A 72089-nucleotide genomic window follows, 5' to 3' on the forward strand; every position below is an offset into this window, starting at 1 on the left:
ACAATCACTAGTTGTTTCTTTCACTATGGAGGCCACATTCGTAGCATGTTATGAAGCCACATGTCATGCAATATGGTTAAGAAATTTTATTATAGGATTAAGTGGTGTTGGTTCGATTGTAAGACCCTTGAAAATTTACTATAATAATGATGCTAATATTTGATTCTCCAATAATAACAAAACTATTTGAGGATCGAGACAAATTGATATCAAGTTTCTTACTGTGAGAGAAAGGGTTTTGAATCAAATTGTCTCAATTGAATATATCAGTATTACACTCATGTTAGTAGATCCGTTAACAAAAAGTCTCTCACATAACCTCTTTTAAGGATCATGTTACGCGCATGGACTTGGTGGAAAGTCTTTTGTGTCTAGGTTAAAAGTGTATTGATGTTTTATTGTGATCACATTATGTTTATGACAATATAATGATTATGTTGTGTTACTTTCAACTTTTATGCATATTTAAATATAAAAGCAATACTTGACCGTTAATAACGAATTAACACTAATCATCATTACTTTGCTAATGTCATCAGTATTTGTTAAATCTCACCAATTCATGTTGATGAAGGTATTAATGCTATAACTATTGAATGGTATTGAATTGATAAGTGATTCAATAACTGAAATGGTTTAGCATTAGTAGTTTAATTGAACAGAATCTAATAGAGATGGTGCAACCTCTTCTTTGGAAAATTGTGATGGCCATATTATGTAAATAATTTAGTAAATGGTATAATTATGGAGGCCAAATGGGAGTTTGATAGAAATTTATCACTTCAATGTGGCATTTATATGATTATACATATATTATACTAGATACGTCCATGAAGAGGGTGTAATACCCCTAGATTTTGAAGGAATTATTTAATTAAATAGATTGTCTTGAAATGGATTTAATGGATTTACTGGTTTAAATTAATTTTATTTGTTTGTTTGATTTATTAGAATGATGATTGTGTGTATGTAGGAGCTTGATTGTTGATTGATTTGTTGATGTGTTGACCTTGGTTGTATGGAATGATTTTGTTGTTGTGATCCTTGTTTGTGTATGTGATGTGTGTAATTAGTTATTTAATTATTTGATTTATTTATTTATTTTATAAAATGGACTATAATTGGAGATAGGTTAAAATTTTGGTAATGGGCCATAATGGGAAGTCTTAGAGGATTTATGACGCTTAGAGACCCATGAATTTATGCATGAATATATATATATATATATATATATATATATATATATATATATATATATAATATTATGTATAATAAATAGATTGAATTATATGGGGGATTATATATATATATAGTAATTATATATATACATGTATAATGTAAATACACATAATTATCATTATTGTGGGATTTATTATATATATATATATATATATATATATATATATATATATATTAATTGGAATATATATATAAATATGATAAGTATATATACATCATATATATGTACGTATCTTTAAACTATTATTTAAGGAGGATTTAAATAGTTATATTTATATATGTATGTTACGTATATATATATGGGGAATTATCAGATTAGGGTTAGGAGGCTGGGTATATGTCTATATATATATACCTATTGTATAACCCTTGAAGAGGGTTAGTATGTACGTGAGAAAGAAGGAGGCAATGAGAGAGTTTGCCGAGAGAGAGAAAAAGAGAGAAACCGAGAAGGAGGCTGAGCAAGGAGCAAGGCCGAATCAAGGAGGAGGACGCTGGCGACTGGGAAGGCTGTCGAAGACAAAGAGGACAACTGGGGAAGCTTGCGGCGCGTCAGTTTGAAAATTCAGGCACATTCTTCTGTACCTCTCCTCTTAGAACCCATGAGTTCTACACCTCAGGTATTATAATCTATACTGTAATTGCATGCTAATCACCTAGACTTAGGGTTAAAAGCATTGAAGAAAACTAGTTGCATATATATGTATATATGTATTAATATGAATTGGGTTTGGTTGTTTTGATGTGGATGAATCATGTTATATCATGTTTATAATGTGTATTAGATGCTAAATCATGTATTAGATCATCCTATAATTAATTAGGATTGTTCTTACACGATTCGGAGGCGAAACGGACAAGTTACAGAGGCCGGAAGCTGTTGTCGCGAGGAAGAAGACGACCCAGGCTCAACCGAGCCGACTCAGTTGTAATTGAGCCGACTCGGTTGGCAATTGAGCCGACTAGGTTGGGTAGAGATCCGACTTAGTTGGTAACTAAGCCGACTCAATTGCCCTGCTACTTGGTTTCGAGTTTTGGTTGCCCAGAATTGATCTATGGTGTTTTAATAGAGTTTTAGGGTTTTAATGGACCTAATTAAATACTGGAATGCATATAAATATTAAGAACGATAAATGGATTGACAAAGGAATAAGTAAATTAATTCATAAATTAATTTAAAGGAAAGTTTGGATGCTTATGTGGCTATTGGTTTTGGAAGCATGTTTAGACAATTTATTAAATTGTTCAATGATATTTATAGTATGTTGACATGCTGTAATTGGGATGGAAATCTTACAGGATAATTGTTATATCTTTTTATGCATGCTTGTATTGTACCTATGTTGCTTATTGTATGCTTTATTATTCTTTTAATTTATGCTTATGGGATATGGTTGATTGGCATGAATTATTTGCCAATGTATGAATATAATTGTTATTTAATTTGTATGGTGAAAATATACTTCAGGAGGCATGGATTAATTGCCAGAGATATAAATAAATTGTAATTAACTAAGTATGGATAAGAACATACTATTGGAGGCATGAATTATTTGCCAAAGATTTGAATAAGTTGTCATTAACTAAGTATGGACAAAAATATACTATTGGAGGCATAGATTATTTGCCAGGATATAATTGGAATGTCAATTGGTTAAGTATAGATAAATATTATATTTGTGAAGGCATGGATGAGTTGCCAAAACATAAATAAAATGTTATATGAATTAGATGATTAAATAAACATATATGGTTATGGTTATGTGAATATGAGGAAATAAAATACTCCTAAGATTAAGAATGGTATTATTAATGGTTAATCAACCATTCAGACTAGTTTTGGGTAAGAGGAGTTCCATGTGATAGGAACGGTTTATATTAGGAATGGTCATATGTATATATATAAAAACGTGTATATATATTTATTAATCTACGGTTTGGGATTATGGAAGTATTAATTAATATTGGTGATATTATGTATTATTATTATTTATCACTATATATTAAAGGCTAAAATTGAAATTAGGATGGTTGTGGTTAGAGATGTATTATTTATCGATTTTCAGGGGCTTGTTAGAGGGAACTTGTTCATGGGTTTTGACCTACCTTATTTTATTTTTTAGGTTCGTAGAAGTTCAAGTCTCGAAGTTGAGGATCTGTAGCTTGGAGGCTTATCTATCATCTACTCTTTTATTTTAAAGTAGAATGTTGTTAAGTCATTTGACTTTAGTTTTACTTATGGATTTTGGATTAATGGATGTTGGTTAAGGGGTCCTTAAATTATGGAATTCTTGAGTTGTAACCTTTGGAGAAATTATTATTTAATGGAATTATTATTTATTATTTTTCTTCAACGTTTTATTTATTATTTATTTATCATCTTTGTAATCTGTGCTTGCTAAATATTAATTATTTTGATATCCCTTGGTTTTGTGAGCGTAGACTTGATCAACCCATATCTCTGAAATTAGGGGATATCACAGAGGGTTATAAGAAATTAATTGGTAAGTGATCTAGTATTAAGTGCACCTAGTATATGAAAAACCAAAAGTGTAAAGATGGATAGACTTATAACGTAATTTGAGTTACATACTCTTTAATAAACTAAATGATTAATACTTTACTAATGGAATTGGAGTTAGTGGTCACTTAATAAAGAGTTAAGTGATCCTTTAGTAACTCTTAAAGTTAGCGTTCACTTAATTAAGGATTTATGAAGAGTTAGAGTAATGAAGAGTTAAAAGTATCTTATAACTCTTGGTTTTCTTATGAAAATTTAAAAGTCTTTGATGGGAATACTAAGACTAATGTTATATATAAAGGTCCCAAATCATACTCTCTTATACGTGATTTGTGAAATGAAACACCACATTTAGTACCCATTAACTATAGAGATAGAAGTGGTTTGAAGATCTTATATTTTTATACAATATTCATAATAGATAAAACCTATCTTTTGGCTCAACTTGAAGTTTAGTAACATCAACAACTAAGGTTCAAATTCTCTTACTCATAAAGGATCAAGGTAAGATATATATCACTTCTAAATTTTATAGCTCACAGTGTTTTGTGCATCAAAGTTGAATCCTAATGGACAAATTATTATTAAATTATATCTTAATGTTTCCAACATAGTAGCCTTTGTAGTTGTTGCTATTATTTTTTGGCTTCGACCCTTCTCTTATTTACTGGACAAATTTTCTCTATTGTTTGAATTGGATTTTGGCAATGTTTGTAGAAGATTTTAATGTTTCCAAAGTATTATTGTTATATTTACCGGACAATTATAGTGTTTTTTTTCACCATTCATTTGGAAGACAACATAAATAACCCCTGTTATTCAAGGTAAAAAAAAAAAAAAAATTACTATATCGGACCTTCCTATTACTCGCTTGTAAGTAGGTCCCACCTCCTTATCTTCCATTCACTGGTAGGTGGTTCAAGGAGTGTCAATGTTTGTAAAGCAAGTTCAAAGTATTGGGCAAAATAGAGAAGAGCTAATTTAATGGGAAAAGTAGTTAGAAGCAAATTCTAATATTTTAGTTGAAATAAGGTAATGGTAAGCAACTAAATAAGAATCAAATCGATGACTGTCAATAACTTGAGAAATTTGAAATGAGATTGGTTAGATAATTACGGTTCTATAATTAAGATTTGAGAGCCTTCCTCTCCCTCCCTCCACTACATCATGTATGGCACCAAGGTTATCACCACCAAATAATCTCCATAATTGAGTTCAATTAACATCCAAGTCATTGTCTTGGCGTAACCCGATACAAGTTCCACCATCAGTAATGTCACAACATCGGAGTTTTCACCGTTCATGTTGCCAACAACCCAATATATTTGTTCCTAATTTAGGTTTATATTATCAGAAAAGCAGTTTGCAATTTGCCATTTAAAGACGACGTTAATACAAATAAGTGGAACGATAACGTTTTGGGTGTAATTTTTAAAATAATGATGTGGAATATCTAAGTCTGTTGGATGTTATACTGGCATATCATCGGAGAGAGTTTTTAACTAAGAAGAGTCGGAACCCAATACTGTGAGGACCTGTCCCTTTTCATTTTTCTTTATTTTCTTTTTCTGTTTATTTTTCGGGTTCGAGGTTTGTCGGACCGGACCGAATCAAGTGTTCGGGAATAGTTATTGACACTTTTTTCATTTAATCTTTGCATATTTTACCTTCGCATCATTTCAAATTTATATTACATTTGTATACTTTTTACCTTCTGTTAATTGGGGGTATTTGTGTGATTATCTTTTGGAGATATTTTCTTAGAGGGACTTTTGTGTAAATAGGAAAAGTTGGGACAAAGGTCTTGTTTTGATTGGGCCATATGTTGAAGTGGGATCGGAAGCATATGGAGGGCTAAGATGTTGACAAGTGGAGGGTGTTGATGGATGTGTGTTAGAGAGGTAGTGCTAGGGTAGGTTTTTATGATATATATATCATCACCCTTATACTCATTTTTCTCCTAATCTTCTTCTTCCTCACTTTCTCTCACAAACTCCATTGAAGCTCTGCCTTCCACATTCATTTTATTCACCTTCCATATATTTTTTAGACTAGCTAAAGAAGGGAAGAAGCTTGAGGACTCGAAGGCCATCAAAACCCTTTTCCTTAGATTTGGCATTGTGACATTTTCTTCTTGGATTCATAGGGTTGTTTTTCTTAGTGAGGTAAGGGGTGTAATATAATTATAACCTTGATTTTTCGTTGTGTTTTGGAGAGTTTTATATGCTATACTTGTGTTGCGTGAGTTTTGGAGGGTTTTACTTATTTATACTTTCAACCTAAGCTTACATGATGTTCTAAAAGCATACGTATATAATATTGTGATTAAATTGTTCAAGTAACGAAGTAATTTGCTTTTATTTAACTTCCTTAATAATTATATGTTGTTGCTTTTATATTGCTCTCATATGTATGATTTGTTATACATTGTGTATTAAGCCTTGTATAAGTCATGTGGAAATTGTATATTGGTTCAAGGATCCTACATTGATGACTATATGTATTAGGTTGTTAGAATATTTTGGAGGAAATGTTATTAGCATGATGATATTCTTGTTGCTTGGACATTGACAATTTCAATATATGACATTTTGTCTATATTCATGCCATGACTTAATGTTAAATATCTTCGGGCATGGTTTATGTGAATTACAATCTTGGTTCGCTTATGGAGTGCATTATTCCTCTTGAAATGTATATGATATCTTATTGATTTTGGGAGATATTTGGGACCATTATTACTTTAAGAATGCGACAGCTTGGCACTCGCGGATGAGACATGAGTTTCCCCAATTTATATTAGCCAATTGGGTAGTTCCCCGTGGGTTAGTAGCCCGAAAAGAGTTTGATTTTCTCGGTGCTTGTTTTTTGCATGATCGGGTATGTATTTGCGTCCAAGTTATCCCTATTATGTGATTTCGTATTTGGTTTCCAAGTTGACTTTTTAATATGGTTGTTGTGATACCCCTCGATTCTAGAGTCACGGGTGATCAAGTCCGAGCACAGATGCAAGGGATACCAAACAATTAAATATATAAACAAGCATAAAATGCAAGAAGAATTTAAAGAATAAATAAGCTGAAAAGAAACTAAATAATAATCCTTAAAAATTTAATTAAATTATCCACTACTTCCAAAACCTCAAATATTATTACAACTCGGGAATCCATCTAGTGGACCCTTAATAATATCCCAATTGAAAATAAACTAAACTAAAAAGGAAAACCAAAACTAAAACATAAATAATAGTCATACGTGGTCGGAAGAGTAAGTGACTGTCTCTGCTCGGCACGAACAAGCTCTAAGACTGGAACCGCCCGATACCTGAAAAATAATAGGGGGTCAGGCCCACGAGCAAGTTCTACTCTACTACAATCCAAACAGAGACTCGATATACATGTACATCTTAAACAACTCAACAATAGCTAAATAGTTCATATATGTATAAATAAACACTATAGGACGCTCACTAGACCATAGGTCTGTCTCAACCTAAATAGAAGATAACACGCAAATCGCACATAAAGTGGGCATGTATACCTAGACCTACCAGGGTATCCAGATGTCTACTTTGTCCAGTTATCCATCCTAGGCGATATACGCACTCTAATCATGATCCTGAGACTCAAGCTCATATCACGGTACCATAATCACATATATATAAATCCATCCAAAACTAAGATATGTCATTCAATTGTTTATTGACCCGACACAAATATAAGTAGGACTTAACTTTTATAGTTAATCCATTCCTTTATAATAGAATAGATAGGTCTTAGTGTTTTGAACTAATCTATTCCTAATATGCCACCGTCCCATACCTGTGCATATAATCCACAAATCCAATAATTGATGAAGTAAATAATAAATTAAAACATTAATTAATCCAAAATAAGCATAATAATTTTTAAATAGTCAACTATGCTTATTACACTGCTGAAACATGATTAATACTATTTAATCATACATAAAAAAATTGTTAGAATAATAATAAGCAATTAAATCATTTATTCAAGGGTAAAGTGAAAAAAACCTCCCTGAACTTTACTCTCTCTTTCTCAAAAATCCCCTCTGAACTTTTATTTTAACAGAACCCCCCTAAACTATCTCCTTTTTTGCAAAAAACACCCGACGACACTGTTCCGGTAGGTTTTGGCAGTAAGACACGCACGTGACCTATGTTATAATTTAAAAATGGCATTTTTGCCCTTCAGACTGCTCCAACCTTGAATTTTCGAATTGAAATCCTTAACCCTAACTTCCACTCCCATTTGCTTCATTCCATACCAAATCGCCATCTCTTCCTTATGTAGGTCGCATTCTTTGCATCCTAACTTTTGTTTTGTAGGTGAAATTACTGCAATTTACCATGAGAAGGTGAAGCTTTATGTTGTCAAAGTCTCACTTATATGCCAAAATGATTCTATGACAGTTTATATATATGCACACACACACACACACACACACACACATATATATTATATGGGTAATACAAACCATTTTGCTGGAAGTCAATTGTTTGTTTGCTTATTAGAAAATGAGGAATATGGCCCAATCATTAATTGTTGGAGGAAAAAAAAAAAAAAAAAAAAACCCAACAATTTTAAGGTACCAAAAGATAACAAATAATTGAAAAACAAAGCTTTTTTCCCCAAATCAACCCATTATCACCTCCAATTGAAAAACAAAGCATTGTTGTTTTTTCCCCAGACCACCGCAACCCATCATCACCTCCAATTATCCAAACAAAGCCTTTTTTTGCCCAAATCTTCAAACCCAACAATTATGGACAATGCAATCATAGCGGCATCGGATTTCGGTAGCCATGGCTGCTGGGAGAGGAAAAGCACTAACGACAAAAGTAAAATCCAGAGCTTCAATTTGTCAATGAGTTAATTAATGTTGATTTTGTGACTAGTTTGGTTTGATTTGCCAAATCGGGTCCCAAAAGTCGGCAGTGGTTGTCTCTGGTGATGGTCGTGAGTTGATCGGCGAAGCCAGTCGTCGGCGATATCATCGGCTAGCTACCGGATAATGAGAGCATAAAGAGATAGAGCGTAGAGATCAAGAGAGCGCGCGTAATCTGTACGAGTGGAGTAAGGATGTGTTTGGTGCTAACATGAAGTAGTCCCAGGTGGTGTTTGGCACTAAACTGATAAAATGGTGGGTGGTGATTGTGATAAGGTCATGTGTTGTCCTAATGTTTTTGGTAGCTGAGATTATCTTTGATACATCAACAACATAAGCCATTAAAACACTAAAACGGTGGTGTTCAAGTCAAGGGTAATTTTGTAATCTTATATTTCCAATGACTTCCGACAATGAAGATTTTGAATTTGTCCTTCAACTGCACTTTTTAGATAGTTTAGGGGGGTATTAATTAATTAAGGGGGTTTTTATGAAATTGGCTGATAGTTCAAGGGGATTTATTACACTTTAACCTTTATTCAATAATCAACATGCAGATTTACTGTTGAAAGTCATGTTGCTCCATTCCTTAGCTTATTAATGTAAATCATGCTTCCAAGTATTTTTACATGTTTATAACAATCATTTAAATCATTTATAACAACTTAAACAACTTAGAACTACTCCAGATAGCCAAACGGAACCCAAAACACGAAAAAAAAAAAAAAAAAAAAAAAAAAATTTGAGGAAGGGAGCCGCCTCCCTAACAAAGGGAACCGCCTCCTTCCATCATGGAGCCAACTCCCTTTGTAAGGGAGCCTCCTCCCCACCACCTAGAGCCGGCTCCCCCTTAAGGGGAACCACCTCTTCTCCCTGGGAGCCGCCTCCCTCCAAGAGGGAGCCGGCTCTCTGCTTGGTATCTTCTATCGTTCTCATCTCTAGTGACTTCCAATCATTCCATCCCTCTCTGTTAAGATCTCTAATGGTCCTAACTAATTTAAACACCAATTTAAACAAGTATTTATGCAAGAAAAACTTAAGTCCAAGCAATTAAAAATTCATTAACACACATACTGTTATAATTTGAATCAACGTGCATAATAAGATCAATTTAAAATTTAGTTACTCCTAGAATTGTTTTAGGCATGTAAAGAACATAAAGCCTAAGGGAGAGAGTTAGAAGAAGAACTTGCCTTTGAAATTTCGGATTAAAATCTCAACGTCGTCTTCCTAGATTATCCGGTAATCCTTAACTGTTTTTAACTCCTCTGTTGCCCTTGGTTCAACCCACTAGCAAGCTTCAATTACCCCTCCTCGGTTCAGCCCTTGTTATTGGCCAAAACCCTAACTTGTTCTCTCTATTTTTCTCTCAAACCTCTCTGTATACGGCTCAACCTCTATGTGTACGTGAATAGGGTTTCTAACCCTTGGTAAACATATAACATATACCTATACTATTATTAAATGTGCAAAGTGTTTCAGTATTTATTTATTTATATAAAAAAATATTTATTAATTGATATACAAATAGTTTTTGTAAAAATAGTTTCTATAAACCTCTAAAAATTACCAAATAAAATCAATCACATTCTATATACAACTCTTATTTTTAGTTATTTTTTTTTATGGATAATTATAGTTTCTATAAAACTCTAAAAATTACCTAATAAAATCAATCACATCCTATATAAAACTCTTATTTTTAGTTATTTTTATGAATAATTATCACAATATAACCGGCCCGGCCCAGTTATGATTATGTCATTATTAGAAAAGGACGCATGTCATCATCCTATTCATCCAAGAAGCCTATAAATAGAGACATTGAGGAAGGAAAAAGGGGTACAGAAATTGAAAATTCTAGAAATTCAGAATTCCAGAATAAAATACAGAAGCTTTGCCAAAGAGTTTCAGTATTTATTTATTTATATAAAAAAATATTTATTAATTGATATAAAAAGAGTTGAATTCCAGAGTAAAACACAGAAACTCTGTCAAAGAGTTTCTATCTATACTATTATTAGATATGTAAAGAGTTTTAGTATTTATTTATTTATATAAAAAAATATTTATTAAATGATATGAAAAGAGTTTTAACAAAAAAAAAAAAAAAAAACCTAAAATATGCCTAATAAAATTTAAATTAACCTATTTATCTATTTATTATTATCCATTTTTTAATAAAAGAAAATCTAATTAGACAAGTATATATATTTAAAGAAAATAAAATAATTTCTATAAAACTTTATTACAAATTATCTATTTTATTATCAATAAAACTCTATCAACAAAGATATATTTAAAGAGTTTCTATAAACTCTAACACAAATTACATATTTATCAATTTATTATGAGTTTTTTAAGAAAATGAAACCTAATTAGACAAGTATTATTAACATAAAAAATTATTTATTAACTGATACAAAAAGAGGTTTTAAAAGAGTTTTTAAAAAACTCTAACACAAATTGCCCATTTATCTATTTATTATGAGTTTTTTTTTTTAATAAGAGTAAATCTAATTAGACAAGAATTATTAAAATAAAAAATATTTATTAATTGATATAAAAAAAGTTTTTAAAAGAATTTATATTAAACTCTAACACAAATTACCTATTTATTTATTTATTATAAGTTTTTTAATAAAAGAAAATCTAATTTACCTAATAAAATCAATCACATTTTATAGAAAACTCTTATTTTTAGTTATTTTTTATAGATAATTATAGTTTCTTTAAAACTCTAAAAATCACCTAATAAAATCAAGCACATTGTATATAAAACCCTTATTTTTAGTTATTTGTTATAGATAATTATCACAATATAACCGGTCCGGCCCAGTTATAATTATGTCATTATCAGAAAAGGACACATGTCACCATCCTATTCATCCAAAAAACCTATAAATAGAGGTATGGAGGAAGGAGGAAAGAGTACAGAAATTGAGAATTCTAAAAATCTAGAATTTCAGAGTAAAATACAGAAGTTCTGCCAAAGAGTTTTTAGTATTTATTGATTTATATATAAAAAAAAAATTTATTAATTGATATAAAAATAGTTGAATTCTAGAATGAAATACAAAAGCTCTGTCAAAGAGTTTAGTATTTATTTATTTATATAAAAAACTATTTTTTAATTGATATAAAAAGAGTTTTTATCTATATTATTATTAGATGTGTAAAGAGTTTCAGTATTTATTTATATAAAAAAATATTTATTAAATGATATGATAAAACACTAAAATCCACATAATAAAAATTTTAACCTATTTATTTATTTATTATTATCAATCTTTTAATAAAAGAAAATCTAATTAAACAAGAATTATTAATATAAAAAATATTTATTAATTGATATATGTTAAATCTAATTAGACAAATATATATTTAAAGAAAATAAAATAATTTCTATAAAACTCTATTACAAATTACCTATTTTATTTTCAATAAAACTCGATCAACAGAGTTTCTATAAAACTCCAACACAAATTACCTATTTATCTATTTATTATGAGTTTTTTAGTAAAAGGAAACCTAATTAGAAAAGTATTATTAATATAAAAAATTAAATGATACAAAAAGAGGTTTTAAAAGAGTTTTTAAAAAACTATAACACAAATGACCTATTTATCTATTTATTTTTGAGTTTTTTTTAATAAAACTAAATCTAATTAGACAAAAATTATTAAAATAAAAAATATTTATTAATTGATATAAAAAGAGTTTTGAAAATAGTTTATATTAAACTCTAATACAAATTACTTATTTATTTATTATAAGTTTTTTAATAAAATAAAATCTAATTGGACAAGAATTATTAATATAAATTTTTTTTAATTGATATAAAAAATAAAATAATTTTTCTAAAACTCTATCACAAATTACCTTTTATTATCAGTTTTTTTTAATAAAAGCTAATCTAATTAGATAGGAATTTTTAAAATATAAAAATATTTATTAATTCATATAAAAAGAGTTTAAAAATATTTTTTATAACACCCTAACACGTATTACATATTACAATTTTTTAATAAAATAAAATCTAATTTTCAGAGTAAAATACAGAAGTTCTACCAAAGTGTTTCCGTATTTATTTATTTATATAAAAAAATATTTATTAATTTATATAAAAAAAAGTTTTTATCTATACTACTGTTAAATGTGCAAAGAGTTTCAGTATTTAAATATCTATTTATATAAAAATATATTTATTAATTGATAAGAAAAGTGTTTTTATAATAATAAAAAAAAAATCTCTATCAAACTCCAAAATCTATCTAATAAAATTTAAATTAACCTATTTATCTATTTATTATTATGAATTTTTTAATAAAAGAAAATCGAATTAGGCAAGAATTATTAACATAAAAAATATTTATTAATTGATATATAAAATAAAATAATTTTTCTAAAACTCTACCACAAATTAACTTTTATTATGAGTTTTTAAATAAAATTAAATTTAATTAGACAAGGATATATTTTAAAAAAATTAAACATTAAATATGCAAAGAGTTTCAGTATTTATTTATTTATACAAAAATATTTATTAATTGATATGAAACGAGTTTTTATATAAAAAAACATAATAATAATAATAAAAACTCTAGAAAAATCTAAAATCTACCTAATAAAATTCAAATGAACCTTTTTATCTATTTATTACTATAAATTTTTTAATAAAAGTAAATCTATTATTAAATGTGGAAAGAGTTTCAGAATTTTAGTATTTATTTATTTATATAAATAATATTTATTAATTGATATGAAAAGAGTTTTTATATAAAAAAAACTCTATAAAACTCTAAAATCTACCTAATAAAATTCAAATTAATCTATTTATTATTATTAATTTTTTATTATAAAATACAGAAGTTCTGCCAAGTTGTTTTAGTATTTATTTATTTTTATAAAAAACTATTTATTAATTGATATAAAAAGTTTTTATTTATAGTATTATTACATGTGCAAAGAGTTTCAGTATTTAATTATCTATTTATATAATAAAATATATATATTTATTAATTGATATGTAAAGAGTTTTTATAAAAAAAATTGTCTATCAAACTCTAAAATCTATTTAATAAAATTTAAGATAATCTATTTATCTATTTATTGTTATGAATTTTTTAATAAAAAAAATCCAATTAGACAAGAATTATTAATATAAAAAATATTTATTAATTGATATATAAAATAAAATAATTTTTCTAAAACTCTACCATAAATTAACTTTTATTATGAGTTTCTTAATAAAATTAAATCTAATTAGACTACAATATATTTAAAGAAAATAAAATAAGTTTTATAAAACTCTATCACAGATCATATATTTTATTTTCAATAAAACTGTATCACACTAGACAAAGATATAATATTTAAAGAGTTTCTATAAAATTTTAGTACAAATTTCCTTTTTATATATTTATTAAGAGTTTTTTTAATAAAAGGAAATATAATTAGACAAGTATTATTAACATAAAAAATTATTTATTAATTGATCTAAAAAGAGGTTTTAAAAGAGTTTCTATAAAATTCTAACACAAATTACCTATTTATCTATTTATTATGAGTTTTTTAATAAATGGAAATCTAATTAGACAAGCATTATTAAGATAAAATATTATTTATTAATTAATATAAAAAGAGGTTTGGAAAGAGTTTTTATAAAACTCTAACACAAATTACCTATTTATCTATTTATTATGAGTTTTTTTTAATAAAAGGAAATCTAATTAGAGAAGAATTATAAATATAAAAAATTATTTATTAATTAATATAAAAAGTGTTTTTTAATGAGTTTCTATTAAACTGTAACACAAATTACCTATTTATTTATTTATTATAAATAGATTTTTAAAAAATAAAATAATTTTATAAAACTCTATCACAAATTATCTATTTTATTTTGTTTAAAATTCTATCACATATAACTTGTTTTAATCTATTTATTATGAGCTTTTTAATGAAGGAAAGCTGATTAGAGAACGATATATTTAAAGAAAATAAAATATTTTTTTTAAAAGAGTTTATATAAAACTCTAATATAAATTACCTACTTATGTATTTATTATGAGTTTTTTTAATAAAGTATAATATAACTACACAAGAATTATTAATATGAAAAATATTTAATAATTGATATAAAAAATAAAATAATTTTTCTAAAACTCTACCACAAATTATCTTTTATTATGAGTTTTTTAATAAAAAAAAAAATTAATTAGATAAAGGATATATATATTTAAAGAAAATAAATAATTTATATAAAATTCTACTACAAATTACGTATTTTATTTGTAATGAAACTCTATCACATTAGAAAAGAATATATTTAAAGAGTTTTTATAAAACTCTAACACAAATTACCAAAACTTTAGCACAAATTAACTATTTTATTTTCTTTAAAACTCTATCACATATAACCTGTATTTATCTATTTATTATGAGTTTTCTAATAAAAGAAAATCTAATGAAATAAGGATATATTTAAAGAAAATAAAACGATTTCTATAGCTCTATCACATTATAGAAGGATATATTTAAAGAAAATATATAATAATATAATAATACATAAAAGTAAAATATAAATGTTAAAGAATTTGAACATTTTAGTGTTTATTTTTTATTATATAAAATATTTATTAATTAATATAAAAAGAGAACTCTATCACATATAAGTATATAACCTTGTATTTATCTATTTATTATGAGTTTTTTAATAAAAAAAATCTAATTTTACAAAGATATATCTAAATAAATTAAAATAATTTCTTTAAAACTCTACCATAAATTACCTATTTAAAGAAAATAAAATATAACCTAGGGTCTTCCAAAAATCACAAACTCCATATAATAAATTTTTATATCAATTTCAATCTAATGTATGATTAGTGTAATTGAATTTCTATTTTAAAATTTAATTAAAAATTAATATAATTGAATTTCTATTGTAAATTAAAAATTATACTAAATTTCAAATTACCTAAAAAAATTTGTTACTTTGCAAAACTCAAATATTTCACTATTAAAATAAAAAATTATTAATTAATAAAAAATAAAATATACATATTTCTGTATTAATATAAAAACGTAAAAGAATTTATTAATTTATGATACCTAAACTGTATCACCAATTTCAAAATATTTTAGAATTTATTTATTAATATAAAATAAGTATTTATTAATCAATATAAAAAAGAGTTACAAAAAATTGTAATTTATTTGTAACGTTTATTGTTACAAGCTTTAAATCAACAATTAGAAAGAAAAAAAAAATGAAAAAAAATTTTTTATAAGTTACAAAACATTTACCACGTGCATTGCACGTGCCTTTTCCTAGTATATCTATATATATATATATATATATATATATATATATATATATAGGCTTATAAAACCTAATTCGAATTATATTAAGAGCAAAAAAGAAAATATATTTAAAATAAATATGTAACTAAGTCGACTATCCCACCCTGTGATTTCATAAATATATATAAAACCCTAAAACTATAATATATATATAATGCATAATGATACTAATCTAATCATTAATAACAATTAATAATTAAACTAACCCTATATACATATATACCCTTATATATATGTATAACCATTCACGGGTAATAACTGTATCCATTTAACCTCCTATCCAAGTAATCCATACTATCAAAGCCCAACTCCTTAAAATAATAAATAAACATTTTATCACATAATTTAATTAACCAATTTATTCATTTACTAAAATCAAACAATTATTTCAATTTCCACATAAGCATACAATGTAAATGAAAACAAATAATTAAATTAAACAATTAAACATATAATCAAATCATCAATTAATCAATTAAATAAATAAAAATGTAAATAAAAGAATTAAAAGAAATACAGAGACTATACTTTTAAAATTAGGGGTATTACAGTTGTAGTCGGGATTACTTTGTTATTATGATATACTTCTTGCATTATATACATACTTGAGTTAGTTCCTTATTTCATGATTCTAATGTTAATTCTAGGATGATTCCTTAGACTTACCCTTGAATTAGATGACTAGGAGGCATACACCACACTTGTATTTCTTGTGTTATTCTTACAAGGCTAATGATCCTTGGGTTATCTAGCTTTATAATGCACCTTCATACAGAGTAATGTCAATTACTCACTCCCGTTAATTAAATGGTTTTCAGGAAACGACGTGCTTTGCATCGATGTACCTTCATTTAGCTTGGATGTATTTCTTTTGCTTCCATTTGAGTTCTCTTGTATATTGGATAGCTTCTAGGTGTAATTTACTCTATAAGTGTTGATGTAATTTATTTTAAGCATATCGTATTTGGGGATTCATTTAATGCAATGTAATGAGACCAAAGGTTATTTTATTTCAAGGCATGATTTTAGTTCCATAAATGTATTCTTGTATGATTTCATCTCATTTATGCATCATTTTTCACTTGGGTTGGATTTTGGGGGTTCTAAGGACCATTTGTGTCAAATAATGGACATAATATTTTTTTTTTGGATTTCACTTGGTGGCCTCGGGTACTGTTTACTAGTACCCAAACTGGTTTAACCGAGCACTTGCAAGCCACCTCTAAGTCCTCGGGGCTTATCAAGCCTTGGCGCGGTTGCACGCGCGGAGGAGCACCCAGACGTTATGTGAGCACTCGCACAGTATCCTTCGAGTGCTCCCAGGTCCTCTTAAGGCACATTTTTGTTATCTCATTTCAATGTTGCTTATAGGTATTTGTTTCCATCATTATTGACTTTTTTTTACTCACGAGACTATAATGGACCTAGTTATCTATAATATGGTGTCACAATGACCATTTTACCCCTAGTTCTTCATAATAATCGTTTTGACCTTCGCCTTTGTCCTTAGTTTCAGCATTGTACCGCATTCGTGTCTCATTGATTCTACTTATGGTCCTATTATTGCCATAGAGATAACTTTCATCTCTAATAGCTTATTCCCTTGTTTCGCTTTCGCATTTTGATAAGCGCTGAATATTACATATTCAAGCACCTTTATTTGCATTAGTTAAGTCCATTAGTTGATCATATTATACATATTAGCTTCATTTGCGTGTTTTTGTTTACTTTCAGGTTGGTTCTCCAAATATAGTTAAAAGTGTGGCTTTGTTGAGTTGTTGAAGAATCAGAGCATGCCGTTGCCGGGGACCTTCATTTTGTCCAGGACTAGTTCGTCGGTCATTTTTTGACCTACCACACTTGAGAATTGGACTCCTATTAAAACATGATGTACTTATATCTTTGAGTTAGCTTTCTAAATCATCAAACGGTTAGTCATTTGGAGTTCGGAGCAAAGAGTTATGTCATTTTTACCCCAGGTGTGCAATGCTGAAATTTACAGCCTGACAGCAGTGAAGTTCGACTTTATTCTTCATTTTTGACCCACTAAACTTGAGAATTGGACTTCCATTAAAACATGATGTACTTAGATCTTTGAGATAGCTTTCCAAATCATCAAATGGTTCATCATTTGGAGTTTGGAATAAAGAGTTATGGCCTTTTTACCAAAGGTGTGCAGAGCTAAGGACACCTGCGGGCGCCTGCAAGAAACCCGCGGGCGCCCGCCAAAAGGGGCAGAATGCTCACCGCGGGCGCCCGCCCAGAACTTGTGGGCGCCCGCCCAATTGGCCAGAAACATCATAAAGGCGCGGGAGCCCGCCATTTCGCAGACAAGTGGGTATAGGTTTGCATTGTTTCCTTCAAGGCTGTCCCCTTGACCCATTGTGTGGTCCTGAATTCTTCTAGGGATGTTAGGGCTTGAAAATGGAGGGAAAATAAAGAGATTTTTAGCTAAATAAGGGCTTGGAGGCTTGTATTAGAGCTATCACACATTTTAGCAAACTTCTAGAGAGAGAAATATTATAAGGTGAGGGGTTTGTGTATTCTTGAGCTTAAGGTGCGAAAATGGAGTTGAAGATCACTCCTTCTCCTTCCTCTCTTACATCCATGAGCAACTACCTCCCTATCTAGGGAGGTGATAAAGCCCTCTCTAGTAAGTATGTTCTAGTCTTGGTTTATTTTGGGAAAAATGATGTATATATGTGATTATTTCACAATTTAGAGGTTACACTTGATGTAATGAACCTAAATTTGTATAAATGATTATGATAAATGTATTATCTTGTCTTAGATCATATTATCTCATGATTGTATGGCTTGCATTTTCATAGTGACAACGGAAATGAGATTGTGAAATGGGTTTCTTGGCATGTTGTATGAGAATCTTGATATTCCATAGCTTAGGACCCTCCTTTGATGGACTATTCTTGACTCTTGACTTTATGTGCTCCTATCATGTGATTAAAGGCTTGATAATCTCTAGCTTAGCAAGTATGTCTAAGGCTACACACTAGTTTAGGTAGTTCAAGCATGTGTAACTTTGATAGGTTATTCTTGCCATTGATTTCATGAATTTCTTGAAGGAATGTAGCAATTTTGTGTTGTAGCATTTCTTGGTCACATATTTATGTTGTTTCCCTAAGTAAATCTCAACTAACATGTTAATAAGGTAGGTAGTGGATTCACTTTCCTAGTCCCCTCTATATTATTTTTATCTCTTTAATTATTTGCAAGTATTGTTTTATGCAATCTCTAATTCCTAGTTTCTAAGTGACAAACCAACTAAAACTCTATACTCCTTTCATCAAATTAAAAGTGAATTTAAAAATCTTGATTGTCATAAACTAGCAATCCTAGTGGTTCGACTTATCCGACCAATAGCCCTATTTTACAATGATTTGTGCTTTTGCAAAGGGTTGATTTATTATAGATCAAATCTTAACCGATCACATTTCGAACTTGGTGTCAGGGTTTCGGATCATTGTCGATGATGCAACGGATCATGGGATTCGGGGCGTCACAAATACTCTAGTCTTGTGAGCATCAATTTGAACTATTTATTTTTAAGAGATATATTCAATTTACTCCAATCTTCTTACAAATTATTTGCAAGGGTTAATTTGATCCAAATGAAATATAAGAGAAGGCAGTTCTCTTAGTAAAAAGAAAGGAGAAATAAGTTTTCTTTTTGTAAAGGTTTGCTCTCCACCCGAAAGGAGAAGCTATAGTGGCAGGGTCGGCCTCGAGATTCCCAAAACTTTAAGAGGCCCTAGGCGAACTTTTAAATATGAGGTCTTTATACATAAGGTTTCACACAAGTAAAAAATTTATAAGAGTGCAAAATTTTCATTTAAATGAGACGATAAGCACATGAAATATATTAATGTTAAAAATACACAAAACAAAACCCAGTTTTAGTGCTTTATAATGAACATGATCTAGTTTACATCAAAAAATTGAAAGGAAATATTCAACTCAACTTAGTCACAAAAATCAAAATTCAACTTCGTATTAAAGTAAATGTGACCGTCTTGTATTTTGAATTGCAAAATTATCAATTAAGATGCTTTAATCAAGTTTCTCCAACATCTCTTTTTCAATAGAGATCATAGCCAACCCATTCAATCTCTCTTGTGACATCATCAACTCTAGGTAAGATTTAATCAACTTGAAATTTGAAAAGCTTCTTTAAGCAGATGCAACCGTAACTTGGATAGTCAATAATACTCTATATGTAATCCAAGCATTTGGAAAACAATAACCTAACCTTTTTATAAAATCCAATACTTTAATTGCTTTGTTTGTCCCTTTTGGTAAAGCTTCTATTAAGACTTGAAGCTGTCATGTTTTAGGAGATCCTCAAATAGGGCTGCAAATGAACTGAGCCGAGCCGAGCCAAGCCTTGCTTGGGCTCGGCTTGGACTCGTGCGAGGTTGGACAAGCCAAGCTCGAGCTTGCCTCCCAAAATTTTTTATTTTATTTATTTTTATTTTTTATTTTTTATTTTTTTTTTCCTGATTAAGATCTTACATATCCAAAAGATAAAAAATCTTGCCTATATATCCAACAACATAAAAAAAAAAATGGAAGAGTCTCATATCTAAATAAGATGGAAAAAATCATTGTTCTCTCTTTCGCCGATCTCCGATCATCTTCCTCAAGAATTCAATGGCAATAATGATTCCATCAACACTAAAAGGGGATTGAGAGACATGAGAGGGACCTCTATGGGAGACTGGTTACCGAAGAGAGAGAGCGAAAGAACTCTGTTGGAGAACCGTCACTGGAGAGAGAAAGAGGGGAAAGATTTGTTGGAGAATGAGATACTAGGATTTAACGCTAATAATGGAGTTAGACTTAAGGAAACAAAATAGAGTTAAGCTTAATTGAATATGTTCGAGTTTGGGATTACAGTGAGTAAAAGAGTTGGGCTTATGAAAGATGTATGAGTTTGGGGTAAATTTATATGGATTATGGAATGGGACTTTATTATACGAGCTTGTTCACGAGCCTAATGAGCCTAGCCCATCATTGTTCAAGCTCCGCTCATTGATGTGTCTGTTTTCAATAGTAAAAATCACTTGCAATAGAACGAATCCTTTTAGGGCTATGTTGAGGGTGTCGAACCTTAAGGACTGTGGTGAATTGTCAAGTGTAAAATTAATTACTAATTTAATTTCGAGAAAAAATTTGGTTGTTTTGTTTATGTCTAAATAACATGAAAGAAAAAATAGGTAACTATAACAAAGATTGAGATCAAGAGAAAAAATACTTATGGCTTAACTTCACCACGAACCTCATAATATGGTCAATTGATTCAACCTTAGGGATTTCAATATTTATGCATGATCAGGAATTAAATGAATTAAAATCCAATTTAATTCAATTTCAAGAAGATAAATCATGAATTTAAGTTAAGCAATAACCTATCTTCGGTTGGCAAGAATTATCTACCTAACTACTCTAAACTAAATTGTAGAATAATTTGCCTTCCCTAAGCATAAATTATCAAAACATTCATTCACAATTCAATTTAAGTACTATTGCATGATTATTATTCAAATCGTTATGAGAAGCCCTTAGGGCCCGTTTGGCGTGCACTTTGTTTTTGGCGTTTTGTTTTTGGCTAAAACAGAAACAGTGTTTTTGTTGTAGTAGTATTTTGGAGAAAAATTAAAAACACGTTTGGGAATGATATTTTAGGTATTTTGTTTTTGGCCCGTGTTGAGTTACTGTTATGGTTTTGGGTCATGAACAATTATCAAAACAAGAAAAAATAATTTTTTGGTGTTTTGGTTTTGGGCCACTGTTCATGAAGTATTTTAGCACTATGTAAAATAAAATAAGGCCGTACCAAACATGTTTTTGTTGCCAAAATCGACACTGTAGCAATCCAAAAACAAAAACAGCAGAAACAAAACGCATGCCAAACGGAGCCTTAGCTGCAAATCTCAAACAATAAGAATAGTTCGGATTTGATTAAAGTAAAATCAATTCTAAGATAAGACATTAATTTCATCAAAAATCAAGTTTATTCATTAAAACTCCAATTGCTTAGAAATCCTAAGTTAATTGCTCATAATAATGCAATTAAAATACATAAATAATGAAAATCTCCAAAGTCAAAGAACAATCAAACCATATTGTGGAGGGAAAAAACCCCACCAATTGCAACACACCACGTGGCGGTGAAAAACAGCCCACAACCAAATTAAGATAACCAGAAGCCCACAATCAATTAGAGGCCCAATAGAAGAAGCCTTACGCATGTACCAGTTCAGCCCAACTAGAGTGAATGAAGTTTTACTTAATTTAAAGGCTAAATGGGCGGCCCAATCTTAACAAGGCCCGAATTCCATAACGTCTACCATAATGGTGAATGCACGATCTGCAGATATAATTACCCACGTTTGGGAATAAAAGCCAAGAAACGGCTCTATGTAAATCTCTGAGGAAAAACTTATAAATAGAGCTTGAATGAGAATGAAAAGGCATCGGATACCCAATACTGCTATTCTTTCAAAGATTTATTTGTTCTCTTCTTGATTGTTCTGTGTGTTCACTATAATTTATCTCCTTGGGTGTTCGGGTGTGAGAAATTGCACCCACACTTTGGCGCCGTCTGTGGGAACTCCGATACAAGAAGTCCGTTCTCTATCTCTTGCGCGCGACATCACTCCGGAATGGCAACAGAGCCAGACATTGTTCAACCGTAGCAGCAAGAAACCATATAGAAAATACGTGAAGAAATGCAAATGCAACTTGACGTCCTTCAACAAGCAAATGAAGCGAGCGCTGAGCAAATCAATATGCTAAAACAGGCTCAGGAAGCCAGCGTAGCGCAAATCAGCACTCTGCGCAGGGAAAACGAAAGACTTCGAGGCAACGCTCGACGGGATGATCAGCCGATCAACCCTCGGCCCGAACGTCAGAACAAAGATCCCCCTATAGAGCCGGGCACTGATAATCCACCTCACCAGCAGAAGGCTCCACGCCAACAGCTCAATGGAACGCCGGAGGACATCAACGATATCGCAAGTCAATCTCGCACCTTAGGGAACTCCAATGTTGGGGGACTGTGGAGGGAAAAAAAATCACTCCAATCGCAAAACAACACGTTGCGACAAAAGGCAGCCCACAACAAAGTTAAAAAAAGCTAGAAGCCCATAATCAAACATAAGCCCAGCGAAGGAAGGCCTACTTAAAACAAAGGCAGAATGAACAGGCCTAATCTTGACAAGGCCCAAACTCCATAACGCCTGCAATAATATCGAATGCACGATCTGTAGGCATAAATTACCCACGTTTGGGAATAAAAGCCAAGAAACGACTCCATGTAAATTCCTAAGCCAAAAACACTTATAAATAGAGCCTGAACAAGGGTGAAGGCCATCGAACTCTGAATATGACTACTATATCAAAGATTTGTTTGCTCCATTCTTGATTTTTTTCTGTGTGCTCTCCGTAGTTGATCTCTTTAGGTGTTCGGGTGTAAAAAATTGTACCCACACTTTGGCGCCGTCTGTGAGAAAATCGATACAAAAAGTTCGTTCCCTATCCCTTGCATATAGCATCACTCCAGAATGGCAACAGAGCCAGACACTGTTCAACCACAGCAACAGGAGACCATGCAAAAGATACGCGAAGAAATGCAAGTGCAACTGGACGTCCTGCGACAAGCAAAAAAAGCCAGCGTTAAGCAAATCAATATGCTAAGGCAGGCTCAAGAAACCAGCGTGGCACAAATCAGCACTCTATGCAGAGAAAACGAAAGACTCCAAGGCAACGCTCGGTGGAATGAACAGCCGAACGACCCTCGACCTGAACGTCAGAACGAAGATCCCCCAATGGAGCCAGGCAATGATAATCCACCTCACCAACAAAAGGCTCCACGCCAACAGCTCAATGGAACGCTGGAAGACATCCACGATGCCGCAAGTCAATCTCGCACCTTGGGGAACTCCAATATTGGGGGGCCTCAAGTCACTAAAGCTGGTAGTCACCCCAAAGTTTGTGCAAAAGAGAGTGGTGTTTTGGAATACGGTGAGTGTGGCCAAGTTTTACATTTATAATATGTCACTACTACCTTTCACTAAAAATATAGTTAGGGCGAGTAGGGATCGTCCCAAGGGATTGGTGGGTCGTATTAGGTTGTGGAATCGAGATTAGGGTTAGTAGGTCGAGTGATCAAAAGATTGGTTGGTGATTAAATTATGCTAAGATGTAATTTAAACTAAAGTAAACAAATAAATTTAATGGAGAGAAAATAAGAGAGAGATCTTGGGGTTTATAGATCACTACTAAGCATAGCTTTCTACACCCTTAATGAATGATTAATGAGGGGGAAAACATGTATTGTAACATAGTATGTATGTATGGTTGTCTCAACAAGCATGGATGACAAATTAAGTATACATTGCCTAAGCAACAAGGTGGATAGCACAGTATATCAAACTAAGCCATTAATCATTTCTTTAAGCTCACAATCCAAACACATCACAAGGTCAGAGACATATGTTACTTGTTTTCATAAGTATGAAACATCAAACAACAAGCATGGATTGTCCTCCCATTTAACATCTAAACAACAATTACACTACAATAAAGCTAATGACATGAAATTAAACTAATTAAACTAAGGGAGAGGCACAATCCGTCAAGAAATGAGTATGAACCATCAAATAAACCACAAGAGCATTCCATTAAGCACTATGTCTTAACAATATCAAGATCTATAGCATCAATACACATAGACATGCATCAATAACACAAGAAATAGAGACAAACACATGAACATATATTCTAGCATACATAAACATATGGATAGAATGAAATGATCAATTGGAAGCATTAAACCACACAAATCATTGAATAAACAAGATCTATATATATAAAAGTTTCAAAACATGTATTACAATACAAATTCCCTAAAAAATACATAAATCAAGATGTAGAAAGCATATTTAGGACTAACTCTAGCCCCAAGAGGATGTCTAGCCACTCATGGATGGTGTCCTCCAACCCTCAAGGGCTAACTCAATGGTAGAGATTACTCCTATTCTTGGTTGATGGAAGAACTCCAAGCTTATGTCTCTAGCCTCCTCTCTTCTTTTCTTCCTTACTAAGAATATATGGAAATTGTGTCTCAAGTGTATGTATATGTCCCCTCAACATATGGATCATATTCCTTATATAGGTAGGTTAAATATCACCCCCAATGAGCTGGGCTCGTACACCAATATCCCCCCCAATGATTGGATATGAGACAACTTTTAATGAGCTGGAAATTAGATTTTCTTGCGCTTTGGAAAGTTCGATCGATCGAACTTGTGGTGAGATCGATCGAACATGGCTAAAATCTATTGAACTTAAGCTGGATCGATCCTCTGTGGCGGAGCCTTTTTGGATAAAGACAAATCTGAGATATTTTGAAGATATTTTTGGGAAAGAGACAAGTGTGGTAGGTAGGGTGGTACAACTGGATAAGATGGAATCTTTTCAATCGATTGGAAGAAAGTTGGATTGATCGAACTTTGTGGGATCTTTGGATAAGGACAAAATAGATTGGATCCATCTTGAAATGCTAAGATCGATGAACTTTCGATCGATCGAATATTTTCTGAGATCGATCGAACTTGCTGAATTTCCACCACTTGGTTCCTTTTGCTCCCACTTTGCTCCTTTCTTTGTTTCATCTAAAGATTGCTTCAATTATGCTCTTATTTAGCTGAGTTAACTTATTTTGGGGATAAGTACCTGAAAATGGAAATAATACAAAATCAATCTAAAGCGGGAAAATAAGATAGATAAAGGTTCTAGAATACCTAAGCTTAAGGGATTTAAATGCGCACTTTTCAGTGCTCATCACCGCCTCATCATCATTCTCAGTTTCATTAACATTTACCTCGCCAATTAGCTTTCATTTGTGTTAATTGTGAATTTGTGAGTATGCAGTGGATGATGTTGGTTCTCTTCTTCTACTGCAACTTTGCTTCTGTTGATCCTAGTTGCAAGCTTGCTGATGTAACTGGTGATGCCTTGCGTTGGTCAAAAACTTTACCAATTCATAGTCGCTTTGCTGATGTAAATATGCATCATTTTCGGTATACGACCTTATCCATGGCTTCCTCAATCCAAACCCATTTCACACATTACAATATCATCGATTTACCAACCACCTAAATTCAATTTCCCAACAAATTTTCAACTTTTTTTTCATCAGCAACAATACCACCAAAAACAAAGAAGAATACCACAAAATATATATACACACACACAGTTGTAAACACGTACACATAGATACATATAAAGAGAGAAAGTAATCAAAGTAGAAGAACTATCTTCTCTGTTTTAGAGAGAGAAGCAAAACCTAAAAACCCGGTGACGGCGAACTAATAGTAGTTCGGCGACTACAGGCTTGAAGAGCTTGACCATGTGGAGAAGAACATGCCCGGTACCAGTGGCTTCGATGATAGCGGGCTCGGCGTGCTCAAGGAGCCACCAGATAGTCTTTTCGTCGGACTTGTGGCCGAGTTCTCTAGTCAATTGGAAGATTCTGGCGGCACACGTCGCCGACATGTGGACTCTCCGACTACAGCCTTCCACCTTAGTGTGGCGGTCCTTCGACGCTACTAATGATGTTGATTTAGATGGGTGGGCAGTGGAGGGGAAGATTGGCGGTGGTGGCGGAGGGGAAGATAGGCGGTGCCGGTGCCTGTGTGGATATATATATATATATATATATATATATATATATATATATATATATATAAAGATGAAAAAGGTAATTTGGTCTTTTAATAATTTTGATATTTTATAATTAAAATTAATAAAATAGTGAACGGTAAAATTGGACTTTTCGCATGTTTTAAGGCTCTGTTTGGTTTGCAAATTTCATAAGGTGGTGTCATTATCCCAAAATATGGTAACTTGTATGTGGGTGTCTTTTTAGCAAACCTCAGAGGCTGTTTCTGTACTTTACCCTTATTTCTATATCATGTTGTTTTTGTTTTCATGAATGAGGCATATACTCAGTTACTAAACATAGATTGTTATTATTATAATGCAGATACTCAACAACCAAACATAGATTGTTATTATTATTATTTGAATGACTGTAGAAATAGTGGCTGCTTTTTTTTTTTTTTTTTTTACTCCCAGGTGGTTGTGGTGGTGTATGGGTTGGGCATGGCTGCATGAGTGTTTCTTTCTTCTTTATATATATATATATATATATATATATATATGGTTTTGTGGTGGTGGTGGTGGTGGTGGTGGTGGTTGGGCTGATCATTGCTTGTTTTTTGTTCTTCTGGTGGTTGCGGTGGTGTTTGGGTTAGCCATGGAAGGATAGTTAGGTGGTGTTTGGGTTGGCCTGGAAGGACATCTAGGGTTATTTTTGTCCCTTAAATTGGCTTAGAAAGTTTAAAAAAGTAATTTCGTAATTTAAATAGGTCAATTCAGGAGTCAAAGGGCATTTTAGTCATTTTATTATGTGTCTTAGTGCTAAAGGGTGTGTTTGTCAGATGAAGCAAACTTGTGGGGGTGTCATTATTCAAAAAGGTGTTAACTAGCTTTCATCTATTTGTCAATAAGGTACGGGGGTGTGAGTGTAATTAATCCAAAAAAGAAAGGAGAGGAAATTTGTGGAGCCAATGTTGAAAAACTGAAGTGTCTCGCTATATATGAAATGAGAATTGCAATTGCATTAAAATTTAATCAGCTGATACAAGAAATTCCAAATGAGAGTGACAAATTTAAATAAATTTTGAAGTTTTGTGGTTTTAGTAGTACCATTACATTTCATTGAGACTTACTCTTTTGCATGTTTATCAATGTATAACATATTGTGGATTTAATGGCCTGACCCTGGTGGGTTAGGGTTTCTTTTTCTTTTATCGGTGAGGTAAGTAGTACTTACACACTTTTTGATCAGTTTGGAGCTTGAATTTTGCACTTTTTTGAGGATAGAGAGATTATACCAATAAATTATAAACCCTTTGATACTTGGTAGGTCAAGCTACAAATATTCAATATGAATAAGTTAAATTTTATGAGTTAATTTAAGACTAGTTTATGAAATATTGGGTCGTTGCTAATTAGGAGCAATGTTCAAAAGTGGAACAAATTGTAGCATATGTCTGAAAACTATAGTTATATTTGAATTCGATTCATCACTCTGCAGCAGCTTGCTTGGCTAATAATTCTAAATAAATACACTATCCATTCTGGTAGAAGCATCAAGCATCAAGCATATGTTTTCTATTTATTTGACAGGAAAGATGGCATAGGACTTTTGCAGTACATGCAGGGGCGGAGCCAGGATTCAATGTTGGGGGGGGGGGGGGGGGGGGGGGGAGTGTGCAACATTGTGGAAGAACAAAGATATTGCTCGCATTTATCAAGTAAAAATGCTATATCCTCATTACCTTCATTAATCAAAACCAACAAGAACAACAAATAATTCCTAAAATTGTTTTGGAAGATTGTAAAAAAACATGGTATTTACACCATGTTGGTTTTTATTTAATAAATAATGACTTCAAAAGATTTTGAGTTTTATCTGTGTTTATAACTAATACTGGTATATGACATGGTGTAAGTATATAACTATATATTGCATCAGTTCTAACTTCTGAGGGTTAAACATATGATATGCATAACTGATATATAAACAAAAACAGCCTGAAGCACTTTCCGAAGGAAAAAAAAAAAAAATGGAGCCTGAAGCAAGGCCTGAAATAGGGTAGCGTGCATTCATGAATAATGTAAACTTCAAGTGCTTTAACATAAAAAGCTGTTTTTAATTTGTGCATCAAAGACATGGAATGGAATCAAGATATATATATAATATATTAAATAGTTCCAGGCAAGAATTTGTTGTTGACAAAAAGACCATACTTCTCTGTTCATATAAAAGAGATCATCATGTTTTTGATTTGTAGTTCAATTCCCCTCAAATGTATAACTCTCTCTCACTGGAAAACCACAGCAAAAAATAAAAATCAGACCAGACATAGCTCACATTTAAAGCTCAGATGTTGAATTTCAGAATAAAAATTGGAAAAGAATTCCATCAAAAGGAGAAATAAAGCAAAATTTCAAATAATCAACTTCATTCATCGTGAAGAAATATAGCAACAATGGCAAATCGCAAGGCAAATAGCAAGAACAACAAACAGAGAGAATGGCAAATCGCAAAAAAATAAAAAAATAAAAAAAGACCTTTTCGATAGTCTTCCAGAGTCCCAGACCATGTCCTAGATTGCAATTTGCATCCTCAGCAAAGTGGTGGTCCAACAGATTGTCAGTTTGTGTGAAGCCTAAAGGTGGAGGAGAATGGAGATTCGGGAGAAGGTGAAGAACAGAGGGTTAGGACAAGAGGGAAGGGCGGAGGGAAATTTTGGTGTGCCCTAATTTGAGGGCTGATTCGGCTTAATGTTTTGTGTGGGGGGGGGGGGGGGGGGGAGGCCCCTGCTGGCCCACTCCTCCCTCCGCTGTACATGCCATTAAGTTATATTAATTTGCATTTTCAACTGGAAGGTCTTAAATTGCCTGTGAAAATAATGTTATATGATATCTGTTTGAACCCCCATCCAACCATCTTAATGCAACTGGAGTCATAATTATGGAATCTCTTTATTGATTTTCCAAACGTACTATTGTGTGGAGTGGAATCTTGACTTGGAGACATTCGTTATACAGAAATTAAAAGGTGGGTCTGCAAATTGAAAGAGAAAGGGATAGAAGTGAACAAATCTTCTTGTCCAAAAGCGAAGAGTCATTTTCTAGAGGAAACTTCCATGTTTGAAGACTTTGACGTGGTCAAGGTCTGCTTTTCCGTGAACCAGGGGATAGCTTCCGATTATGGAAATATGCGAAGACTTAAAAGACGGCCATATATATCTCATCAGAATTGCTAATCAAAGCGGAAGAGAACTAGACTAAATTCATCATATTAATACCACACTTAACCTTCCTCTTCTGATTCACCTCGACCAGCTGTGTCACCTTTTCATGATGGAGAAAACTAGCTCCCTTGTTTCTGTTACATTTCCATTGTTGGTGCACTACTACTACTACTCTCTCATGGCTTGCTTGGCTGTGACGGTGAGTACTAGTAGGACTGCAACCATTGTCACCACTGATCAATCGGCTCTTCTTGCCCTGAAATCCCACATCACTAGCGAACCCTCGCAACATTTTGGCCAACAATTGGACCACCTCAACCTCCCATTGCAATTGGATTGGTGTCCATTGCAGCATTCGCCACCACAGAGTTGCTGTCTTGAACCTTTCTTACATGGGCCTAAGAGGCACCATCCCTCCACACATTGGAAACCTCTCCTTTCTAGCCTTACTAGACATCAGAAACAACAGTTTCTATGGTAATGTCCCTGAAGAGATTGGTCATTTGCGTAGACTAGAATACATCAATTTCTTTTCCAATGACTTTACAGGAAACCTTCCTAAAGAATTCGGCAAGCTTACTAGTCTAGAGTTTTTGGATACGACATGGAACCAACTTTCGGGCTCCATACCTGCCCCCATCTTCAATATATCCTCACTGGAAACAATTGCTTTCGCAAGTAATAGTCTGTCGGGTAATCTTCCGGCTGATATGTGCTATCTTATTCCAAAACTCTCTTGGCTTGATCTGTCCTACAACCAGTTCGATGGCCAAATTCCTTCCACTTTATATGATTGTTCCAAACTTCAGATCTTTTCATTGGCATATAATAAATTCAGTGGAGCAATACCAAGAGAAATTGGAAACTTAACCTTCCTGAAAGGGTTATATCTTGGTGCAAACAATTTAAAAGGTACGATAAATTTTGCTTTTGTTTTCCTTACTATACCCATATGTGCTTACATATGGGCAAGGACTTTATTTTATAGTGACAAAATTTTGCATAAGGATGGTTTGGGAATTTGTGCTCTATTAATGAGGTATATTAATTAACTACTAGGATGAATATTAAATACGCAACCTCTCCATCTTGCTATCCCTCGACATTAAAAAGTTAGAAACAATAATTTCTGTTATGATATCCCTAAGGAGATAGGTAATTTGTGTTGACTAGAAATATATCGATCATGATTTTCACTCTCAATGACTTTACAGGAAACATTCCTATAGAAATTGGCAAGCTTGTTAATCTGAAAGTTTTGGACATGGGGTGGAACCGGCTTTCGGGCTCCATACCAGCCTCCATCTTCAACATCTCCTCACTGGAAAGAATTGGTTTAGACAATAATAGCCTGTCGGGTAATCTTCCAACGAATATGTGCTACAGTCTTCCAAAACTCTACTGGCTTGGTTTGTCCTCTAACCAGTTCGATGGCCAAATTCCTTCACTTGAATGCTCCGAACTTCAAACCCTGTTGTTGTCAAATAACAAATTCAATGGAGAAATACCAAGAGTGATTGGGAATTTAATCTCCCTGAAAGAGTTATATCTTGGTAGAAACAACTTGACAGGTATTATAAAATCTGTTTTTGTTCTCCCTTACTATGCACCCAACTTGAAAGGTATGATAGAACTCCTAATGCACAATGTCTTGCTTGCTATTCCTTTATCTTGTTTCTCCGTTATTAGGCTCAGCTTGGTTAGATGGAAATAAGCAAGAAAAAAAGAAAAGAAAAGAAAGTGAAAGTGAATGAAAAGTAAAGAGATTTTCTAGCATAAATTTGGTTAGCATGAAAATTTATCCAAGAAAATTTTAGAAAAATATTAGTTTGTTAGTTTGGATAGCATGAAAGTGAAAAAAAAATGATTATGCATACCAAAACTACCCTTACGTAGGAAAATGATGGATTATTTAATTCGAATATATAATTGTTTATATTCATTTTTATTATTTATATTTAGAATAAGGCTTCATAGTATTTTCTTAAGTAAAACTAATTATTAGTTTAAGATAAACAAATTAAAAAAATAAAAAATTAGAGATGAAGAAGCAATACTATTATTTGGGAGAAAAATCAAATATTTCACCATACATATATATATATACGGATTATAAGTGGCTAGAATTGCAACATAGAACAGACAATTAAAAAAAATAAAAAAATTCTATTTAGAAGCATGATCTATTTTGAGCAATTTTACACAAATTATCATTGATAGTAAAATAGGAACTGCAAATAAATAGGGGTTTTTTTCACGCAAAATTTTTTTGAGAAATTTTGAGGGAAAATACTCAATTTGGGAAACTAAATTTTCCATTAGGTTTCTCTTTCCATTTATCCAAACTCTAAAAAAACAAAATTAAAAATAGCTTTTTCCACCTAACCAAACAAAGCCTTACTGTTTATTGTTTTTTTTTTCTTTCTTTGTTTATTGTTTTCTTTTCTTTTCTTTTCTTTCTTTGTTGGATGAAGTAAAATATTTATAAATTATTTTCAAAATTTCAGTTATTCTCCTTTTATTATGAATCTAGAAATAATATAACTTGTGTCATATTAAAATTTGTATTTGGACCTATAAAACTTACTTTTTAAAGTGAGAATATTGTAAAATAAAAAAATAAGTCCATTATTGGTAGATTTTATTACAATATATCATTATTTTATAATATCTACATATACATAAGTATAATATCTATTGTATGAATTTAAGGGAGAAAAAATTTACTCTAATGGTGCCTCATACTCAATAAAAATACATCAGCCTTCTTTACTAATCAGGAGAATAGTAGTAAAAAGTAAATATTATGATACCAACGTGATAAAAATACCAATAATGGACATGCATTTTTTTTTGGGCAAAGAAATGACTTGTATTTTTCAAAGTGGAATTGACCTAACCAAATTTAAAATTTTTTTTTTTTTGAAACAATAGTTGAATAAATTTTTAATTCTTGAAGAATGTTTTTTTGTTTACAACTTCTTCTTTTTACCGGTAACTTATTGCTTCCTCCTCTCTAGTTTTTGCCATTTTCATATCAGTTTTCATAGCTATATTTTTAGGTTCATTTTTCTCAATTTTTATTGTATTTTCCTCAATATATATACTAATAAAAATAATATTATAAAAAATATATAATACAATAGCTTTATAAATTTATTAATTGTTAATTATATAGTACTGGTTCAACATCTCTCACTCTTGCACTGGACTGTAAAATTTTTTCCTTCCATTTTTTCCTTTTTATAATTCGGCCCCCAAATGAAGATTGCAGCTTCGCCCCTGGCCACCAGAGTTACTAAACATCCGAAACAACAGTTTCTATTGTCATTTGCGTAAAATAGAATACATCAATTTCTTTTCCAATGACTTTACAGGAAACCTTCCTAAAGAAATTGGCAAGCTTGGTACTCTAGAGTTTCTGGATATGAGGTGGAACCAACTTTCGGGCTCCATACCTGCCCCCATCTTCAATATCTCCTCACTAGAAACTATTGCTTTCGCAACGAATAGTTTGTCGGGTAATCTTCCGGCAGATTTGTGCTACCTTATTCCAAAACTCTCCAGGCTTTATCTGTCCTACAACCAGTTCGATGGCCAAATTCCGTCCACTTTATATGAATGCTTGAAACTTCAAAGGTTGTCATTGGCATATAATAAATTCAACGGGTCATACCCATCCTGAAAGAGTTATATCTTGGCGGAAACAACTTGAACGGTATGGTAGATTCTGCTTTCGTTCTCCCTTACTATATCCAGGTCAGCAGTTTACATATATGGAAGGACTTTATTTTATACAGTGATTTTGAAAGTTTTGCAAACCAGGAAGGTTTGGAAAATTGTGCTATATTAATGTTTTATATTAATTACTTAGAGGAATAAAAGTAGGAAAACGATATTCGTACTCCACTTTTCTCCAATTGCATTATATTTATATATTTTTTTTATAAAGGAAATGACAAGAACATCTTTCAATTCATTAATGCACTATCCTAAATTTATAATGTTATAACTACCCTTTATACAACTTTAACATTTTTTTACCTTCTTTACTTTATTTACTATTTTTTTTTTCCTTTTTTATTTGTTTTTTCCAGGGTTCTTCTCAAAGAAAATAATTTATTCCATTTTAATAATTTAATTTTTGACGGTCAAAAGAAATAATTTATTCCACAATGACTTCTTTTTTTTATAATTTTTTATAGGTCCTGTCAAATGGAATCATTATTAGATTAAAATAACTTCTTTTTTTTTTTGGTTTTATCAAAAGAGATAATTTATTCAATTTAGATAATATATATATAATCCTCTTGTTTTAGTACTTTTTTCCTTTTCTTTTGGGAATGTTGACCAAAAATATAATTTCTTCAATATAAATTTTTTTCGGTGTTTTTTTTTTTTTTTTTTCTTTTCATATCAAAAGAGATAATTTTTTTAATAGTTATTTTTTATTTTTTTGGTATGGTCAAAAGAGTCAATTTATTCAACATAAATTTTTATATCTTGGTCCCGTAAAAAAATATATATATTCAATTTATTTTTTGTCTTGTCAAAAGAGACGTAAAATAATAAAGATTAGAGATAAGGAGAAGAAATCTAAAATGATAGTTTTGTAATTTAAAAAGTAATAATTATTTACTTGTAAAGTTAGGTTTAGAATTGCCATTGCATTTTAAATTGTAGTGCAAATGTTGAAAAGTGGAGTGCAGATATCGTCTCCTTAAAAGTATTGAGTATATATTCAAAAAATCATAAAAATAAATAATTTGTCAGTAAAATTTTTCTTTATACTAAAAAAATGTGTACTTTTCTAATCGCTCCCGGAATTATATTTTTAATAAATTATTTGCAATGCAGTTACAGAACTAAGTTGATTAATTCATAACTTACGTCCCAAAGGGCGTTCTGATTCAGTTTTGGTTTAGTGTATATTGAAGATTTAATGGAGGAATTAGTGTTGAAAAATATTTCAATAAGTTATTTTCTTTCCTATTATTGAAGATTTGGTATTACTAGAAAAATAAGTGGAGAAAAATCCTCTTTGTTTTTCATTTTCTAATTCTTTCCATTCTCATAATTACTTCTCCTATATAAAGGAGCTTGTATTGTACATGAATTGAGAGAAAATTATAAAAGTGATGTAGCCTTGGGTTCTTTGTGCCGTAATGTTCTATCGATTTGTTTGGGAGTAATGTTCTTGGCCCTGTCTCCGACATGTTTATTGACTTGTTTGGATTGCTGATGTGTTCGGTAACATTTTCTTCGTTTTGGGCTGCTGGTGTGTTCGGTAGCATTGTCTTCACCTTTGCCGTATCTCCGGCAGTTTTTATCAACTTATTTGGGCTACCGATGTGCTACTTTGTCGTGTCTCTGGTAGTTTTTTGTTGACTTGTTTGGGCTATCGGTGTCTTCAGTAGCATTGTTCTTTGTCTTATCTCTTTTATCTTTATCATTCACACTTGTTGTTACTGGCAGGTGGGCATTCATGCTCCAACTTTAGAGAGAGTATTGAAGATTTAATGGAAGAATGAAAATATTTCAGTAATTGATGTAGCCTTTTAGGCTCTTTGTGCCGTGGATGTAGGTCCTAGTAACTGAACCACATAATATCTGTGTGTTCTACTTAACAACACTATATAAAAGCAACAGAAACATAACATAAAAGGATGTGGTTAGATTAAAAAAAAAATGGACATATATAACCAAAATGTTAAAGATTATTTAATCTTAGGGTTTCCAGGAAAAGGTGATTAAAATGATTCTGTATGTAAAAAGACAAGGATTTGTGAGGAGACTGGTAAAAGACCATGAAGTAGAAGAGTCACTTCCTAATTCCAAAATACAGCCTCTACGTAGCACCACTTGTTTCATTCATTGAACTCCTTAGTTTAAATTAAGTGAACAGATTAGCCGTAGCGCTTAAGTTTCACATGCTTGGTCGTAAATAGCTGAATTAAATCACAACCTTAAGTTGCTGAATAAAGGATGATGCTAGATAGATGGATCTTATTCGCTCTAATATTTGTTACTCTAATAGGCGTGTCTCAAATTACATTATATATATGTTGGAAAGCAGCTTTGTTTAAATAGAAAGCCTAGAATATTTTCTAAGTGGTTTAATTTTATTATTTATTATCTACTTGAAAAAGAGGTTTGTTGGTAATTTTTTTTATTAATATGTAGGTAAAATTCCACAACAGCTGGGAAATCTTCAGAATTTAGAGATATTAGCAATTGAGGAAGCTGGCCTCACTGGTACCATACCATCTTTTGTCTTTAACACTTCTTCTTTGAAAGAGATTTATCTCTATAGCAACAACTTCACTGGTAGTCTGCCATGGGGTATGAGCTGGCATCTTCCCATGCTCGAGAAAGTTTATCTTTACAGAAATGAACTGTATGGAAGCATTCCAAGAGAAATTGGAAACTCAACTTCACTAATTCAATTATATCTGAACGAGAATAGTTTGACAGGTACCCTCTTAATTATCAAGCATATCCAACTTTCTTTAACTGTTCGAACGAAAAAAATAAAATAAAATAAAATAAAAATAAATAAATAAATCAATGGAATGGAATGTATTAGAACATGTTCGCAAAAACTTTGCTCATCGCAAGTATGCTAACACACAGATAGATGTAGTGCGTGCTAAAATGTAAATAAGATTGGTAATCATTGCTACTTGTAGATGCCAACAGTTTTTTTTTTGGAAGGTAGATGCCATCAGTTAACTTGTTTGTGTGTGTTATAATACATTTTAATTTGCAGGTGCAATTCCACGAGAGATTGGAAACCTTTGCGATTTGGAGCATTTAATTTTAGGTTTGAATAACTTAAAAGGTCCAATCCTGGAAACAATTTTCAACATGTCGAAACTACGGTTCCTTTCATTGGTTAACAATTATCATCTTTCAGGCAAACTTCCGTCAAGTATTAGATTACCCAATCTTGAAGGATTATACCTTGCTGGAAATAGCCTCAACGGAATTATCCCTCACTCTATCTCAAATCTTTCCAAACTCACTATTTTAAGCCTTTCCAGCAACAATTTCAGTCATTCAATTCCCAACTCACTTGGTAACTTGAGACAACTCGAATTTCTAGACCTAGTAGGAAACAATTTCAACAGCGAATCTCCAAACCAAGAATTAAGCTTTATCACTGCCTTGACAAATTGCAAACACTTGAGAATATTGTGGATAGATAACAATCCTTTGAATGGCATCCTTCCAGTTTCCATTGGGAATTTTTCCACTTCGCTCCAAGATATCCGGGCAAGTTATTGTGAAATTAAGGGCAGCATTCCCAACCATATTGGTAACTTGACCAATTTAGCTTTCCTATGTCTAAGTGGCAATGGCTTCACTGGATCTATTCCAACGACAATGAAAGAGTTGCAAAAGCTTCAAATTTTAGATCTTGGAATTAACAGGATACAAGGCCCCATTCCAAATAATCTTTGCCACTTACACAACTTGGGTTTATTAGCTCTGCATGAAAATGAACTTTTTGGTCCGATTCCAACTTGCTTAGGGAATATTACATCTCTAAGAGAACTTTTTCTGGGTTCCAACAAATTAACTTCCACGGTGCCCATAAATTTGTTCAGCCTCAAAGATATTTTGTATTTGAACTTGTCCTGAAATTCTTTAAGTGGTTATCTTCCCTCAGAGATTGGAACTTTAAAGGCCGCAATACAAATAGATATGTCACTGAATAGATTCTGTGGTGATATTCCTAACACAATTGGAGGTCTGCAAAGCTTAATCAATCTTTCTTTGGCACACAATAAACTACAAGGACCCATTCCTCAGTCATTTGGCAACTTGATAAGCTTGCAATCCTTGGATGTATCTTACAACAATCTCTCAGGCATAATTCCAAAGTCAATGGAGTCATTGCTGCTTCTTCAGTATTTCAATGCATCCTTCAATAGGCTAAGAGGAGAAATTCCCAGCGGAGGACCATTTATAAACTTCACAAATCAATCCTTCAAGTCAAATGAAGCACTCTGTGGTGCCCCACAGTTCCAAGTCCCACCATGTCACTCAAGCTCTCTGCACGGATCAAGTACAAAAAAAGTTGTTCTAGTTGTTTACATTTTATTGCCAATTGCTTTAATTGCCTTGATCTTCACATTTGTCTCAATAAAATGTCGAAAGAAAGACAGAATTCCAATTGAAACAGATTTGTTACCCACGTTACCACATGGAAGAATTTCACACCAAGAACTTCTATGTGCTACTGATGGTTTTAGCGATAAAAACTTGCTTGGAATGGGAAGTTATGGTTCTGTTTACAGAGGGAGATTAATAGATGGGACCATTTTTGCCATTAAGGTATTCAATTCGCAACTAGAAGGTGCTTCCAAGAGTTTTGATACTGAATGTGAAATGTTACGCAACATTCGTCACAGAAATCTCACCAAAGTTATCAGCAGTTGCTCCAACCTAGATTTCAGAGCTTTGGTGCTCCAATACATGCCTAATGGGAGTCTTGAAAAGTGGTTGTATTCTCCTAACTATTTCTTAGATATCTTACAAAGATTAGAAATAATGATTGATTTGGCATGTGCGCTCGATTATCTCCACCACGGTTGTTCAATACCGTTGGCTCATTGTGATTTGAAGCCCAACAATGTTCTGTTAGATGAAGATATGGTTGCGCATCTCAGTGATTTTGGCATTTCAAAGTTCCTGGGTGAGGGTGAGAGTATTGCACACACCAAGACTCTTGCTACATTAGGATATATTGCACCAGGTGAAGCTTTTAACTTATGTTTTCATTCAAATTTTTACTTTAATGTTTCTTTTTATAGTAACAAAATTTTTAATTGGAGTTCTAATTTCCCTGTACATGTTAATTCTAATGTTGGATGTAGAGTACGGATTGGAAGGATTAGTATCCATAAGATGCGATGTTTACAGTTATGGTATTATGTTAATGGAAATATTTACAAGAACCAAGCCCACTGATGATATGTTTGTTGGAGATTTGACCTTGAAGGTATGGGTAAGTGAGTCACTACCTAATGCAATAATTAAGGTTATAGATGCCAGCTTGCTCAGTCGAGAAGAAGGACAACTTGGTGCAAAGGTACAGTGTGTATCATCCATCATGCAATTAGCTCTGAAATGTTGTACAGAATCACCCCAGGATAGGATAACCATGGAAGAAGCCTTGGCAACACTAAAGAAGATCAAACATATGTTTCTTGTAAGCCGTGAAGGTAATAACCACGAAGGTATTTGTTTTATGTTACATTTAGTTGCAAATATCAAATTTATTATGGCCATATTTAGAAGTTCACCTCATTTTAAGAGGGCATTTCTTCAAAGTAGTCTGTTAATAAAATAATTTATACAATTAACTTCCAAACAATAGGAAAGCATTGTGATTTCACCTTCGTATGTGCCACTAGTACTAAGTTTTTAATTTTTCTGTCAAAGAATATCTGTATCAAGGATAATAACTTAAATAAAGAAATTCAGATGTTATGTTCTGATAGCATGATTCTATTGCAACAGATTGCATTGCTTTGAGAGGTGGAAGCGATGGTGGCTCCTCTGCTCCATGATATCAGAACTACGTCTGAAAGGGAGTTTGTGCTGTAAAATTGATATATGACATTGGTGGAGGCACATATATGTTGTTCCCTTTTTATTAAATTTTTTTGGATATATATGGTGTGTTATGTCACAGTTCATTTAATTTATTGTCTTTAGGATCTAGTGGTCATGTACTGCTTCGCTGTTTTTATTCTGTGTATTCTAGCTGTATGCTGCATGTATGTTTTTATGGTATCTATACATATTGTTTTTATTTATTTATTATGGCGTAGCCTTGATGTGTTCAGAACATTTCTAATGGGAGCTGTCCAAAGTGATTTCATTCTAACAATGCTTATCTTGCATTTGCTTTACAAAATCTTAATCATAGTGATTTGAATTAGCTAGCCAAGTAAAATTTAACCTATATGATAACATGGTTACCCATGTAGGTGACTGGCATGACAAAGTTTTGAACTGAAACTGAGTCTATGATACAAACCCAAAACCTATTTATGATTGGCTTTTTATGACACCAGGTTATTTCACACTACAATATTTGTTAAACCCCAGTGTGCATTTTCAACTACTCATCAAAGTTATCAGCAGTTCTTCCAACCTAGATTTCAGAGCCTTGGTACCCCAATATATGCCTAATAGGAGTCTTGAAAAGTGGTTCTATTCTCATAACTATTTCTTAGATATCATACAGAGATTAAACATAATGATAGATGTGGCAAGTGCGTTGGACTATCTCCACTATGGTTATTCAATACCATTGGTTCACTGTGATTTGAAGCCTAAGAGCATCTCCAATGCTCTTTCATTTTGGGCTCTCAAACTCATAATTTGAAAGATGGGTAAAAAAAGCTCCTCTAATGGCCTTTCATTTGGCCTCTCAAAATTTGAAAATCTCAAATTTTCTCTCAAATGTAAGAACTGCCAAATTTTTTTGACAGCTCTCTAACACCGACCCCACCACCAATGCTGATGAACCATGCGATGCCTCTACTCGGCCAAGCTCCGATTAGAGGAGGAGTAGCTCTATCAGCCTCTGCAAGTGTGCAATTCAGCAACCCAAATCCACCATTGTTCTCCAATCGCCGTTCCAAGTTCTTCCCCAGAACCAAAAGATGCCTCAATTCCTTCACCGTTGTTGCAAACGCCGACGCCGGTGGCGGCGCTCCTCCAGCCACCACCGCCAAATCTAACCCTCCTTTCAACTTTGACAACTCGGTTTCATTTGTCGGCCAAGAAAGTGTTCCCTTGGAAGGTGTTATTCAGTTCGACAAACCCAATTCGTCTTCTCTTATCAACAAGTGGGGGTACGCTTATCCATTCCATCCAACTCTCAATTTCATATCTATTGCTACAAATATATATATATGGATATGTGGTTCAAATTATGCTATTGGGTTTTGTATATTCAGTTGTGTGGCTCTGCTTGCTTGTGGGGATGGGTTAGCTTTGCTTCTGTTCTCTGCAATCGGAAGGTTCAGCCATGGTTTTTCTGTTTTTGACACTGAAACCCTAAGAACGACTGACCCTTTTGTAGTTGGTATATGTGTGTGATTGTTGTATGTTCCTTTTTTTATTATTATTTATTTATTTTATTTGGCATAAATTTGATGATTTGGAGCTGAATTGTTGCTCTTGTTTTAGGGCATTTGGCATTTAACAGGATGGTTTTTGGGTGCTAATATCCTTGGGGGAGGAGGCCGAGGAATGAATGGTTTTGAACCTTGGATTCTTGTAGACAGATAGATAAACTGAAATATATAGGTTTTGAACTTCTGATTCTTGTAAATTTTGTAGTTTGCAGTTGCAGAGAGAGAGGGAGAGGGAGGGGGGGGGGGGGGGGGAGCAAGTTCTCAGAGTTGAGAATGAGATGGAGGCGATTGGGGAGGCTGAAATGATTTGCCCTAAAAATATATATATTTTTAATAATTATATAATCAAATATATATAATATACATATATATATATATATATATAATATACATATATATATATATATATATATATATATTTAAAATTTCGAAAAAGAAAAAAAAATTATATAAAAAATTAATTCACAAATAGTGGTAAAAAAATTATAAAAATTTTGTTTTTGTTTTTTTTTTTTTTTTGGTTCCTTTTTTGACCAGATATTTTAGATTTTTGCTTCTTTTTAATTAGGTTTAATTTTAGTTTCCTTCTAATGTCTACAACTTGACTTAGAATGTACCTAATATTAATATTATTAATGCAAATATGAATGGTGGGAATGATAGTTGAAAAAGAATGGTGGTTGTGCAAAAAAATACCATTTTGCATGAAATGCACCATTAGAGCAGAATTGCTAAATTGTAGCATTTCTACACCTGTAAAAATATAGATTTGGCATCTGAATTTAGCTTTTAGCATTGAAAATGCTCTAATAATGTCCTGTTAGATGAAGATATGGTCGCACATGTTAGTGATTTTGGAATTTCAAAGTTCTTGGATAAGGGGGAAAGTTTTGCACCCACCAAGACTCTCGCTACTTTGGGATATATAGCACCAGGTGAAGTTTTAACTTCTGTATTTATTCAAATCTTACTTCAGTTATTTATTTATTTATTTATTTTCATGCAAGTACTTTAGGTTTTCATTTTAGCTTAAATTTTATTTATTTATTTATTTGAGTAGTTTTACTTTCCTTCCACATATTAATTCTTTTGATTAAATCTAATGTTGCAAATAGAGTTTGGATTGGAAGTATTGGGATTTGTATACCCTGGCATAGCGAATTCCTATTTGGATTAAAGTGACATATGTTTCTAACATATCTGAAATATTTATATTTTATATAATTGGTGAATTCAATATATTATGTTTCGATTCATTTTTGGAATTGATAGTGTCCACTTGATTACAAGAGATATTTATATGTATGTGATGGCGATCAATACATGAACATAAACAGTAATCATAAATAGTTCATAGTCGGTAATTATGGATCGACTCATTATTAACTAAGACTTGAACTGGATTTGAGTTAAGTTGAGATATATTGCGAGAGCCGTCGTATGCAATTGCTTCCTATCACTGTCATGACATTTGACTCTTATGCATGAGAGAAGTATAAACTCTTTTATTAACTAGTAATTACTTTAATTTGTTTGGCGGATTCTTTGGAATCCATAGACCGGCACTTTGAATAATTATGTAATTAATAGTTAGAAGGTTATATTTTCAATATTTGCATCATTGTTATTTGTATTTATTTTGTATTGATTATGGTTGATTACAAACTAAATTCGAAGGCCTTTGTGTGTTTTTAGACAAATGATTTTGTACATATTTATTTATTTAACTTATTATTTTTGTCAAACAAATATTTTATTGTGATCAAGCCGAAAATAATTAAAGGTACCAAAATAAATATATTAATTTAGTAGTCGGATTGATGACTTTATTTATCCGATAACTAATTATGTATAGAAGGGTCAAAATGCAACATTGATTTAGAGGTTATTTATTATTTAATTGGAGTTCAATTAATTTCTTTTAGTGGTGTAGAAATTAATTTATAAATTAATTGAATTATGTCCATGGTATAATGAATCGGGTCAATTATTAATTCATTGTAACCAAGAAAATAATAAACCCAGAGGATTCTCACTCATAGCCTAACTTGATATTGGAGGTCCATTAGATTTAAGATATCACGTGAACTTTAGGGATTGAGAAAAATATATTGTCTTCAATTATTATTTTTTATTTTGCCTATATATATATGGGTTCATATATATTTTAAGTTACGTCTTTGTGCAATAATTTTGAGTAAGCAAGAAAAGTTTTTCTCTTTCTAAGATTTTAGGGTTAGTGTTCTCATCTGATGGAGGCTCCCACAAGCTAAACTTTCCAAGGTCATTCATGGAGGCTTATGGGTGATTCCTAAAGGCAAGATCATTATCAACAAGATGGAAATCCAAGAAAGAGGCATCTAGCAAAAGGGATCTACAATAAGTGAGAACCTTCACTTTAGAGGAGAGATCTAAGATTTACTAAAACCTTGATGTAAGTTTTTTTTATCTCTAATAGAATGAATCATCATGTTCTTTATACATAAAACTTGTCTCTACACATGAATTAAGATCTTTATTTGAAAATCACTTATAAAGTTTTAAAAATTTTCGTTTCCCCAATAGTGGTATCAGAGGCAGATTTGATTTATGTCTAGAGATCATATTTTATTGAAGAAAATCATAATTCATGGATCCAAATTTATATATATATATATATATATATATATTAATATATGATGATGATATATATTTGTGATTGGATGATGATGATGTATACTTGGGCCATGGATGAAGCTTATAGGTTAATTAAATGTAATTAAGGCTTTGATTTAGCCATTTGAAAAAATATATATATATATTTAGCCATTTGAAAGTTCAATTATGTAATTTATCTTTTTTTCATTATATTTCAAATGTAAAATTTATTTAAAGCCATGTAATCTTCATCAAATGATGCTATGAAGCTTCAAGAAGGTCCAAGGGGGTTTAATTTGACTTCTGGAATTTTTTGGAATTTTTGTGAATCTTTCTGGAATGTTTTGGGCCAAATAAAGCATTCTAGACCTTTTTTTTTTTTTTTTTTCTGGATTTTTTGGCAGCCAGAGCGCCACCAACGGCAAGGGAGTGCCAGAAGGTGGACAACTGATCCAGTGTGGTGCGGTCCACATGCTCCCGCACCAGCAGCGCTTGGATCACATCTTAATGGAGGAATGGATCAAGTGAGGCGCACTTACAATGCAACCAAGGCGCACCCAACTAGCTGGCGCGTGAAAACCATGCGCCAGGCATTACAAGCTTTTCCAAGCGCGTGGCAGTGCGTTTGCGCTGTTGCCTGCTCTAGGCGCATGGGTGCGTGTAAAGAAGCTTGGTCAGCTCGTGTGGGCACGTTGGATGATGTTTTGGCTCCTGTAAGTGCATAGGACCTTATGGTGGACCTCCAGACTCGTTTTTATGATTATTTTGTGTTGTTTTCACTCATTAAAAAGTGAATTATTGCCCCAAAGTGGATTTTAAAGTTATTCTCCACTACTTAAAGATAGTGGGAGTTATTTAGGGTGCAATCATTATAGCACTTAGTAATTATAGCATTTAAATGTTAAAAGCTAAGTCCATTGGCCATTTAATTATTTATTTGATTATGTCTGTCATTTATTTATTTATGTGATGTATGAAATGCATGAAATATATAATTGTTAATTATTATTTATTTAAATGACTTGATTTATATTAATTAAACTATGAAAAAATAAATTGGATTTGATTACTAATTAATTAGATGGCACTTAAAGAGAGAAATGAAAATTTATTTTATTTTTTAAAAGTGTGTCTCAAATTAAATATTAGTGAATCATTTAAAGTCCAAATATTTTCTAAATTTAATTGGATTAAAATTAAGGTGTTTTGCATGCATTTTACAAGGAAAAAAAAAAAAAAACACCCTAATTCTATTATATTAGTATCTTTATAAAGAAAAAAAATAAGGAATTAATTAACAATTAGTGTGTTGTCGAGACCCAAAGTTATACCAGAAAATTGTTGCCAAAGTTAAAATACCCAAAAATAGTTTAATCCAATGATTGTTAATTAATTCTTTATTAACAGTCGATTAAGGTTGTCTCCATATAGGGCGATTTCCATCGCCTGGTAAGACGGTTCTTGAATAAAAATAAAATAAAGCTGTGTCACCTAACTCACCTAATACACATGTCGACTATGCATGTGAAATGTTACATGAGTATAAATTAGGAATTTTTTTCTTTTCTATCTCTTGGTATTTTGAGTTTGATCGATTTTATTTTATAAAATTATTTTCTGTTCTTTAGTTTATTATTCTATAAAAATGAATTTTAAGTTATAGTTTTATGCTTATATCATGATTCGCAATTACGGTCGCGGTGTAACGGATTCGGACAAAATCAATGTAAAATGACCGATACATATAACGTACATGATTTTAAAAAGTGTCACATATCGACCGATGCGGAGAATCATAATTTATATAGGCTTATAGTTTAGTTTTATTTTCTCACTTTATATAGTAAAAAGATTAGAGCATAAAGAAATTTGTGGTTATTTGGGTTATTCATATATCCAACCATTTTTTAAATTCCTTCTTGCTTTCAATTTAATTTCTTTCATATTATAAGAGTATTTTGCATTTGTCGGCTTTCACGAGGTCTTCTTTCACTCTCTCTTCAAGAAAAGTAAACCATCAAGTCTTCATCCTAATGGGCAACCATATATCGTACAATTCACCGAGGAAACCCCTTATTTTATCTAGGCTTGTAATTGTAGAGTTATCAAAGTCTTGACTTATGTAATCAAATTTTTTGTTTTGATATATGATTTCTTCTAAATTTAACTTAATTAAATACAACTTTCTAACCCACAGATAAGGGGTTTCCCGGGTTGGGTGAATTGTATACTCATGTTTACATGATGCGTGAGCTTTCTAACTTGCACGACAACTTCTATTTTACCGGACATTTTTTTCCCCTCATTTTTTGACTAAACTGATTTACAAATCTTGGTTAGATTCTGAATTAACCATTTTGTGTTAAGTGTGAGATATATATTTTAGGGAGATTGTGAAAAATATATATTTTGTATATTGGCAACTTTCGGTGTCAAAACAAGTCCTAATCGAGTTGTAATTCAAGTTACTGTATCGGGATCGACGGCGACTACGGAATTGGAAAATTGTTCAAATTTACCATGGTTGAAGATCATTTGAAGAAAAAGGTAAAAACAACACATTCGGAAGGATTCTAAATGAGTTAGGACACATTCTACACTTTCCATATTTTTTAGAAGTTTTCGTAGTGTTTTTAGGCTGAATGAACCAATGTATCAAGTTTTGGCCAACTTGAACCAGTTCAGCCCCTCTGAATTGGCTGAACCTGTTCAAGGTGTCCTGATCAGATTCCAACTGATAGTTTCCTTATTTTGATTTGTTTCCAAGTTGGTCTAGAATTGTACCAAATCCTAGATATGAATTTTTCCATATTGTCAAAGGGATTAGGTCATTCCAAACTCTAGATAAATCTTGTCATTCACATAGGTTTATTCATGACTTTAAGGAACATCAATTCCATATTTTGAGAAAGCATTTTGAGACATATTTTTATACACAGCTTTTGCTTAGAAAATTCAGATCCAATTGAGAGCCATCTTTGAGAGATATTTTTATTCAGAAAAACAATATAATTTTTTTGATTTTATTTTTGATAGCACACACATAAACACAAGAGTGATTTAGGAGTGTTGTTCTCTATTTCATCTGAATTGAAGCATAATTGAAGATTCAGAAATTCCAAAAGCAGAATTCATTCGTTCTTCGTCAAATTCAGATTTAGAAGAAAATGGGTGAAGCGATCACACTTTGAAGGGGTTAGAGCATTCGTGGAGTGTTGTCTAATCTACATGCAATTCTTCTATAGAGGTCGAGAGAAAGTCTGAGGTCGAGAGCTGTTGGACATGGGAGTAGCAAAGTCAGGGATTGTTAGCAATTGGTTTTTGGTAGAACGATAGAGTGTGAGGTTGAGTCAAAGTTCGGTATACTTTGCTTCAAATATAGTGGATCGTTTATCTCAGGACTGCATAGTCCAACGAGATTTTTCCTATTACAATTGGTCTATTCTACCAATTGGGGTTTCTTCGATAAAATTCTGGTGTCATCTCTCAAACTGTATTTACTTTACTTGCACTTTATTTTTGCTTTATGGTTTGATTTTAGTTTTATTTCAATAAAATTAAAATAAGTTAAAATTGGATAAAAGATCAAGTTGAATTTATTAACTACTCCTCTAGGTTATCTATCCATATTATATTCCACAACCATTCCGTTGCACACAAACTCTCAACAAGTGGTATCAAAGCCATCCTCTATACATTGAGTTAATCCTTGTGGAAGTTTTTTTTGAAAAATATATTTTTTTTTGTTTTCAAAAATTCATGACGGAAAATCCTATGAATAAAAAAGAATTGGATTTTGTTTTTGATGGTTTTGATGGTTTAAGTTCTGATGAGGAACTTTCTCGTTTATCTAAAAGATATGGAAGACTCCTTAAAAATAGAAAGAACAAAAATTTTAGTAAAGGAGATTCTTCTAAATTTAAAGATAAGAAAAATTAGAAAGATGTTTCTAATGCTTTTCTTGCTAATGTTGATAATGATACTGCTAATAATTCTCCTTTTTGTGTAGGAGATTCTACCAAATTTGGGACATTGAGCAAGGTTGGTCTTATGATTCGGATGATAAGAAAATTAAAGAAGAACCAAGTGAAAACAATACATTGAAAATCTTTGGGGCAATGTTAAGGCTAGTCAGAAGCAGTCTGAGGAACTAGAGTTAATGAAAAAGGAGAATGATACCTTGAAGAAGGAGAATAAGCAAAAACAGAAATTGCCTGAGGAGAACAAAGTTGAAATTCAAAATCTTCAAGGTAAAGTAAAAATTCTCGAGAGTGGGGTAAGTAAAGCTAATTCTGCTAGAGAATCTTTTGTTTTCAAATTTAATTTTCTTGAGCTTGAATTGAAAAAGTCACAAGAAAAATTAATTGCTTTTACTTCTGGATAGATTAAACTTGATAAGATGATTAGTGTTGGTAAGCATATGGGTGATAAGACTGGATTAGGTTTTAATGAGGCTTTATCTAGTAAAAAGGGTCAAACTGTTTTTGTTAAATCCATGAACTTGAATGTGCCTATTAGTAAGCCTAAGCTTTTTGTTGATCTTATACATGCTAAGAATGTGTCCAAGGTGCTTTATTGTTCTTATTGTGGTAGAACTAGACATAGTCAACATTATTGTTATAAAAGGAAAAGGGATAATTTTTGTTCTAATTTTCATGATTATAATTCCTTTGCACAAAATAGGTTTCATGCTAGAAAGCAAAGTAATTGGAATAAAATTATAAATTTTCGTGCTAAAAGGAATTCACATAAGAAAAAGAATATTCTTGATATTCCTAAAAAATCTGATCAAAAGTTGAAAGTGAAAGCTGTTTGGGTGAAGAAAGAGGATTTGAGGTTATATATGCCTATTGATGCTATGAAAATTTGTTTCCAATAGGCCATTGGGTGCAAAACCCCCAGAATAATTCTTAAAGAGGTTTTGTGGTCATGAACTATGCTTTGATGTCTATCTTTTCCATTGGACCATATCTTGTAGTTTTTCTTTAATGAGAAAGTGATAATCATGTTTTTCTTGTCAATGCATGAGTGATAATTATTTATCTTGAATTAATTATTTTTAAATGTAAATTGCGGACAGATGATTATTTGTTGAAAAGATTCTTGATGTGTAATCTATATGTTGAAAGACAATTTGTTTTGTTTATTTCTTTTTAGAGATGAGTCTCTTGAGTTTATATTTTTCATGTGCAGCAGTCCAACTCTGAGAAATTTAATTGGAAATCATTGTGAAGTTGACTAGGTCATATTGCTTATAAAAGCTATAAAGCTTATTGTTTTTTTTTTTTTTTTTTTTTATAAAAAAAATAGAGCGTGTGTTTAAAAAAAAAAATATGAAATTTCAGCATGAAAAGAAAAGAAAAATCAAAAGAATGCTGAAAATCTTTGCTAAGGAAAAGGCTATCTATTGAGACTAGTTCAAAAGGTTCTACTAGACTTTAAAGAGGAGCTAATCAAGTAAAAAGAAAGGAGGAGACAATTCAAAATAGGGAATTGATGTCTACTCTTTAGAGTGAAAGCCGCCTTGCTTAAAAAAGTTTGCTCAAAACAATCTTATCTTGATGTTTTTCGATCAATTTGGTTTAGACAGTTGATTAATGTGATTTGATTGAAATTTGATGAGATTGGATTGCACACACACACATGTGAACTTGTTAGGCAATTTACTAAATTTTTATAAAAATTGCAAGTTGAATTTCTTGTTGTGATTGCATGCTTGAGAAATTAATTTGTTTGAATAATTTATGGTGTCTAAAAACTGTGTTTTAAATTCTCTTAAATTCTTCAGAAATTTTTGGATCTCACGTAAGCTTGAAATTCATGAAAATTGCTATCTCATCATTTTTGTTCAAATATCAAAAAAATAAAAAAAAATGAAAAAAAAATCCAAAAAGATTTTCCTTTTAGTTTTTATTAGGAATTTTTGTTTTTGATTGGATGGAGACATCATGTGTGTGATTTTGAGCATGTTTGGTCTTATTAATCTTGTTGATGGAACATGTGTTATCTTGAATCCTTGCCTTTGGTTCCATTACTACTATATATCATCATATTTTTGTGCTTAATGCAATATCTTATTTATGGATGATAATTTTAATCTCTCTTCTTGCAAATTCTCCCATATTATTTCTTTTCCTTTTTTGTTGAGCTTTATTTGTCAATTTGTAACAAAAAGGGGGAGAAGTGTGCATATTTGAGGGGGAGAGTTTCTAGAATTGAAGGGGAGATATATATATTCATTGATATGTTCAAATTGATGTTTATTGGTTATCTTTCTTGATTAAGCTTCACGGGTAGTTTTGTTGGGCTGATTTGCAGATTACAGGTTACTACATGTATTGAAGCTTCATGACGTTTAAGAAGAGTTCCATTTTATTTCTTTGACAATCATTATAATTTATTTTTTCTGCTTGGGTAGATTACATGTTGTTTTTAGGGTTTTGTCACGAAATTGCCAAAGGGGGAGATTGTGAGATATATATTTTGGGGAGATTGTGAAAAATATATATTTTGTATATTGGCAACTTTCAGTGTCAAAACAAGTTCTAGTCGAGTTGTAATTCAAGTTTCTATATCGGGATCGACGGCGACTACGGAATTAGAAAGTTGTTCAAATTTACCATGGTTGAAGATCATTTGAAGAAAAAGGTAAGAACAACACATTAGGAAGGATTCTAAATCAGTTAGGACATATTCTACACTTTTAATATTTTTCAGAAGTTCCCGTAGAGTGTTTTTAGGTTGAATGAACCATGGTATCAAGTTCTGACCAACTTGAACCGGTTCAGCCCCTCTGAACCAGTTCAAGAACTCAAGACAGCTTCAAAAATTCTTGCTGCCAAACTTAAACCAGTTCAGCCCTTCTGAACCAGTTCAAGGTGTCCTGATCAGATTCCAACTGATAGCTTCCTTATCCTGATTTGTTTCCAAGTTGGTCTAGAATTATACCAAATCCTATGCATGAATTTTTCCATATTTTCAGAGGGATTAGGTCATTCGAAACTCTATATAAACCTTGTCATTCATACAGGTTTATTCATGGTTTTAAGGAACATCAATTCTGTATTTTGAGAAAGCCTTTTGAAAGATATTTTTATATACGGCTTTTGCATAGAAAATTCAGATCCAATTGAGAGCCATCTTTGAGAGATATTTTTATTCAAAGAATCAATATGACTTTTCTAATTTTATTTTTGAGAGCACACATAAACATAAGAGTGATTTAGGAGTGTTGTTCTCTATCTCATCGGAATTGAAGCATAATTGAAGATTCAAAAATTCCAAAAAGCAGAATTTATTCGTTCTTCGTCAAATTCAGATCAAGAAGAAAAGAGGTGAAGCGATCACACTTTGAAGGGGTCAGAGCATTCGTGGAGTGTTCTCTGATTTACCTGTAACTCTTCTACAGAGGTCAAGAGTGAGCCTGAGGTCGACAGCTGTTGGATGGGGGAGTCGCAAAACTAGGGATTGTTAGCAATTGGTTTTTGGTAGAACGATAGAGTGTGAGACTGAGTCAAAGTTCGGTATACTTTGCTTCGAACATAGTAGATCATTTATCTCAGGACTGTATAGTCCAACGAGGTTTTTCCTGTTACAATCAGTCTATTCTACCAATTGGGGTTTCCTTGATAAAATCCTGGTGTCATCTCTCAAACTCTATTTACTTTGCTTGCACTTTATTTTTGATTTATGGTTTGATTTTAGTTTTATTTCGGTAAAATTAAAATAAGTTAAAATTAAATAAAAGAGTAAGTTGAATCTATTAACCACTCCTCTATGTTATCTATCCATAGTATATTCCACAACCATTCTGCTGCGCACAAACTCTCAACATTAAAAACTTAGAATATTATGAAGTTAAGTTTGGATCGTATAAGGTTGGTTTGTAGTCATGTACCTATATTGGCACAAGTTATCTCATCATTATATAACTGCTATAAATGGGTTAGTCTCAATTTTTCCTACATGCTTCCATGATGGAAAACAGGGTTTAAGAAAACTTACAAATAATAACGTTTAGAAGTAGGGTTTAAGTAAAATTTGTGAAGCTAACGTCATTGGGAGCCATCAAATTATAAAAGGAAATAAGATTTCATTTTTTAACTTACCAAAATTATTTTATTACAAATATTTTTCACATATCTCTCACCCTATAAATCTCTTTTATAGCTCTCATAAAATGTTATAAAATTTATTTTTTTGTCAAACACCTTTTTACAAATTCTAATTTTTCTTTTTTTTTTAATATATATATATATATATATATATTACAGTGTTGGATTTATAAACCTTAATTTGATCTTTTGATTTGATTTTTATTTTTTTTTGTCAATGTGAGATATATTTTTGTAAATTGGCAAATTTCGGTAACAAAACAAGTCCTAGTCGAGTTGTAATTTCAGTTACCATATCAGAATCAACATCGACTACGGAATATGGAAGGTTGTTCAAAAGAAGAAAATACTGTTGATCATCAAAAATGAAAGAACACATTAGGAAGTCGTTTCTCACTTAGGGCATAAATACCTACAAGGTATAATTTCCAAAGTTGCCAAAAAATGAAAATCCAAGTTATAGTTGGATTCTGTTAAGTGGGAACTGGTACCAGAAGTTGGGAACCGGTTCAAGAAGCTGAGATTCAAAAAATCAATTCCGTCCTTTAAGAACCAGTACCAAGATCCTCCTACCGGTACCACTGTTGTTTCAAATTTAGGAAACTTTGTCCTAATTAGTTTTGAACTTCCTATTTGGTTTAGAAGTTTACCAAAAGTCTTATGCACATAATTTCCTTTATTTTCAAAAGGAATAGGACTTTGAAAACTCTATATAAACCCTGATACACATCTAGGTTTATTAATGGCTTTTGCACTATCAAGTCATTATTCATAAAAGCCTTAGGAAAATTATTTTTGCAGAAAATCCAAGAGATTTCTCTGTCATCTTTCTAAAACATATACACGTAAACACTTAGTGAGTTTAAAGTTGTGTTATTCAGAATCCTAATCATGATCATACAGTTGCATCTATAACAATAAATCAACAATTTTGGTCACTTTCCTTGGCCCGTGACCCCCAAAATCAAAGTTAAAATCAAAAAATATAAAATAATATATATACACATATATCCATAGCTTCAAAGCTTCATCAATGGCAAGATTCATCATTAAAACATCATAGATCTAACATATAAAGCAAGGATTCATGAAGATAAAGCTTGAATCAAAAGAGGGATCTCGAATCTTACCCAAAACCGAGAGATGAAATGAGAGGGAGATGAAATTTGAGATCCAAGATGAGGAAGAGAGATTCGAGATAAGATGGACTCGCCGGAGGGTTCGCCGGAGGTGGGGAAGTGAGTTGCAGCGGCGAGGGATGAATGCAAGGGTGTTAGATCGATCTGTGGTATCGATCTAATAACCCTAGGTTTGGTTTTCTAAAAACATTCCGTTACCAGTTCGATTGATCTGAGCAGAACTCCGATCGATCGAACATGCAAAAACCTGCAGATATGTTCTATTGATAGGACAGAGAGGCCTTTTGCAGAGGGTGGATGCAGGTTCAAAATTTTTCTGAGTGTTGAGACTGCAGATCGATCCAAGATAAAGTTGGATCGATCGAAGAACTAAAGATTGATCTAGGAACAAGTTTGATCGATGGGACAAAGAGCTGAAATATGCAGGTTGGATGTAGGTATGGAGTTCGATCGATCGAACTTCTTTTGAGATCGATCGAACTAATGCAAAATGCTCATTTTCAACATGAAAGTGCATGTAATCCTAATCACAGTTCCTAGCAATGTATATGAACCTAAACCAAATATCTAGACTTCGCAAGAAATGAAATTTAAAATAGAAATGACGGAGGAATAGGGTTGTGACACCCTACGAAATGTACTAGTCTTTAACGTCTCTAGCAAGACGTTGGGCTCTTTTTGCCCGGGTCAAACATCTTGTAGTGCATCCCCTCCTTGATGGGGTGATAAGTGCTTTGAACTCCACCCAACTAATAGTTCCCTAGAGAACTTGTTGGATTAGGCTCAAAAGAAATTTTTGGTCCTTAGTTAAAATGATCTTTGGGCTTCCATGCCCTTTCAAAATAAGCTTTTGAAATAACTTTCTCGGAATTCAGGGTTGAAGATGAACTTTTTGAAATTTTGGTTTCACATAAAGACTCTCTTCCTTCACATTCATGGTCATGATATTTTTCTACAACATTCACTTCTTCATGCTTGTCAAATGAATTCGGGGTCGAATTGAAGATATTCAACTTCACCTTCATGTGGCCAAATGAGATCTTCATTATCCCCGTCCTATAATTAATGTTGGCATTCGCGGTTGCCAAGAAAGGACGGCCAAAGATAACGGGAATTTGCCTCTTAGGATTCAGGACCGATTCCGTGTCAATGACAACGAAATCAACGGGGAAGAAGAATTTATCAATCTTAATCAATACGTCATCAATGATACCCCTAGGTTTTTTAATGGATTGGTCGGCAAGTTGCAAAACCACCGATGTCGGTTTCAAGTCTCCTAAGCCTACTTTGACATATACTGAGTATGGAAGAAGGTTAACACTTGCTCCTAAGTCAAGAGAGCCCGATTAATGATATGATCTCCAATGATGCATGAAGTGGCAGGTGAATCGGGGTCCTTAAACTTTGGAAGAGTGTTATGCTGCAAAATTGAGCTTACTTGCTCGGTTAAGACCACTTTCCTAGGTACTTGGCTTTTGTTCTTCCTTTTTTGGGTGCATAAGTCTTTCAAAAACTTGGCATAAGCCGGAATTTGCTTGATTACATCCAAAAGTAGAAGATTGACCTTCACTTGCCTAAACACATCCATAATTTCATTTGTTTTGGCCTTTTGTTTGTCAATTGAAATGGATCCTTTTAAGGCATCCGGAAATGGAGCTCTTGGCTCAAAAACTTTTTCAGAAATTTTCTTTGAAGTCTCTTCAACACAATAAGTTTTGAAATTATTTTGCAAATTTTTCTTTTCAAAATCACTTTTCAATACATTCTCATTTGAAAGATCATGCATATGTAATGAAGGAGGAATAGGATGAGAAACGGGACGGGTGTCAACTTTAGGTTGCACCGGTTCACTCTCTTCATTGGACATGCCCACTTGGTTTTCCACAATCTTCCCACTTCTCAAGGTAGTCACCGCATTGACATGCTCTATTATGTGACCTTTTGATGAGGAATGAGTTTCCACAACACATTATTGCTTTTGTGGGGCATTCAAAGGCATTTTCCCTTTCTCTCTAGCATTTAAAGTACAGTTATTTATCCTATTTAGGTTTCTAGCTTAGCAATGAATTGAGAATGAGAATAAAGCAATTGAGTATTTGCTTCTAGAGTGCCTAGAGTGGTCAAAACTTTCTCTTCAAAAGCGGGACTCCTAGAATCTCCTTGAGAATATGATGGTTGATTAGGAAAATGAGAATTAGAAAATTGATTTCCTTGTGATTGAAATGATGATCTAAAACCTTGGGAACCTTGGCTTTGCATCGAAGGTGGAACATACTTCCTTTGGAAACCACCTTGGGGAGGGTTTGAGCCTTCCCCTTGGTTTCTCCAAGAGAAATTCGGGTGATTCCTCCAACTAGGATTATAATGATTGCCATAAGGATTGTTCCCTTGATTAACAAAAGCTGCATTGACTTGTTCATGATGCTCACTTTGCACATGTCCATGGGGACAATTGGAAGTAGAATATAAAACACTTGAAAAAGTCATACATGTCTTATTGGATGCATGATGGGAATGGTTAGGGACAGAAGATACTTGATTTGCCGAGTTTTAGTTGATCAAGAATTGGTCAAACCTTTGAGATAAGGATTTCATCTTGGCGGCTATTTCATTGGAATGGTCAACTTGATGTAAGCCAACACTCTTCTTTCCACTTGAATTTCTACCATTCTTAGAAGATAAAGTTCGATGTAAAGAATTTTCACTCATGCTTTCAAAAAGACGCCACACGTCATCCTCATACCCATCAATGTAAGAGCCACCCATGGAAGCATCAACCATGCCCTTGTAATTGTCTGATAAGCTCTTGAAGAAATATTGAGCTAATTGCCATTTGGGCATGTCATGATGTGAACACTTCCTAAGCAATTCATTGAATCTTTCCCATACCTCATGGAACGTTTCCCCATCCCCGTGTGAAAACTCTCGAATTGATGTTCTCATGGCATTGGTCTTATAAACCGGATAGTACTTCTTCGAGAACTTTTTTTGCATTTCTGCCTAAGAAGTTATTGAAAAAGGCCTAAGATTGTTAAACCAGTATTTTGCCTTGTCTTTAAGGGTGAATGGAAAAAGTTTAAGCCTTAAGACCTCTTCCGGCATGTCCGTGTATCTCACGGTGGAACATACTTCAAGAAACTCATCCAAATGCTTGTAAGGTTCTTCACTAGGAAGTCCATGATAGTTAGGAAGCATTTGAATGGTTTGTGGTTTGATTTCATAGTGGTGTGCTCTAAATGGTGGCAATTGAATACATGTGGGTGCGTTGTATTCATTAGTCACACAGTGATCTCTTAAAGCAAATGGAGGATTAGCAATTGGAGGTGCAACATGGGCACCTTGATTGCCTTGAATAATTGGAGGTGGTGGAGCATAGATTGGCCTTGGCATTCCCAATGGAACTTGGCCTTGTTGTTATGGTGGGTGAATGAATGGCCTCAGCATACCTAATGGTACTTGCATGTTATCATGATACACGTTGGGGTGGAGGATACCTTGTTGGTCTATGTGACCAAGGTCCTCCACATGGTCCTCATTATGTCCTTCCATTGATAGAATGGATTGACTATAACTTCCTCTTCCCCTAGGGTTGCTGTAGACACTAAAATTTTAGTGGACTTTGATTTGGACAAATGGACCCTTTAAATATGGGCCTAATGTTTAACTAAGTTGTTTAATTGGCCCAAGTTTAGTCCACTTAAATTATTTAATTAAGCCCGGTCCAGATGGTTAAATAAAAAAAGAATAATTATTCCTAATAAAATATATTTGGAATAAGAATAATTATCATAATATAACCGGCCTGGCCTAGTTATGATATTTTCCTTATCAGAGAGGACACGTGTCATCATCCTATAGATCCAAGAAGCCTATAAATAGAGGCCCGGAGGAAGGGAGAGGGACACATAAATTCAGAATTCAGAGACTCAGAAATCCAGAGACTCAAAAGTCAGAGACACAACTTCAGAATCTAAAGTCAAAAGCAAAGAACATCAAGCACATCCAATAACGTGCCATTCTTCATCAAATCCCACGGTGATCAACAATAAGCACATCCAACGACGTGCCTTTCTTCATCAAATTCCACGGTGATTCAAGAACAAGCTCGTGCAGCCATTGGATCTAACCAACAACAAAAAAGAGATCGAATCAGAGGACCATTCTTTTTGTAAAAGATATCACAAAGGATTGTACTCCAAATATTTTTGATTTAATAAATTATTATTTTGCCCATATTTTGTCTTTATTGCAAAGTACAAAATTTGTGTGTACAATTGCGAACAACGGATTCAAGAGAGTAGGTTTCAATAATCTACGACCACGCATGCACAACAAAACACAACAAGCAACAAGTAATCAACAATCAACAAACTTCCTCCACATACAATGATCCCATACTTCCATGCTATCAACAATATGCAAAGAATAATAAAATTACCTCTACGTGGGCTCACGATTTATCTAAAAATTGAAATACAAGCCTCCACGCGGGCCGGTGATTTAACTAGAGATTGAGTTAAAAAAGAGCTCACAAAGAGTCCTTTAGCACTTCAATTCAATTTTAAGTCTTAGCCTTGCAAATTTTTAGATTTTAGCTTTTTCATTGTTTTTGCTTAGCTCCTTGCTTAAAACACTCATTTGCTTACCTTCTAGCTCAATGCACCTAATCAAACAAGAACCAACACAATAAGTAACCAAAATGAAAATAAAGTAAAAACACGATCAAAAGAGTACTAATTCTTAATTGATTCCACAAATACGACGTTGCCTTCAATTAATCCCCAGCAACGGCGCCAAAAACTTGGTAGTCACCCCAAAGTTTGTGCAAAAGAGAGTGGTGTTTTGGAATATGATGAGTGTGGCCAAGTTTTACATTTATAATATGCCACTACTACCTTTTACTAAAAATATAGTTAGGGCGAGTAGGGATCGTCCCAAGGGATTGGTGGGTCGTATTAGGTTGTGGAATTGAGATTAGGGTTAGTAGGTCGAGTGATCAAAAGATTGATTGGTGATTGAATTATGCTAAGATGCAATTTAAACTAAAGTAAACAATTAAATTTAATAGAGAGAAAATGAGAGAGAGATCTTGGGGTTTAGAGATCACCACTAAGCATAGTTTTTCTACACCCTTAATGAATGATTAATGAGGTAAAAAACATGTATTGCAACATTAGTGTGTGTGTGTGGTTGTTTCAACAAGCATAGATAACTAATTAAGTATATATTGTCTAAGCAACATGGTGGATAACATAATATATTAAACTAAGCCATTAATCATTTTTTAAGCTCACGATCCAAACACATCACAAGGTTAGAGACATATGCTACTTGCTTTCATAAGTATGGAACATCAAACAACAAGCATGGATTGTCCTCCCATTTAACATCTAAATTACAACTATACTATAATTAAGCTAATGACATGAAATTAAACTAATTAATCTAAGGGAGAGGCACAATCCATCAAAAAATGAGTATGAACCATCAAATAAACCACAAGAGCATTCCATTAAGCACTATGTCTTGACAATCTCTAGATCTATAGCATTAATACACTTAGACATGCATCAATAACACAAGAAATAGAGATAAACACTTGAACATCTATTCTAGCATACATAGACATATGGATAGAATGAAATGATCAATTAGAAGCATTAAACCGCACAAATCATTGAATAAATAAGATCTATGTATATAAATATGTCAAAACATCTACCACAATACAAATCCCTTCAAAAATACATAAATCAAGATGTAGAAAGCATGCTTAGGGCTAACTCTAGCCCCAAGAGGATGTCTAGCCACTCATGGATGGTGTCCTCCAACCCTCAAGGGCTAACTCCATAGAAGAAATTGCTCCTCTTCTTGGTTGATGGAAGAACTCCAAGCTTGTGTCTCTAGCCTTCTCTCTTCTTTTCTTCCTCATTAAGAATATGGAAATTGTGTCTCTAGTGTATGTATCAAGTATATCTCAGGAATGGCTCATATTCCTTATATAGGTAGGTTAAATGTCACCCCTAATGAGCTGGGCTCGTACACCAATATTCCTTCCAATGATTGGATATGAGACCACTTTTAATGAGCTGGAAATTGGATTTTCTCTGACTTGAGGAAGTACGTTCGATCGAACTTGTGGTGAGATCGATTGAACATGACTGAGATCTATCGAATTTAAGCTGGATCGATCCTCTATGGTGGCGCCTTTTTGGATAAAAACAAATCTGAGATATTTTGGGGAATGAGATAAAAGTGGTAGGTGTGGTGGCACAACTGGATAAGATAGAATCTTTTCGATCGATCGGATGAAAGTTGGATCGATCAAACTTTTTAGATCTTTGGATAAGGACAAAAGAGCTTGGATCCATATTGAAATGCTGAGATCGATGAACTTTCGATCGATCGAATATTTTTGTGAGATCGATCGAACTTGCTGAATTTCCACCACTTGCTTCCTTTTGCTCCCACTTTGCTCATTTCTTTGATTCATCTCAAGATTGCTTCAATTATTCTCTTATTTAGCTGAGTTAGCTTATTTTGGGGTTAAGTACCTGAAAATAGAAATACTACAAAATCAATCTAAAGTGGCAAAATAAGATAGATAAAGGTCCTAGAATACCTAAGCTTAAGAGGTTTAAATGCACACTTTTCAGCGCTCATCAAAAGCCCATCCATCAGATGACGCGAATTCAGGTAAAAAAAAAGTGTGGACCCCAGTAGCTGATCAGCCGTCTTTGGGGAACGACTTTATCACTAGGCTCTAGAAAGAAATGGACGAACGAATCAAATGGCTGAAGGCCCAAATGCCCGAAGACATAGCGAGAGAATTCACTACATCAATAGTGAAAACCCCTTTCATAGATGAGATAGAATGGGTCGCAAGACCCAAGAAATTCATAATGCCCAAGTTCATCAAATTCAATTGTACTGGAGATCCCCTCCAGCACTTCAACCACTATACTTAGGAAATGACACTAGAGGCTCACAATGATCTATTCATGTGCAAAATATTTCCATCCAGCCTGACGGCGGTGGCCCTAGAGTGGTTCAAAAATCGCCCGTGCAAGTCGATCCCAAACTTCGGATCACTATGTGTCGCGTTCTTGGCCCAGTATTGTGGAAATAAAAAACAGAAGAAAACCATTGCCAGTCTCTTTACGATTCGGCAGATAGAGGGAGAAGGCCTGCAAACCTTCCTCACCCGATTCAACATGGAGTCTTTGGGCATACCAGATTGCAATCAAGACACAGCCATAGAAGCGTTCAAGATAGCCATGGTGCAAGGCTCACGTTTCCATTCTTCTCTGGTGAAGAAGACCCCAACTAACATGTCAGAGCTGAATTCACAGGCACAAAACTACATCAAACTTGAAGAAAATAAAGAGACCAGAATAAACACTGGCCACAATAGAGAATTGACCGAAGGAGCGATCGAGCACCCCAAGGGCCCATCAGGAACCCCCAACTATTGACGGACAAGCCCCTGAAAAGAAATCCCGAACAACCGAAAGAGTCACGCCGCTCAAAGTAACACTGGCCAGACTGTACCAAGAAACCAAGGCAAAAAACATCTTCCAGATCCTACCACCAATCAGACAGCCAATGGAGTAAAGAGACCAGAATAAACACTGTACATTCCACAATGATTTTGGTCACCTGACCAATGATCGTAGGAGCTTAAGAAGACAGGTGGAAACGTTAATAGCCAAGGGCGAGTTAACTGAATACTTAATTACCCTAGGGCAACAAAGGTAGCAAGATCGAGCCTGGGCAATTCCAAAAGCCGCAATAGAGAGCCATCATGTCTAAGTAATCAACACAATTTATGGTCGTCCAGAAGAAGACAAGCAATCGGGAAATTCCTACAGGATCTAGCTCAAACAAGCCCATAAGCTACGGAGGATTGGGGAAATCAATACCGTCGACTGCAAACCTAATTCAGCACAAGTTTCTTTTCATAAAGGGGATCTCAGAAGAGTGTAACACCCGCACGAAGACCCATTAGTAGTTAGTCTACTAGTGGCCAACTCTCTGGTCAGACGAATACTGATTGACCCCGGCAGTAGCGCTAATATCATGACAAAGTGGACGTTCGATCAGTTAAAATTAGCCGCAGACCAGATTCATCCCACTAAAAGCTCTTTGGTAGGATTTGATGGAAGAAGAGTGGAGCCCACAGGTTTGATCACGCTATTAGTCACTACTACTAAAAGATCTCTGAAAGAGAACTTCGTGATTGTGGATATTCACCCGACCTATGATTTGCTAATGGGTCGAGGATGGATCCACTGCATAGAAGGAGTCCCATCAACCCTGCACCGAGTCATGAGATGCATAAGCCCGAATGGTCAAGAGGTCATTGATATATGGGGGGACCAAGTAACAATAAAGGAGTGCTAGCACACAACGGTTTATCCTTCCGAAAAGGGCAAGAAATTGCTGAAATTGCAATTACCGAGCTCTTCCCCTCCAAAAGAGATGGAGGAACCAGAATTAGAGCATCTTACTATAGAACCCCTAGAAGCCATGCAGATAGTCGCAGAGGACAAGTGCAAGCTGACCTATAGAGGGACTCTCCAGTCAGTTCGAGAGAAGGAAGAGCTGGTAGAAATCCTAAGGAAGAACGCAGACATCTTCGCTTGGAATCACTGGGACATGCCGGGAATTGACCCACGGACGGCCTGTCACAGCCTGAACGTGGACCCCAGACACCATCCAGTGAAACAAAAGCAAAGAATGTTTGCCCCCGAAAGGAATAAAATCATTGTCGAAGAAGTCAATCGACTTTTAGAAGCAGGGTTCTTCAGAGAAGTCTAGTATCCTCAATGGTTGTCAAATATGGTGGTTGTCCAGAAAAAGAATGGTAAATGGCGAGTATGCATTGACTTCACCAACCTAAACAAAGCATGCCCAAAAGATAGCTTCCCACTCCCCAAGATCGATTAGATGGTAGACGCTACGACCGGATATGACAAACTGACTTTCCTTGATGGTTATTCGGGCTACGACCAAATCCCGATGAACCCTTTGGACGAAGAAAAGACTTCTTTCATCACTGAACAGAGGACCTATTGCTACAAGGTAATGCCCTTCGGGTTAAAAAATGCGGGTTCAATTTATCGGAGGCTGATCAACAAAATGTTCGAAGAACAGATCGGCTGAACGGTCGAAGCTTACATAGACGATATAATTGTGAAAAGCAAAGTTAAGAAAGATCATCGGCAACACCTGTAGGATGTGTTTGATACTCTCAGGAAATATAAAATGATGTTAAACCCAGCAAAATGTTCGTTCGGAGTGTCCTCGAGACAGTTCCTCGGTCACCTGGTGAGCAAAAGGGGAATAGAGGCAAGTCCCACTCAGTTGGCAAAATTGCTACAGAGTCAAAAGCCCCAAACGGTGAGAGAAGTCCAAATCCTCACTGGAAGAGTAGCCGCTCTTAGCCATTTTATATCTAGACTATCAGACAAGTGTAAACCGTTCTTCAATGCAATCGAAGCTAGAAAAGGAGATATCTGGGGGGCAGAGCAGAGGGAAGCTCTCGTGAAACTCAAGGAATACATGACAAGTCCCCCAATTCTATTTGCTCCAAAACCCGAAGATCCATTATACCTCTACTTAGCAGTATCTCAGTCAACAACCAGCTCAGCCTTAGTGAGAGAAGTGGGAAAGAAGCAACACCCGGTCTTTTATTCCAGCAAGGCCATGACCGACGCAGAAAGCCAGTACTCAATGGCAGAAAAAATCATCCTTGCTCTAAACCAGACATCTCAGGTCAAATCACCAAATGGGCAATTGAATTAAGCTCCTTTGACATCCAGTACGAATCGCGCACCGCCAAAAAGGGGTAAATAATTACGAATTTTCTCTTGGACATTGACCCAGGGGAAGAACAGCAAACCACAGAAGAGCCTTGCTGGGAATTATACGTCAATGGTTCTTCAAGTCAAAACGGAGCCAGAGCAAGAGTAAAGATAAGAACCCCCGAGGGGACCAGAATCCAACAATCAGTCTGACTAGAGTTCTCAGTCACAAACAATGAAGCTGAATATAAGGCACTGTTGGCAGGGCTCAGATTGGCTAAGGAACTCCAAGTAAAGCACCTCAAAGCCTATAGCGATTCGCAGCTCATCACAAGGCAAGTGACAAGAGTACACCACCAGAGAGGGCAGAATGAATGCATACTGAGAAAAAGTTAAAAAAAATGACAAAGTACTTTGATACAATCAAATTTCAGCAGATCCCTAGGGAAGAAAACCCGATAGCTGATCATTTGGTGAATTCAACATCCATAGCGGACGAGTCACTCACCAGGGTCATCCCCATTGATGTCCTAGATACACCGAGCATCACAAGGGGAGTGCAGGTGTTGGGCATCCCATGGGAACCTAGTTGGATAGATCCAATATTGGCTTACCTTGAGAGAGGAGAACTCCTCAATTCTAAGGAAGCAGCCTGACAGCTAAGGATTAAAGCTGCCAAATATTCTGTGGTAGGAGGACAGCTCTTCGGGCGATCGCATTCCGGACCCTACCTCAAGTGTCTGACCCCAACGGAGTCCCAAGAAGTTCTAAAACAAATACATGAAGGGGAGTGCGGGAATCATTCTGGGGGTAGGTCATTGGCTTATAAAGCTCTCACTCAAGGTTATTTCTGGCCCTACATGGCAAAGGAAGCTGAAGAATACTCTCGTAGATGCGACAAATGTCAAAGGTATTCCACCCTCGTCCATCTACCCCTGGAAGAAATACACACCATAAGCAGCCTATGGTCGTTCGCACAATGGGGAATGCACGTGGTAGGACCCCTACCAATGGCGGTATCGCAAAAAAGGTACGCCTTATTAGCCACTGATTATTTCACTAAATGGGTAGAAGCAGAGGCATATGCAAGTGTGACTAATGTCCAAGTGAAAAAATTTGTTTGGAACAACCTGATCTGCAAATTCGGAATCCCAAAATCCATTATCATGGACAACGGGCCGAATCTGGATAATCAATACACTCAACGTTTCTTTGATAAGTACGGTGTCAACCAGAAAGTATCAGTTGTATGCCACCCCCAAGGCAATGGGCAAACAGAGATAACCAACAGGATGTTCTTTGCCTGCATTAAAAAAAAGCTTAAAGATAAAAAAAAAGGGAAGTGGTTAAAAGAATTGCCAAATGTCCTATGGGCATACAGAACCACCCCGAGATGTCCCACTAGTGAAACCCCTTTCTCCCTAGCTTACGGCACTGAGGCCGTAATCCCTACCGAAGTGGTATCACCCACCATCCTAAGCTTAGCTTTGAACCAGGAGTCAAATAATCAGCTTCTGGAACACAGTTTAGATCTATTGGAAGAAAAAAGGGAAGCCGCAGCCATCCGACTAGCCTACCAGCAAAAGATATCGAATAGTTATAACAAAAGGGTCAAAAGGAGAAGCTTCAATCCGGGAGATCTGGCGTTCCTGAAATCAGAAAAGTACGTCAGCAAATTGGAACCTAACTAGGAAGGGCCATACCGAATATCAGATGTGATTGGAAAAGGAGCTTACAGACTTCGACACTTGGATGGCACCGAAATGACCAAGCTGAGGAATGCAATGAACCTGAAAAGGTACTTTCAATAAAGTAAATTATACAGTGTTTTCCAGTACTCTACTTTTTGAATAAATAAAGCTGCTGACAGCCTTTTTCAAATGTCCCACATCGAATAAAAACAAAACTTCTGACTATTATTTAAAGTGGAATAACACGAGATCTAAACAGTGGAGTGGACCCCCTGATGGTAGGCGACCCATAACGGTACCTACCATCAGAGGTCTCCACTTCACACTTTTTATCTTTTATCTTACCATAAATAAGGTCTTATCACCTACGAGAAACGATGTCCCACATCATTCAAAAAGTGGAATCTAACGCTTTTTTTTTTATAAGGATCCACACTTACCTCCTATCAGTGTGTGGGACCCATTGACAATGGGACCCCACTTACGACACTAAAGTGCCCCATTGTCAGAGGTCTCCATACACTCCCCACATATTTTTCCCTTTTTTAGAAAGTACGGTCCCACATCGATTAAAAAGGAAAAGAATCCCTTATTATTATAATATAACCTGTCGAGTATACAATCAGCGGGTGAGGGCCCTAAATTACGAGGCCCAAGGATAGTCTCAGCTCATTATCAGAGGGGGTCCGTAATGTAGGGTCTTCCCTGCTTTCTTTTGGGATAGGTCACTTCTTTTCAAATTCCTATCTCACTTTAAACAGAAAATGGGTTTTCAATAAGACAAAAATTGTTTAAATTCTAAACGTCGGCAAGGGAACGCCCATACAAAGAAGGCCCAATAAAAGGGGTCAACTCACAACGACGCACTTAAGATGGACTTACAAATAGGCGAAGGCCTCAAGAGCCTAACGCCCGAACGGGCTTGACCGAATAAACTGCTTAAGTTCAAAAAAGCCAAACGGCTCCAAGAGCCGATCGCAAAATAGCCGAAGGCCCCAAGAGCCTAACGACCGAACGGGCCTGACCGGATAAACCGCTCAAGTCCAAAAAAGCCGAACGGCCCCAAGAGCCGATCGCAAAATAGGCAAAGGACCCAAGAGCCTAACACCCGAACGGGCTTGACCGGATAAACCGCTCAATTCCAAAAAAGCCGAACGGCCCCAAGAGCCGATGGCAAAATAGGCAAAGGCCCCAAGAGCCTAACGCCCGAATAGGCTTGACAGGATAAACCGTTCAAGTCCAAAAAAGCTGAATGGCCCCAAGAGCCGATCATAAAATAGGTGAAAGCCCCAAGAGCCTAACGCCCGAACGGGCTTGACCGGATAAACCGCTCAAGTCCAAAAAAGCCGAACGACCCCAAGAGTCGATCGCAAAATAGCAAAGGCCCCAAGAGCCTAACGCCCGAACAGGCTTGACCGGGTAAACCGCTCAAGTCTAAAAAAGCCAATCGGCCCCAAGAGCCGATCGCAAAATAGGCGAAGGTCCCAAGAGCCTAACGCCCAAATAGGCTTAACCGGATAAACTGTTCAAGTCCAAAAAAGCCGAATGGCCCCAAGAGCTGATCGCAAAATAAGGGAAGGCCCCAAGAGCTTAACGCCCGAACGGGCTTGATCAGATAAACCGCTTAAGTCCAAAAAAGCCAAACGGCCCCAAGAGCCGATCGCAAAATAAGCGAAGGTCCCAAGAGCTTAACGCCCGAACGGGCTTAACCGGATAAACCGTTCAAGTCCAAAAAAGTCGAATGGCCCCAAGAGCCGATTACAAAATAGGCGAAGGCCCCAAAAGCCTAACGCCCGAACGGGCTTGACCGGATAAACCGCTCAAGTCCAAAAAAGCCGAATGGCCCCAAGAGCTGATGGCAAAATAGAAGAAGGCCCTAAGAGCCTAACACCCAAACGGGCTTGACCGGATAAACCGCTCAAGTCTAAAAAAATCGAACGGCCTAGGCGAAGGCCCCAAGAGCCTAACGCCCGAACGAGCTTGACCGAATAAACATCTCGAGTCCAAAAAAGCCGAACGGGTTTGACCGGATAAATCGCTCAAGACCAGAAAAGCCGAACGGCCCTAAGAGCCGATTGCCAAATAGGCGAAAAGACAATTACAAAATAGGCGAAGAGCTAGTCGCTAAATAGGCGAAGGCCCCAAATGCTTAACGCCTGAACGCTAATTGCAAAGTAGACAAATACATCGAATCACAAGCAATAATGTAAGGAAAAGCAATCCCAAAGATTGTCAAAAGAAAACCTTCATATTCTTACAAGTAGGTGAGGGTTTTTATAAAAGAGGCAGGGCATACCCAACACCTCCAAAAAAAGGGGGGGGGGAGGGGAGCTATGTAGGATCACCATTAGGCACAGCTCCACCCTCTGCATTGAACCTCTGTGTAAATGCATCAACCAACTCTACTCTGGCTGGAACAGATTAAGGGGTATCGAGCGACAAGGCAGGTAATCCCTGAAGGGTAATGAAGAGAAGGCGAAACCTCGTCAGATACCTCACCCTTTAGTAGAGCAGCAAACTATCTCTCTAGGGCCAGCCGAAGGCTTGGCATACTCACCTGTAACCAAAAGCCCCTGTTCGGCATCATGCTCGTCAGCATCACCATAATCTCTCTCCTCAGAAGGAAGTTACCCCTGAGCAAAACCAAGCCTGAAGCCTTTGGCATAGCAGAGATTCGCAATCTGGGAAAAACGCTTCAACATCTCCAAACCCCCATCCTTGCAAGTTTGAATAAGAGAGTTTGCCTTCCCAAGCTGCACGTTAAGCTCAGTTGTTTTGTCCTCAAACTCCCTATCTCTTTTGCCGAAATACTCAATTGACTTAAGCTGCTGAGCTTTTTCCCTATTCTCTTCGACGAGAGAAGCCTCCAAAGCACTTATCCTCTTCTAAAGGGCAGCAAACTGGTTCGCATGAAGGGAGTCAGCTAAGAGCTTCTTCATAAGAGCAAACAGTAAGAAAGAGCTCTGCGCAAAAACAACATGGAATTATTTATAAATAAAAAAAAAAAAAAATAGAGGGATGAGAAAGGGTTACCTCCATTATAGATTTGGGAGTAAGGGACAACAGATCATCAATACTTATTTGTTGTTGTAAAATTTCATCTTTGGAGGCCACATCTCTCTAGCCAAACCCATCGTCTCTGGGTCTTCGGCTCTAGAGTCACTGATGAGCACTGAAAAGTGCGCATTTAAACCCGTTAAGCTTAAGCATTCTAGTACCTTTATCTATCTTACTTTGCCGTTTTAGACTTATTACGTGTTATTTATATTTTCAGGCACTAATCCCAAAATTGAGCTAACTCAGCCAAATAAGAGTTTAATTGAAGCAATCCAGAGATAAACCAAAGGAGGGAGCAAAGTGGAGAAAGAAAGGAGCAAAAAGGAATTAAGTTGTGCAGCTGAAAAGTTCGATCGATCCAACTGAGAGTTCGATCGATCGAACATCTATGATCGATCACAGTACTTCTCGATAGATCCAACCTTGGCCTTTGCTGAAATTCCAAGTTCGATCGATCCAACATCACCTTTGATCGATCGAACCCTATTTTGTCCTATTCAAATGATTGATCTTATCCACAGCTCTACACCTACCAACCACTTTTGTCCTTTTCCCCATAAATATCTTCGAAATATCTCAGCCTTGTCCTTATCCGGAGGAGTCAGACCACTTCGATCGATCCAGGATGCAGTTCGATCGATCGAACCCATCTTCGATCGATCCAAGTTAAGGTTCGATCGATCGAACTTCCTCCAACGAGAAAAAGTTAAAGTCCAGCTCATTTATTCCGTCCTTTACCCAATCATTGGAGAATATGCCTTGCATGACCACAGCTCATCATAGGGTGTATTTGACCTACCTATATAAGGAATATGATACACTTTTTGGAGAGGAGTCTAGAGTCTCTTGACACACATTGAAAATCATTTTTTGGAGGCTCTTCTTGGAGAGGAGGAAGGAGGGAAGCTAGAGCACCATTGGAGGAGATCTTCACCAACAAGGAGCAGCCATGGAGTTAGCCCTTGAGGGTTGGATCATCACTACCATGAGTGTCTGGACATCCTCTTGGGGCTAGAGTTAGCCCCAAGCATACTTTCTATACTCTAATCTTGTGTATTATTGAGGGATTAGTGTTGTATGATACATCTTGATATTCATGTATATATAAATCTTGATTATTTCATGGTTTATATGGTTTAATGCTTCCAATTGACTATTCTATTCTACCCATATGTCTATGTATGCTAGAGTAGGATATTCATGTGCTTATCTCTAGATTTAGTGTTTTTGATGCATGTCTATGTGTATTGATGCTATAGATCTAGAGATTATCAAGATGATATGCCTAATGAATGCTATTTTGGTTCATTTGATGATTTATGCCTATTCTTGATGGTTTGTGCCTCTCCCCTAGTCTAGATAGCTTTATTTTCATGCTAGTAATATAGATTTAGCGTAGTGGTAGTGTAATGTTAGATGGGAGGATAATCTACTCTTGATGTTTGATGTTCCATGCTTGTGAGTCCAAATGGCATATTCCTCTAATATTGTGTTGTATGTGGATTGTGAGCTTAATGAAGGTGTAATGACTAGTTATGATATGTTGTATCTTTCACATGTGTTTAGACAATTTATTCCTCTCCAAATAGATATTTTGTACCTCTCACATGATGTTTAGATAATGCATGTTTAACTAAGTCATCCTTATGGATTGCTTGGACTATGAGCTTAATGAAAGGTTCAATGACTTGATTTGATATTTTGTTCTCTTCACATGATGTCTAGACAATATATTCCTCTACCAATAGATGTATTGTGGCCTCACACATGTTGATTGAGACAATTTGCACTTGTTGAGTCACCCTTACCAATTGAATGTCTTTTACACACACAACATTGTTGCAACACATTCATTTCCCTCATTAGTCACTTGATTATGGTTTGGAATAGTATTGTTTGGTGGTGATCTCTACACCCCAAGACCTTTCCTTCTTACTTACTCTTTATCTTATTGCATTTTAATTAATTCTTTTCTAGAAGTAATCAACCAACCCAATTCTCTTTTGCAATCATTTGGTACGCTAGAGTCGAAGTTGAAATTCCAACACGTATAATCCCTTGGGACGATCCTTACTTACTCTTGCTACGTTAGTAGTGGTGTTGGTAGTGGTTTTTATAAATTTAAATTTAACATAAAAGGCTTTTCTTGAACTACACATTCACTACATTTAGTTTGGCGTTTACAAGCGACCTCGTCAGATTTTGGCGCCGTTGCCGGGGATTTTAAATTGGCAACGTCGAATTGTGAAATTCAACTAGGACTAGTACTCTTTTGATCGTGTCTTTACTTTCTTTTTATTTTCTGTTTTTGATTACTTATTAAGTTTGTTCTTCATTAACAAGGTGCATTGAGCAAGGAGCTAGCAAAGTAATTCCAAGCTAAGGAGCAAAGCAAAGCAAAGGAAAAATGCTTAAAATGAAAAATTGCTGAGTAAAACTACTAAGCTAAGCTTTTAATTTTGGAGTTGAAGTACTAAAGGACTATTGTGAGACCTTCTTACTCAATCTCCTTAGTTAAATCGGGGGCCCATGTGGAGGCATTTATTTGACATACATTGCATTTGAAAATTGTGGTTGTGAAGTTTAATTGCATTGTTGAGAAAGTTGTTTATTCGTGTTGCATTGTGCATGCATGGTCGTCGTTCATTGAGACCTACTCTTGTCCCTCTTGATTTGCATTTAGAATCCACTATTAGGAATCCAAGGGGAAGAGGAAGTTCACATAGAACCAATCTACCAATGGATGCTCTCAATGATGATCATGTTGAAGACCTTGGTCACATAGACCAACAAGGCATCCTTCACCCTAATGTGCAAAATGATAATATGCAAGTTCCATTAGGCGTGCCTAGGCCATACATTCATCAACCTCTTCAACAACAAGGCCAAATTCCAATGGGAATTCCAAGGCCAATGTATGCACCACAACCCCCCATCATTAATCAAGCTCAATATAACCAAGGTGTCCATGTTGCACCTCAAGTTGTTAATCCACCACTCGCATTGAGAGATTACTATATGCCTAATGAGTATAATGCACCCACATGCATTCAATTGCCACCATTTAGAGCACACCATTATGAGATTAAAGCACAAACTATCCAAATGCTACCTAACTTTCATGGACTTCCTAGTGAAGAACCTTACAAGCATTTGGATGAGTTTCTTGAAGTTTGTTCTACCGTTCGATACACGGACATGCCGGAAGAAGTTTTAAGGCTGAAACTTTTTCCATTCACCCTTAAAGATAAGGCGAAGTATTGGTTCAACAACCTTAGGCCTTTTTCTATAACTTCTTGGGCAGAAATGCAACAAGAATTTTTGAAAAAGTACTATCCGGTTTCGAAGACCAATGCTATGAGAACCGCCATTAGGGAATTCACACATGGGGAGGGAGAAACTTTCCATGAGGCATGGGAACGCTTCAATGAATTGCTTAGGAAGTGTCCTCACCATGACATGCCTAAATGGCAATTGGTCCAATTCTTCTTTGAAAGCTTATCGGACAATTATAAAGGCATGGTTGATGCTTCAATGGGAGGTTCTTATATAGACCGGCAAGACGAAGACGTGTAGCGTCTTTATGAGAGCATGAGTGAAAACTCTTTGCATAGAACATTGTCATATAGGAATGGTAGAAATTCTCAAGGTAGGAAGAGTGTTGGCTTGCATCAAGTTGACCACTCAAATGATATAACCGCCGAGATGAAGTCTTTATCTCAAAAGTTTGATCAATTGATCAATCAAAACTTGGCGAATCAAGTGTCTTCCTTTCCTAACCATTCTCCTAGAGCTCAAAATGAATCATGTATGACTTGTTCTAGTGTTCTTCATTCTACTTCTAATTGTCCTCATGGACAAATTCAAAATGAACCCATTGAGCAAGTTAATGCAACATTTGTGAACCAAGGGAACAATCCTTATGGTAACCATTACAATCCCGGTTGGAGGAATCATCCTAATTTTTCTTGGAAAAACCAAGGGGAGGGCTCGAACTCTTCCCAAGGCGGTTTTCAAGGGAAATACATTCCACCTCCACTTCAAAACCAAGGATCCCAAGGTTCAAGACCATATAACTCACAAGGAAATCAATTTGCTAATTCTCATTTTCCTAACCAATCATATTCTCAAGGAAATTTTAGAGGTTTCGCTTTTGAGGAAAAGGTTTTAAATGCTTTGGGCACTCTAGAAGCAAATACTCAATTGTTGCATTCTCATTCTCAATCAATTGCCAAGCTAGAAACCCAAGTAGGGCAAATAGCTGAAACACTTAATGCCAGAGAGAAGGGAAAGCTGCACGTGAATGCCCCAATCAAATAAAAATGTGTTGTAGAAACCAAATCCTCATTGGAAGGGCATAATGTTGAGCATGTCAATGCGGTAACAACCTTGAGAAGTGGTAGGGTAGTAGACAATCAAGTTAAAATGCCTAATGAAGAGAGTGAACCGGTACAACCTCAAGTTGTCACCCGTCCCGTTCCACACACTATTCCTCCTTCATTGCATGTGCATGATCTAGAGAATGAGAAGCCCTCAAATT

The 72089-nt window shown here is 34.3% G+C and overlaps 2 protein-coding genes, 1 long non-coding RNA gene and 1 other non-coding gene across 6 annotated transcripts; 2 read left to right on the forward strand and 2 right to left on the reverse strand.

The window, feature by feature from the left end:
- Window positions 1-24965: 24965 nt before the first annotated feature.
- On the reverse strand, window positions 24966-29475 carry LOC132298789 (uncharacterized). The gene is made up of 3 exons (XR_009479955.1): window positions 29261-29475; window positions 25941-26214; window positions 24966-25792 (listed from the first exon to the last, which is right to left on the reverse strand). It is a non-coding gene; the product is annotated as an uncharacterized LOC132298789 (long non-coding RNA).
- Window positions 29476-29946: 471 nt separating this feature from the next.
- LOC132300466 (LRR receptor-like serine/threonine-protein kinase FLS2) lies at window positions 29947-37590 on the forward strand. 2 transcript variants are annotated; one of them, XM_059797547.1, is made up of 4 exons: window positions 29947-30858; window positions 31161-31517; window positions 36130-36420; window positions 36716-37590. In XM_059797547.1, the coding sequence occupies exons 1-4, from the start codon at window positions 30339-30341 to the stop codon at window positions 37588-37590; spliced, it is 2043 nt and encodes a 680-aa protein (XP_059653530.1). In that variant the 5' UTR covers window positions 29947-30338. The 2 variants fall into 2 exon arrangements, with proteins under 2 accessions (XP_059653530.1, XP_059653531.1); XM_059797548.1 differs by lacking the exon at window positions 31161-31517.
- Window positions 37591-37653: 63 nt separating this feature from the next.
- Window positions 37654-39805, forward strand: LOC132300467 (probable LRR receptor-like serine/threonine-protein kinase At3g47570). Of its 2 annotated transcripts, none has more exons than XM_059797550.1 (3): window positions 37654-38707; window positions 38829-39191; window positions 39475-39805. In XM_059797550.1, exons 1-3 carry the CDS (start codon window positions 37654-37656, stop codon window positions 39522-39524), a joined length of 1467 nt encoding a protein of 488 aa, XP_059653533.1. In that variant the 3' UTR covers window positions 39525-39805. The 2 variants fall into 2 exon arrangements, with proteins under 2 accessions (XP_059653533.1, XP_059653534.1); XM_059797551.1 differs by having other exon boundaries at window positions 38829-39176.
- A 31096-nt stretch (window positions 39806-70901) lies between these two features.
- Window positions 70902-71010, reverse strand: LOC132302007 (small nucleolar RNA R71). The gene has a single exon (XR_009480709.1). It is a non-coding gene; the product is annotated as a small nucleolar RNA R71 (small nucleolar RNA).
- Window positions 71011-72089: the final 1079 nt, after the last annotated feature.

This window comes from Cornus florida, unplaced genomic scaffold, assembly GCF_030987335.1.
Source record: "Cornus florida cultivar Cherokee Brave unplaced genomic scaffold, ASM3098733v1 CherokeeBrave_3.0.0_Hap2_Chr03, whole genome shotgun sequence".
Taxonomy (NCBI): Eukaryota; Viridiplantae; Streptophyta; class Magnoliopsida; order Cornales; family Cornaceae; genus Cornus; species Cornus florida.

What these genes read in the sequence shown, in the direction of transcription:
- LOC132300466 (XM_059797547.1), top strand. Translation starts at nt 30,339, where the DNA reads ATGGGCCTAAGAGGCACCATCCCTCCACACATTGGAAACCTCTCCTTT. An exon ending in TGGTAGAAACAACTTGACAG is followed by an intron (nt 31,518 to 36,129) that starts GTATTATAAAAT and finishes ATTAATATGTAG; the next exon opens with GTAAAATTCCACAACAGCTG. An exon ending in GAACGAGAATAGTTTGACAG is followed by an intron (nt 36,421 to 36,715) that starts GTACCCTCTTAA and finishes TTTAATTTGCAG; the next exon opens with GTGCAATTCCACGAGAGATT.
- LOC132300467 (XM_059797550.1), top strand. Translation starts at nt 37,654, where the DNA reads ATGTCACTGAATAGATTCTGTGGTGATATTCCTAACACAATTGGAGGT. An exon ending in ATTAGGATATATTGCACCAG is followed by an intron (nt 38,708 to 38,828) that starts GTGAAGCTTTTA and finishes TGTTGGATGTAG; the next exon opens with AGTACGGATTGGAAGGATTA. An exon ending in TGAAGGTAATAACCACGAAG is followed by an intron (nt 39,192 to 39,474) that starts GTATTTGTTTTA and finishes CTATTGCAACAG; the next exon opens with ATTGCATTGCTTTGAGAGGT.